The sequence below is a fragment of the Haliotis rufescens genome, unplaced genomic scaffold, assembly GCF_023055435.1.
Source record: "Haliotis rufescens isolate VD_foot unplaced genomic scaffold, xgHalRufe1.0.p SCAF_15, whole genome shotgun sequence".
Taxonomy (NCBI): domain Eukaryota; kingdom Metazoa; phylum Mollusca; class Gastropoda; order Lepetellida; family Haliotidae; genus Haliotis; species Haliotis rufescens.
In genome coordinates, this window is record NW_025963835.1 from 22,570,501 (window position 1) to 22,631,448 (window position 60,948).

Sequence of the window (60,948 nt, forward strand, 5' to 3'; positions counted from 1 at the left end):
CCTTATTTCATCCCTATCTCTTTAACATCCCTATCCCATTCCTATCCTATCCCATCCCATCCTTATCCAATCGCATCCATATCCATACCCCTATCCCATCCCTATCCAGTCCCTATCTCATGCCTATCCAATCCCTATCTCATCCCTATCCTATCACATCCCAGTACCGACACCCTGGACAGAAATGAAAACTTAAAAACAAAAGAGTATTAGTGTTTATGTCTGATTTTCGAAATATGCGCAATGTGTTAAGGGACTTACGCGTTAATAATGTTGCTTACCATACTGATATAGATTTACTATGTTGATTTTAATAAAGGGATAACCATTTTCAAGTACTTTAAGAGCTTGGTGCACATGACCTCTCAAACTCCCAACGATGCGTTACCACACACATCTGCATCCTCAGCTGAATTGACACTGCTTACAAATTCCCCAAAGCATCGGCAATTTGAATAACCCTCTTAATAGTTTATTCAAATTTCAGCAAGGATTTCCAGTGATGTTAATTACATCGATTTCGTGTCATCTCTGTGGACAATGTTGTCTGTACGCTACACTGCATCAATTCAGGCACACAAACCAGCCTTTTCAAATGCTTACATTTAAAATAAATGCCTACGTTTGAATTTAGTTATCCATTCCAGGGACTGTAGATACATTAACATTTAAAACACACCTGCATGAATGGCTGCGGAGATGATGTTCACTGTCTACCCTTGCATGTCTACATTGCCACAAAGGACCAGGGTCTAGAGTCTAGAGCTAAAAGACAGACGATGTGATGGTGTATGGTCATTCTGAATTTGTGTCTCTGTAGTGCTGATATCTGAGACTACCTCACATTTTCTTGTGTTGTCAAATTATTCTTAACAGAACAATCTGATTAGAACTCCGAAGTTAGTTTGGTGGTTAGTTAGTTAGTTAGTTAGTTAGTGTGTGTGTGCGTGTGAGAGAGAGAGAGAGAGAGAGAGAGAGAGAGAGTGTGTGTGTGTGTGTGTGTGAGAGAGAGAGAGAGTGTGTGGGTATGGAGTTTGTGTTTGTGAGGGAGTGTGTGTGTGTGAGTGTGTGTGTGTGAGTGTGTGTGTGTGAGTGTGAGTGTATGTGAGAGTCTGTGTGTGTGAGTGTGTGTGTGAGAGTGTGTATGTGTGAGTGTGTGTGTGAGTGTGTGTGTGAGAGAGTGTGTGTGTGAGTGTGTGAGTGTGAGTGTGAGTTCGTGTGTGTGAGAGAGTGTGTGTGTGAGTCTGTGTGTGATTGTGAGTGTGAGTGTGTGTATGGCCCCTACTCAGACACAGTACACTGACTCCGAGCCGACCTTGCCGTATTGTATCTAACTATCTGTTTGTTCCTCCAATAAGTACAGACCGACGTCCTATGACAGAAGTACTGCTGTGCAGCGTTAGCCAAGAAACACTTTTTATGCAAACTATGTGAGAAACGGGCACTACACGTACAGCAGGACATGCTTACCTTTTTCGCGAACACTGATTTTCGGAGTCTGTCTGTTTGCTTCAGAAAGACTGAGACCTCATCAAAATCACAATTACAAATTATTATTTCGTCAACTTGAAAATACACAGTGAGAACTTTAAACGCTGATTTATACATCGGTTAATGTTCTAAGACTTACATCCCAGGAGTGAGATTTCCTCAAGAGACAGTTTGACATATAACCATATAATGGCAATGAGCCACTCCTGTGTTCATGCTGAAATGTCACGCTTGCTTCGAATTGACGTCATTAAAGAGAAATCGCCAACCAAGGGAACAATGACATTCAAACAATAAGGACAAGTTCATTCATGGACAAACCCGTGGGATTACTTTGTAGAAAGTATCGCCTGAGGGTTGGGTATTTCAAATGTTTGATGTGACAGCTATGTCGTTCCACTTTGATTTTGACTTGTCAATGTGTTTCCGTGGTTGTGTTTAGATGAACACTTGACTTCCCTTTGCATGTGTTTGTGACGGATGCATGAACAAACAAGGGAACAAGACAAAATAGGGAATAGCGTAGGACCTAATATTGGTTACTGATGCGTCAAATTTGGAAACTATTTAATATTTACATAATTTATATAGAAACAGCCACGTACATCGGCATGATTAAAAGCCGCCACATTTTCAATGGTGACCGGGACACAAAGCGATCTTAGCGCTAAGATGATTGTAACACCATACTTTAACATAGGCGTAGTCGTAGTGCAAAGATTGCTTTGTGCAAGTGGGCCCTGAACAAACCGAATGCATGCGCATGTTGCGATCTGCCCGATTTATTGTGTTCTGGTGAAATATTCCATTAGTAACCAATATGAGGTCCTATGCTATTCCCTATTTCGTTTTGCTTTTTTTTGTTCCCGTGTTTGTTCAGGTGAAAACTAACTAAGTGTGTACATATTCCATAGTTTGAATGCTCTCTGTTGGTTTCAGTGTTTGAGTGCTGCTAAACACATTTTATGCAACGTTTTGGTTTCCGATTAACCATGATTCAATCGGAAATCACTTAGGAGCTTGAAAATCAATCAATCCAAATAGTAATGCTTTGGCATTTGAGGTGGATGTGAATATATTGAGTTAGTTGATATCACACATGAGTGTTCCAATTGCCTCCATTTTCCATGTTGTCGTTACCTTCGGACACAACGCTTGGTTTTGAAATGTCACTGTCTGTTTTCTATCCAATCCCATCTCAGCCCATCCCACCCGATCCCTATCTCATCCCCATCACATCCCTATCCAATCTCTATCCCATCCCTATCTCACCCCTATCCAAACCCTATCCTATCCCTATTCAATCCCTTTCCAATCCCTATCTCATCCCTACCCATCGTCATCCTATTCCATACCTATCTCATCGCAATCCCTATCCCTATCCAATCTTTTTCTCATCCAAATACCATGCCTATCCCATCCCTACGTCATCCCTATCTCATACCCTAGGGATGGGTTTTCGTTAGTAGGCCTGACAAAGGTCCTGAATGGTGTATCCGTGATCAAACAACATTTGAGCAAACGTATGACGCTATTTGGCAATTATGCTTCGAAATAATCCACAAACATATGTCATCGAAACTGGAAACACAGAATCTTGTTTCGCAATTTGCAGATGGCACTACATTAATTCTAGATGGAAATAAACCATGCCTTCACACAGTTCTACAAACAATTTATTTTTATGCACGCGAGTCCAGTTACAAATCAGTACAGTAAACTACGGTTATAACGAACTTAAAGGGACTGCTAATTTTAGTTCGTTATAACCGTAGTTCGTTATAAGCATATATACGGCATATCTACAGCAAATAGTTGGGACCAAAAAAGTAAGTTCGTTATATCCGTCAATTCGTTATAAGCGTGTTCGTAATAACCGTAGTTTACTGTGCCAACAAAACTGAGATCGTACGGGGGGTAGATTCACAGAGAAACTTCACCAAATACGTTTTCAGAAATAGAATTCTTTCTGTCCGAAGGGACATCAACGTCAGAGAATAAATCAGTCTCGATTATCTTCCGAAGCAGATTTTGTTGGGCTCAATGGGAAAAATGATGATGATGATGATGATATAAATGGATCACTGAAAATCAATGTGTCCTGCTCCACGCTAGCTTAAACAGTTTGCATAAAAAGCAAGAGTTTGTTGTCTCACGCAACACGCAGCCTGTAAACATCCATATAGACTATTCTTATCTCGTGGCAAAACAGTTTCTCAGACATACTACTCACAAGAATCAATTTCTTGTGATAGAAAGCATTGTTTGGGGAAATTAAACAGTCCAAGGATAATGGGATAAAACTTGTAGAACTATATAGATAAATATCTGCCCTCTGTGACACCTATTGTTGCATTAATAAAAATGATTGATCTCATCTCTTGCCAGGTCTGTTTATAGAATGCTTACATAACGTTGAAAACAATTAAACTTACCATTAGTGACGCCACAGTGAATTTGTCACAGTATTGTGACATATACATTGCACCTGTACGTGTAAGAAATCCTCTTTCATACGCACGTGTAATATATTCATGAACAATTTACCTGAATGAACCAAGTCCAATCCCATTGTGTCTACATCCCAATGTGCGTACACAAATCAATGTTGGCACGTTGGGAACTCAGTTTCATCCCTATTTTGGTGTTATGGTTTTATTTAATTTCACAAGTGTTTCCAATTGTGCCTACATTACATTAAGTCATGTTAACTTGTGCATCACTTTCTAAGCATCAGTTTCATCCCTATTTATGTGTAATGGTTTTATTTCATTTCATAAGTGTTTCCCATTGTGCCTACATTACATTAAGTCATGTTAACTTGTGCATCACTTTCTAAGCATCAGTTTCATGCCTATTTATGTGTAATGGTTTTATTTCATTTCATAAGTGTTTCCCATTGTGCCTACATTACATTAAGTCATGTTAACTCGTGCATCACTTTCTAAGCATCAGTTTCATCCCTATTTTTGTGTTATGGTTTTATTTCATTTCATAAGTGTTTCCCTTTGTGCCTACATTACGTTAAGTCATGTTAACTCGTGCATCACTTTCTAAGCATCAGTTTCATCCCTATTTTTGTGTTATGGTTTTATTTCATTTCATAAGTGTTTCCCATTGTGCCTACATTACATTAAGTCATATTAACTCGTGCCTCACTTTCTTAGCATCAGGCCGTATCATTTCATAATTTTACTGTTGTCACAAAAGGACTGTAAGTACATTGGGAAGACACCACAAAACCACCAAAGGCGAAAAGGGGTTCCAGTTGTCACTTGTCCAAGAAGGGAGTGAGTGTGGTTTTACGCCGCTTTTAGCAATATTCCAGCAATATCACGGCGGGGGACACCGGAAATAATTGTACCCATGTCGGGAATCGAACCCGGGTCTTCGGCGTGCCGAGCGAACGCTTTAACCACTAGGCTACTCGACCACCACCCAAGAAGGGAAAAGTAAGTCAATTTGTCATATTAATTTACTCATAACGTAGAGTGATTAATTAGTGATAGAATTGTGTGACTCACTGTGGAAAACTGTAATGCCGAAGCGAAAATTATTGCAGAGAGAAGTAGGATGGCATCTGGAAGGGCAGATAATTAACGTGTAAGGGCAGGTGTGGACGTACCGGAAACGTGGAGTACGTTCATTCACAGACTTATTACAGGGGGCGGTAGCCTAGTGGTTAAACCGTTCGCTCGTCACGCCGAAGACCCGGGTTCGATTCCCGACATGGGTACAATGTGTGAAGCCCATTTCTGGTGTCCCCCGCCGTGATTTTGCTGGAATATTGCTCAAATTGGCGTTAAACCATACTCACTCACTCACTCACTTATTACAGAGGCTATAATATGGACTCTTGCAAGTGGTGCCCCAGAGAAGACATTACAAAAGCATTCACGTTTAAGATTAGCTATCGTTTCATGTTCAGCAGCTATGCATCCCCTTCATTTTATGCGGATTTTTTTGTGCGATTATCTTGCTGAAATGGTAATTACGTGTCTAGCTGGAAAGTGTATCAAGTGTACAACTAACAGATCCAGTAATGTTCCGTCTAGTCTGTAGATGAGTGGACCAAGCTCCTGGTGGTATAACGACCCAACAGTCAGCCAATGAAATGTTTTCAGAAGAATGTTGTCAACGAAGGTGACTGTTTAGTAAGAAGGTGTTGTCTGTTTCCGCCGTCCCGACAATTCAGGCGCAGTTGAAGCTGAAAAGTGGGTTCATCACAGGCCGGACAACAACATTGCATTGATTGTTGAGTGTGTGAAACGAGCCTTGGTCTTGACGTTGCGAAGACTTAAAATAACAATTAATGTTTAGATCCAGCTTTTTATGACAAACATCCTGTACAGGTACTATTAACTAGAGTGAGTGAGTGAGTATGGTTTTACGCCGCTTTTAGCAATATTCCAGCAATATCACGGCGGGGGACACCAGAAATGGGCTTCACACATTGTACCCATGTCGGGAATCGAACCCGGGTCTTCTGCGTGACGAGCGAACGCTTTAACCACTAGGCTACCCGACCGCCCCAGGAGATTAGAGATAACATCACCAATAATGTGCAACTGCAGGCATCTTCTATGTTGTTACTAAACTTGACTTCACACATTGTACCCATGTCGGGAATCGAACCCGGGTCTTCTGCGTGACGAGCGAACGCTTTAACCACTAGGCTACCCGACCGCCCCAGGAGATTAGAGATAACATCACCAATAATGTGCAACTGCAGGCATCTTCTATGTTGTTACTAAACTTGACTTATCTTTGGCAAATGTTGTGGACACGAAAATCAAACGAATGAGCACAGTGATGCGATTAAAAAGGCGGAAGTGGAGAGACGTGGCTCCGGCCCCATCAATGATATCGGGCAGCGCGACAAGAGACTCGTTTTAACCCCAGTGACAGATGTTTTCGTTTGGTTAGACAATTTAGCAAATCATTTTAATCTTCTGTTTTACGCTATTTCCGTCTTCCAAATTCGATTTCGTTAAAGCATTTCTGATTAAGCATGCCCTTGGGAATTGATGTCTGAAAAGCCTGGCCGGGTAACAGTCTTTTAAGGTATGTATTCGCTCTCCGCTCAGGCGCTCTATCAACCAGGGCGGCCAGGAAACGATGAAGTCGAACCCCGGACCTTCCACTCTCCGAGCGGGCGATCTACCACTAGACCACGGAGGCGGTCAGATTTTGAATTGAATTATAATAACGATGTATAAGAACATATGTTCTTTCTGCAAACATTGTGCCGCTGTTCTTGTTGCTTTAATAACCATCTGCCATTAACCGTTCATTACAGAACCTTTCAGCTGCAATGGATACATGTATACATTTACAATGGAATAGATCAAGCGTCTCGTTTAGTCTCGTCCTCGGGGACTTCACGTAAACTAGATTCTGAAAATTGCATATGCTCAGGCACGTGCGACAACAACACATTGTTTGTTGTTTGTGTGGGTCATGGTGTAATGAATAAAGCATGAATGGTGTTCTGAAACGTATCGCGTATACTCTCCTAAAACACCGTAGGGGATGGTTCAATTGGTATAGAATGCTGGTAATAGATGGATAAGGAACAAGAAGGACAACGTGCAACATGACAATCGACAGAAAATGCTGGCAGTGTATCGTAAGGGTGCAATCAACCCAGAAGGACGACATTGATGTGTAGTAACAATGAACCTTTGCTGTGACATGATCAAGAAATGATCAAGCCCCGACATTCGTTTATACGACGTAGTGTGGTACGAATAAATCTCCCAATGACAAATTGAGGGAGTATTGCCCACTTCTCTTGCAGCACGTGGCCCAATTCGTCTAACTTCAGGGAAGGCCTTTGACGTCGGCGTTGGCCTTTGACGTCAGCGTTGGCCTCTCCCGATCATGCCCCACGCGTGTCCATTAGGGAAATGTCAGGCCATTGCAATCTGGTGATGTTTCGCTGCTTCAGGTTGTTAGTTGAATACGGGCACGGTGTGCACGACCGTTATCTTTATGAAAGACAAAACGTGGATCAGCATGGTCCACATCCGTCCATCCATTGACGTTAGTATGTTGTGTCGGTAGTGCTGTCCAGTGACTCTTCCATGGACAACATACAGTGGCGTTCTGGCAGTCATAGTTACCCCTCTCCGTATCATTACAGACCCACCCCCAAATATGTGATGTGAGCTTAACTTGACTTCTCATGACGTTCGTTTGGGCGTCTCCAGACAAGTCAACGCCTAGATCCAGAAAGTACTGAGTGAATCTGTATCGTCTATAACCTGACACGAGAATATCGGCGATTTACCCAGATTCTAAGCTATAAACATCATCGTGCAAAAGGCCCACATGCGCTTATCATGTTGTTGACGACACATTCCTAACCTGCTCACCAAATACTACATCAAAGCGAGAGAAAAGAGGTCACGTGTTATTTACGTGTGAATAATCCATACTAATGGTTCTGAGCGCATTGACGCCCTTTCTCTGAAGTGTTAAAATCAAGAATGACACCCTACCCATGTGGACATGGGAATTGCATGGTCTATGCGAAACGTTTCAGGTGTGTCGAGGCGTTATTTGTCTAAGCTGATTTTTCTTCTATCGACCGATTATAACATGTATATCTTATGATCTCCTACTTATGTTCGACTGCTGTGGCGTCATTGGGATTCGGGGTCAGGCATTATGATTTGTGTCGCCGTGTGCCGACGTGTGTCATCGTGTGTCATCGTGTGCCGTCGTGTGTCATCGTGTGTCATCGTGTGCCGTCGTGTGTCATCGTGTGTCATCGTGTGCCGACGTGTGTCATCGTGTGTTATCGTGTGTCAGCGCGTGTCGTCGTGTGTCGTCCAGTGTCGTCGTGTTACATCGTGTGTCATCGTGTGTCGTCGTGTGTCATCGTGTGTCGTCGTGTGTTATTGTGTGTCATCGTGTGTCGTCGTGTGTTATCGTGTGTCATCGTGTGTCGTCGTGGGTCATCGTGTGTCATCGTGCGTCATCGTGTGTCATCGTGTGTCATCGCGTGCCGTCGTGTGTCATCGTGCGTCATCGTGTGTCATCGTGTGTCATCGCGTGCCGTCGTGTGTCATCGCGTGCCCTCGTGTGTCATCGTGCGTCATCGTGTGTCGTCGTGCGTCATCGTGTGTCGTCGTGTGTCATCGCGTGCCGTCGTGTGTCGTCGTGTGTCATCGTGTGTCGTCGTGTATCATCGTGATGACCTTGATGACATGAATTTACTCATGCTTCAATCGCTGGCCCCTGTGATCTAACGGGAATATTCCTAGCTGAGCGATAAACAACATTCACCTTATTCGATCGTTGCGACTATTGACGAATTAACAGACACGTTAAATATGACATCAACTAACTCAATTGCCATCAGTTTTTACTTTTGGGTATTCAATCATTAGACTCACCTTTGTTCACGTTTCTTTTGGATGACAAATTTTTTTCTTGTCACAACCGAATATTTATACTTCAATCTGCATGACTTAACAACAACTTTGGTTCACGTTTACGTGGGTATACGTCTATGCCGGTTTACGTGTTCATGGGTTGACGTCTGCATTGGTAAACTGTCCAAAGGTTATCGCAGCAACGTCATTATTCAAGGTCTCAGTAAAGCTTTCAAAACGTTGTATGGTACACATGTTAGGGACATCTCCAAATGTGACACCATCAGTGTCAAAACTAATGTCCGATGCAATTCCCTTGTTTGACTTGTACCGTTTGTTCCACGGCTTGACTTGCTTTTGCATGTGTTTGGTACGGTTGCCACCAGTGGGTCAGGAGGTACATTTTAGCAAACACTTTACAGATTCAAAGAGACGTGATCTGATACAGTCGGAATCTTACGAGCGACTCTGATTTTAGCAGAGATATCTTATGAATATTGAAAGTCAATTTTAGTTATTTTGATTATTATGATTATGAGAAGGGTAGTGTCGCTTTTGTTCACGTCTACATGGCTTAACGTCAACATAAGTTAAACTGTACACGGGCTAACGCTGGCTAACATGTACAATTGATTGAAATCGTCATGAGTCAACGCCAGCTTGGGTTAAATCGTTCATTGGTTAACGTGTTCTTATGTTCACATAGTTCACGTATATTATTCATAAATGACGTCTCGACGCATCAGTTAACAGATCAAGGAGTGTCATAGTGCCTCACAATGCGATGTGGCCCCTGAGATGAAGCAGAGAATCATGGATAAAGACGAGACGAGAAAATGTTAATCAAACATGTATGCACAATCATCTCGTGAAAGATTAATCGTCACTTGAGTGTGCTCTTCAACTGTAGGATGATCAGAGTTCCTGTTACGGTTTTCAAGACGAGACTGTTGATAGGGCTGTCGGACTTGTAGGACTGATCACCTAAACCGGACAATGTAAGTGTTGCGGCATACAATTGTTATCATCAAGTAATCAAATGACTGGAACCTCATGAACTCGAAACTACTTGGACTTTGATAAAATACTACTAAAAAAGTAAAAGATTTCTCAATTCTTTCATTATAATATAGACCATATGACATGCCATGATTGACTATAGTAATATTAAACAACAGATTACAAATAGTAATATGAAACGATCGGCAGGTCCCCAACGTTTTGTTTGTAGTATATTACCACGTTATCTTGATTTCGAGACTGGGGATATCGAATCACACTCGCACTTATCAAGATCAAACATCAAATCAAGTAACTATCACCAACTCTCACAGTCACATTCACTTTCACATTGACACTCACACTCACATACACATTGACACTCACATTCACACGCACACTGACATTCACACTCACACTCACATTCACACTCACATACACATTCACACTCACATTCACATTCACACGCACACGGACACTCACATTTACACTCACACTCACATTCACATTCGCATTCACACTCACAATCACACTCACATTCATACGCACACTTACATTCACAATCAAAATCACAATCACAATCACATTCACATTCACACATTCACACTCACACTTGCATACACAAACACATTTACACTCACATACACATTCACACTCACACTCATACCCACATACACATTCACACTCACATACACATTCACACACACACTCACATTTACATTCACACTCACACTCACACTTACATTCACGCTCACATTCACACTCACACTCACATTCAAACTGACGCTCACACTCACACTTACATTCATACTCACAGTCACACTCGCATTCACATTCACACCCACACTTACATTTACACACATTCACGCTTACATTTATACTCACACTCACGCTCACGCTCACACTCACACTTACATTCACATTCACATTCACATTCACAATCACATTTACATTCACACTTACATCTAAATCACACTCATACTCACATTCACTCTCATATTTACACTCACACTCGCATTTACATTCACATTTACATTCACACTCACACACTCACACTAACGCTTCCACTCACACTCACATTCACATTCACACTCACACTCACATTCCATTTCCATTCACACTCACAATCACATTCACACTTATATTCATACCCTCTTTCACAGTCACATTCACACTCACAATCACATTCCTACTTACAATCTTACTCACATTCACGCTCACACTCACATTCACATTTACACTCACATTCACACTCACACTCACACTTACATTAACACTCACATTCACATTCACACTTACATTTACATTTACACTCACACTCACACTCACACTCACACTCACACTCACACTCACACCCACTCTCACTCTCACTCTCAATAACACTCACTTTTACTTTCACCACCACCTTCACCTTCACTTTCACTTTCTCTTTCACTTTCACTTTCACTTTCTCTTTCACTTTCACTTTCACTTTCTCTTTCACTTTCACTTTCTCTTTCACTTTCACTTCCTCTTTCACTTTCACTTTCTCTTTCACTTTCACTTTCACCTTCACCTTCACTTTCACTTTCACTTTCTCATTCACTTTCACTTTCACTTTCTCTTTCACTTTCACTTTCACCTTCACCTTCACCTTCACTTTCACTTTTACCTTCACCTTCACCTTCACCTTCACCTTCACTTTCTCTTTCACTTTCACTTTCACTCTCACGCTCACTCACATTTACACTCGCTCTCACTTACATTTACTGTCACCATCTCTATCACATTCACACTCACATTCACATTCACACTTACATTCATACTTACAGTCTTACTCACATTCACGCTCAAACTCGCGTTCACACTCACACTTACTCTCACGCTCACACTCACATTCACATTTACACTCACATTCACACTCACACTCACACTCACATTCACGCTCACACTCACACTCACACTCACACTCACACTCACACTCACATTTACATTTACACTCACACTCAAACTCACTCTCACTCTCAATATCGCTGACTTTCACTTTCACCTTTACCTTCACCTTCACTTTCACTTTCACATTCACTCTCACTATTACATTCACACTCACTCACATCTACTCTCACTTACATTCACTGTCACTATCACTATCTCTTACATTCACTCTTACTCTCACTTATATTAACTCTCACTATCACTATCATTTTCACTCTCACTCTCACATTCACTCTCACCATCATATTCACTATCACTCTCACTCACACTCACTCTTCACTCTCACTCACTCTCACAGTCACACTGAAACTGACACTCACTCTCACTCTCACTCTCACTCTCTCTCACACTCACACCCATACTCACATCCACATCCACATTCACCCTCACATTCACACTCTCACTTACAGTCACTCACATTTACTCTCACGTACAGTCACTGTCACTATTACTCTCTCTCACATTCACTCTCACTCTCACTCTCACTATCCCTCACATTCACTTTCACTTTCACTTTCACTCTCACTCTCACTCTCACTATCACTGTCACTCTCACTATCACTATCACTATCACAATCACTCTCACTTTCACTCTTACCACCACATTCACTCTGACTAACACATTAACACTCAGTCACGTTTACTCATACTCTCACTTACATTCACTGTCACTCTCACTATCACTATCACTATCAATATCACTTTCACTGACTTTCACCTTCACCTACACCTTCACCTTCACCTTCACTTTTACTTTAACTCTCACTATCACAATCACTTTCACTTTACTCTCACTATCACATTTCACTCTCACTATCACATTCACACTTACTCACATTTACTCTCACTCTCACAAACATTCACTGTCACCATCACTATCTCTAACATTCAATCTCACTCTCACTATCACTGTCACTAACATTCTCACTCTCACTCTCACATTCACTTTCACTTGCACATTCACTGTCACTCTCACTCACACTCACTCTCACACTCTCACTCTCACAGTCACACTGACACTCACTATCACTATCACTATCACTATCACTATCACTATCACTATCACTAACACTCACACCCATACTCACATTCACATCCACATTCACACTCACACTCAAACTCAATCTCAGTCATTTGTTATTTACGGCTGTCTGTTACCTAAACGTATCGCCTGAGCTATACGGGTCCGTATCACCTGAGCTTTCAAATTCAATTTGTTGGGCTGACATTTCGATAAAGCATTTTTCGTTCCCCTATGTGGTTTGATGGAACATATATTTCAAAGTACAATAAATGCGGGTACTTATCAACCTTTGTTTTGGAAGTATAACTTTGGATGGTCTTTATAATTTATTATATATGAATAATTGGAACATATAACTCTGGTACGTTTTGTGAAATATTTATTACGCAATTACTGGATATGCATGCATATTATGTATCTATTTCAAGCTATCATTATCTATTTAGTTATGAAATACTGCACTAATCTGAATATATGAAATATATATTTATATATCACTCACTTGAAACAACACGTTAACAATTGACCTGCTTTTGCATGTGTTTGTAATTGGTACTCTTGGTGGGGCAGGATACAGTTCCAATTTCAAGAGTTGTGTCTGCCTAGTAAGATTATTGTGTATCACTTGGCTCAAAAGCCAAACTCACATAGGGACAATGGGCACCTTGACATGGATTTCAGGTGAAAATTGACTTTGCTTTTGTTTGTGACAGCTGACACCGGTGGGAAAGGTACATTCACCTTTTCGCGAACACCTGGTATCATCACAATTTGTTAGTGACGTATGAACGCATGCTTGTGATATGGTCGGAATCATTCAATGGACTCGACTTAGCAGAACATTTGTATGGTTATTATTAATGGTTATTATTCGTGAAATAACGCTGTAAGCTGGGGCTGCTTCCAGTCTGCCTAACATAACTTATACAGTGGTTTTAAAGACTAAGATGGAGAAGACTCATAGGACATAGCACTTTGTCTTTTCTTGGCAAACAACACATTTATTTCGTCTCATGACCTGATAAAGTTTACATTTTCACTCAAGAATTTTCAAACATCCTCTATGCATTCTGAACATGGGCCGTTTTTGTGAGGGATCATAAAAATAATGATCTTGAGTGCGAAACCTTTAACTTGTCGTGTTCTTATTATCGAGTTTATTTTATCCTATCATAATAATTATGAATACAGTTTTGTTCATGTGTTGTCTTTGACTTTATATGCTTGATATAGTTTTTCTCTACACATTCTTTATTGAAAGCTTACGAGTTTAAATGTATGAATTACATGTAGTTCCTTTTGAATATTGATATATAAAACAATGAAACGGTTCTAATGGCTCATGCATATGTATGTATGCATCTTGGAAGCAATATCAAAACAACAATGCCAAGCCCTGGGGTATTCCTATTGACTAATTGTAGACACCGAGGTGAGTGTTGACTTTCATTTGGAAAGCACAGAGTGACAATGACAATTAGGTGTCACCGAGTTCGCTTTGCAGATGTTGCACAAAAACTTTACACAAGAATGAAAAGTACATTTTATACATTGGTGACTTCTACTTGGGCAGAACATCTTTTATTAAATGACAGATCTCGTCTTCGTTCCAGAAGGTAAGACAAATCAATATACCCTGACTCCTCAATTTAAGAGAAAATCAATCTCATATTATAATGTGTCATTTTTTCCAAACCCAGCCGTTTATTTACTGTTTTGTTAGTAGATTAAACTCACTTTGACTATATCCATTTTCACTACCATTTAACCGTGCCGTTGATATGGACTCGTCCAGCATATTCAACCAACTGCTTCTCTCTTAGGCGCGATCACGTGATAAAACCAGATATACTTTAAAACATACATGCACACAGCTTTAACTCATAAACAATAGTGTCCATCCTTTGACCAGTACCAGTTGTTCAAGGTTGTGATAATCACCTTACAATATGATCTGTTCGTGATTACTTGTTCTCCTCTTTCAGACTAGAATTCATGTTGTAAAGGATGACGGAATGCATCTCCAATGTAATACATGGATAACTGTGACATCGATCTGACAAGAAGACCAATGACGCACACTCGATATTTACGGAGGTCTCAAGGAATAAACCTTTCTGTCGTAGAATTCATCAGAACATAGGCTTGGGATATGCTACTTTCTTTTGGTTGAGATCCTCTGGACTGATTATTGAGCACAGCCTATTTCTTGCAGTTGAGATCTGCAGAACATAGCATTAGGGACAGTCGTCACACTTACGAAACTCAGAAGAGTCAAAACAGGGATATTCTTTGAGAACGATTGCGCGATATTCGTATAATACAGTGGTGCAGAACAGAAGATTGCAAATAGGGTTGTCACGTGCACAGTTGCGCGTCACAGACATTTGAGCAGAACTTTTTGTATCACAGATAGGACAGAGGACGCGGAATGTCGGAAAGAAGTCGAGCACCAACGAAGAGAGTCTTGACCAACTACGCCAACAACACCTCTGCCCATGGCATCTCAAAGTTGGTCGACAACAATGGCATCTTGCTGAAGTTGATGTGGCTGGTGTTGCTGCTGGTAGCGACAGGACTGATAGTGTTCCAGGTCATCAAGCTTGTACAGCAATATCAGAGGTGAGTCATTCATCACACAAACTTTGCAAATTGTTTGTTTGATTTTACCCTGGGGCTTCAAATACTTGACATTAAGTCGAAAATTAATAAAATATCTGCTGAAACTGTCAAGACTCTAAACTCTCCCGAACAGGATTTTCCACATGTACGATTTACCTCGAAATATTTTATTACGTCTATGTTATTTCCAACATGTTAAAAAGGCTTCTGTGACGGCCGTATTTGTATACCCGAGTGGCTATAATATTTTAAATCCATTCTTGACGTTTCTATGCGTAAAACTGTATCAACCCTTGTCATTGCATAAGTGAAGTAATAATGTATGATAAATAAATTATTTTAAATACCTTTATACGTGACATGAACATTGATGTCATAGACGTACCACAGTGAAGCCTCAGTATTCTCCACAGAATCGTCACTCTTGAAGTAACGAATCAATGTTACGATGAGACACGCGATTTTAGTGCTACGGCTCTGACAACACCTATCATCTCACAGAAGTGGTTGTACATGAATAGTCTTTGCCCGGAAATTACATTTGAAACAAACACCGTGTCTGTGATTACATTTCGTGGGCATAAAAGTTTAAGTGGACCAAGTTCCGTGCACTTTCTGTGAATGTTTTCCTTAATGATGTCTTCACATGAATATGATTGATGAAAATGCGAGCGTTAGAGAGATTATTAGTTAAGTGAGTTGTGGTATCATATCATATATCGGGAATCATCATGAGTCTTGACATGATGCCTAGTCTAACCAACCCGGGACGTTTCGGAGAATGTGAAGACTCCCAACACTGCAGCCTTCTGCATAACCCAGATTGTCAGAAGGGCTGTATACCTGGTAGCAAACCCAGGTTCTTTCCTAATGTCAGTCACCAGATTGGTAGGTACCGAACCTAAGGCACTTAGAACAATGGGGAGTTGGACAACTAGGTATTTGGGTCGCAAGCGTGACATTTCGAAACTGAGGAGCGAGGTCCGCATATTTGCCATGTTTTTCCTGTATCTTATCAATCACATTAGAGTCAAAAGGGACAAAATCAGGTTTGCGGGCCGGGATACGTATGAGGCTGTGTACGGGCCTCTACCTAAGAATTTTGTATTGATCATTTTCCATGACGCTCTCTACATATTCCGGGTCGTACCATGGATGGACCTTTGTGTCAAAACCACATGGCGAAGAGCTACACCATCATGTCGCTAAAGATACTGTGTTTGTACCAAACATCCACTGAAAATGTTTTGGACAGTCTCATTAAATTCATTACATAATCTACATTTAATATCTACATTTTGATGCAAAATCACACATTGAGCAGCAAACAGAAAGCCTTCTGTTTCACTCATCGGGCCAGCCGACGTCATCCAAAACGAAGGACTCTGCAGGGTTGCTGATCCTCTCAACACCCTACTGAACCAATTTGATATGACACTTCGCTTGGTTGACACTCATTTCTGTACCGTCCAGCAGTACAGAACCTTTAACACTGACATTGATATTACGTCTCACATCCTAGGCTCGTTTACGAAAACTGTGGAATACCATGTTTTCTTGACATGCTTTATTTATTTATTTATTTATTTATTTTAAAATATTTGATATTTTTTATATGCAAATAACTAGGGTAATACTATTTTATCTTTATCTTTAATGATTCTATTAATCGATGTTTGAGACGTTATTGAAGCAACTATTAGTAACCGTGTATCACTATATATTGTTTGATAGAACCGCCCCTCTTATGTTATAGTGACAAAGGATTGGATGACTTCATTTGTACATTTATCGGCTCATGATACCAATTGCAAGTTTACCCTATTGGTTTATCAGATCGATAATACTATCAGTTATGTGATAAATACTGTTCTCAGTGACTATTGATAGTTTTCATGCAAGACCGAGAGATTGAGGATTTGTGAGTGACACAAATGTTGTTCCTTATTTATTAAGCCGTGAAGCCAGATTTTCTTTTTTGAAGGTACACGGGTCGGTTTAGAAATGGATTGTATTTTAATATATTTTTTTCATCTAAAACTTTGATTTGAATCGGTAGATGGTAAAACAATTTTAAAACTCTTGGCCTTGTTTGTGTCCGTATTAATATAATAAATATAAGATATGACTTGTGATAACGATTTATTGTTAAAAAATTCTGTTTTAGTCATGCAAAGCAGAACGCAATGCCTTATTATCTCAGATTCTTTTTTTCTCTTTTAACCACGATCGGTGGTGCATGAGTAATGATATAATATACTGAACCAAATAAAAAACTTCACAATCCAAAAATTTTAACATTTTGACCAGTTATCATTGTGGGCCCTTACTGTGTATTTAAACAGTAATGGCCACGTATTGTCTTCATATAACGTATTTTCACCCATACTTGTTAGAAGTCATTAACAAAAAAAGAAAAACACAAGAAAACAAAAGTCTTTACAGCCATTTGTCATGCCACGCCTTTCAAATGGCCAGGTCGACCACGTGTGACGTCACATGCAGAGGATCGTCAGATTGTCTTACGTCACCTCCGTAACCGATTGTTGACGGCTACACCAACCAGAAATGAACTGTTTAGGGGTAGACTGAGTGCGCAAACTCTTCGAAACCGTCTGAGAACTGGCACGACGGCCATACTGCGGGCCGATTCTGACTCAATTACACAGACGTCAACGTCAATTGTGGGCACAGCGACACTTACGATGGACTCAGAGGAATTGGAATCAAGTCGTCTTCAATGATGAACCCCGATTTAGTCTTCGATTTGCTGATGGTAGGGTGAGGGTGTGGAGGCGCCGTCATGAACTTTTCGCCCAGTGTTGTGTACCGGTTGACAGAAAGTTGACAGATTTCGAAGCGGAAGTGTCATGGTGTGGGGTGCTTTCTGTGGCAATTCACGTTCCAGGCTTCTTGTCATCCGTGGCAACCTAAACGCTGCTGCTTACCGCGACCAGGTACTGGCACCAGAACTTCTGCCTTTTATGGCAGCACATGGACCCAGTTTGATCTTCCAACACGACAATGCCAGACCCCACACAGCAATTTTGACAAGGAATTTCCTTCAGAATGCGGGAGTCAACGTCATGCACTGGCCGTCAAGGTCTCCCGACCTCAACCCGATCGAACACGTCTGGGATGTTCTTGGCAGAAGTCTGCGCACTCTCCAGAACCAACCACAGAATTTGCAAGATCTTGGCACATTTTTGCAGCAACAATTGCGTCGTTTTCCAAAATCATGTGTTCACAAGCATCACAAGGTCCACGCGGAGGCGTTGTGTGGCAGTTGTAACAACGCACATGGTGGCCATACACGCTACTGAACTTGTGTGCCATCAGATTCTCGTGCTTGGGACTTATGATTTAAACTGTTGATGTTATTAACGAATACCGTAGGTGCTTGGAACAAATTATGGTTACCCCCGTTAATTAAAATCCTTCTTTGGACATTAATGATTAATAATTACTTTCTCTGATACATTTGTCCGTTGTATATCATATATAGGATTACTTTTACAAATGTGAAGTTTTTGATTTGACTCAGTATACATAATATATAAAGTGAAACGATGAATCAAGATGACGGGGAGTGTACATTTATAAATAACTAGGGACATACAAAATTACTTAATGCGAATTCCAAATGTATCCTGTATACACGACTGCTTAAATAATTCTGTATTAATGACTGCGAGGAACCTACATAGTTGCTTTATATCCTTACATTTAGGAGTACATAAGAGGCGTTTCAGATTCGTGATGTTTGGGAGTTTAGGTATTTCCTATCGATATAGGGGCGGTCGGGTAGCCTAGTGGTTAAAGTGTTCGCTCGCCACGGCGAAGACCCGGGTTCGATTCCCGACATGGGTACAATGTGTGAAGCCCATTTCTGGTGTCCCCCGCCGTGATATTGCTTGAATATTGCCAAAAGCGGCGTAAAACCATACTCACTCACTCACTCACTCCTATCGATATATGTTATCCTTTGTTTTCTAAAAGCCTCACAACGAAATAAATAGAAAATTCATCTGCATTGCGTGCATGTGAAATTACATAATTTACATAAGCGATGTTCTCTGGGATTATAGCTCAATCTTCTAATCTCAATGAGAGGGTTATGGTGTGATGTTCTAATCTTCAGTTGTGGGTAAGATACTGATTCAGGTAGCAAAACTAGGTTTAGTACAATCCTTTGGAGCTTGTTGCAACTGTACTACGCCAAGATTGATCAAATTGATCGTTCATTGTTCTCTCAACAACTGCTACGATCCAGTCTGAATTAAAATGTTGTGGTGAATGAAATACGGCAGTCAGTCCTCAAGAGTTCAGTATATTTTCAGCGCAGCTTAGCCATTGGTATCTTATTTGATTTATATAACAGCTATCAGCATTTACCAAAATAAATATAACTTGTGATAGCTCTACACTTTGGGCCTACTTGGGATCCCTTATTTATGCCAAAAACTAGGTCTTTTACCTATTTTATATTGAGTGGGACCCTTCCAAGTTCTCCACATACAAAAAATGGGGGTGATGTCCTCAGACCAGAAGCAGTTTCTTACAATCTTTTAAATGGGTTCTCTCAATAGCTTCTGTCCCCATAATTCGGATCCATACATAAGTATGGGAGTAACCAGACGCCGAATGCTTTACACGAACAGTCTAATGATAGATGGAGGTTTCTCCTCTTTCTGAGTAAACAAAATATTGCTTTGGATGAAGTTGCTTTCACATATACTGAACCAAATTAAAAACTTCACAATCCTAAAATTTTCACATTTTGACCAGTTATCATTGTGGGCCCTTATTGTGTATTTAAACAGTATTGGCCACGTATTGTCTTCAGATAACACCCGTTTTTGTGCAGGTGAATCGATCAAAATCATGTGCCCAGCACTATAGTGGCCAAAGTGGTTTTTCACGTGCAACTGGTCACGTGACCATAATACCGCACGTGTTTACAGCCATACTAGACTAACATATAGTCTCTGAAATGAACATATCATACAGAAAAAACAGTTGTTCAGTTATCTTAATAAAAATCTAATAAAAAGGGAGCCCAGTGATTCTCTTTATTTTCAGAGTACAGGAGTAATCTAGACTTGCCAAACATTATAGACTTGCATGGGCTGTAGTTGATATAAATGTATCAGGGTCTGTAAGACAGACTAACAGCCATACTTGTTAGCAGTCATTAACAAAAAAAGAACAACACAAGAAAACAAAAGTCTTTACGGTCATTTGTCATGCCACGCCTTTCAAATGTGCAACATGAACGTGCCATCGGCATGTTGCATACGGGAACGTCCGTAGCTGAAGTCGCAAGGACGATGGTTTGTAGCCGACGGACTGTTTATGATTTACAGACGCGTCTACAGCAAACGGGTACCAACGCTGATCGCCCACGGCCAGGTCGACCACGTGTGACGTCACATGCAGGGGATCGTCAGATTGTCTTACGTCACCTCCGTAACTGATTTTTGACGGCTACATCAACCAGAAATGAACTGTTTAGGGGTAGACTGAGTCCGCAAACTGTTCGAAACCTTCTGAGAACTGCTCACCTTCAAGCACGACGGCCATACTGCGGGCCGATTCTGACTCAATTACACAGACGTCAACGTCAATTGTGGGCACAGCGACACTTACGATGGACTCAGAGGAATTGGAATCAAGTCGTCTTCAATGATGAATCCCGATTTGATCTTCGATTTGCTGATGGTAGGGCGAGGGTGTGGAGGCGCCGTCATGAACGTTACTCCCAGTGTTGTGTACAGGAAGTTGACAGATTTCGAGGCGGAAGTGTCATGGAGTAGGGTGCTTTCTGTGGCAATGCACGTTCCAGGCTTCTTGTCATCCGTGGCAACCTCAACGCTGCTGCTTACCGCGACCAGGTACTGGCACCAGAACTTCTGCCTTTTATGGCAGCACATGGACCCGGTTTGATCTTCCAACACGACAATGCCAGACCCCACACAGCAATTTTGACAAGGAATTTCCTTCAGAAAGCGGGAGTCAACGTCATGGACTGGCCGTCAAGGTCTCCCGATCTCAATCCCATCGAACACGTTTGGGATGTTCTTGGCAGAAGTCTGCGCACTGTCCAAAACCAACCACAGAATTTGCAAGATCTTGGCACCATTTTGCAGCAACAATGGCGTCGTCTTCCCAATCATGTGTTCACAAGCATCACAAGGTCCATGCGGAGGCGTTGTGTTGCAGTTGTCAACGCACATGGTGGCCATACACGCTACTGAACTTGTGTGCCATCAGATTCTCGTGCTTGGGATTTATGATTTAAACTGTTGATGTTATTAACGAATACCGTAGGTGCTTGGAACAAATTATGGTTACCACCGTTAATTAAAATCCTTTTTTGGACATTAATGATTAAAAATTACCTTCTCTGATACATTTGTCCGTTGTATATCATATGTGGGATTACTTTTTAAAATGTTTTATATTTGACTCAGTATACTTACAAGCGTAGGTAAACCGTCTATGTTATGAAATTGTATGCTCATTTAATTGCATCCATCAACTATTTTCAACGTTTTGTCTCCAAAGTGAGAAGTATAACTTTGCCTTAACTGTATCTCCACCAAATATAACAACATTTTATTTGCAATATTGACATCAAGTTTCCATTTGCCACAATAACAGTGGTAACAGAAAAACCACATTTCACCTCACATCAGAAATAAACATGTCACCCCAAAATATGTTAGCTCGGAGCATATATTCTGTCAGTAACAAAAATCCGAGGTAGCCATAAAATTAATATGGCGGGTCAATAAATGTATTATATCATTCATGCCCCAGGCGTCCAGTGAACACTAAGACATCCATTGAGAGCACCCAGCTGACATTTCCCAGTGTCACCATATGCAACCTGAACCCAGTCCTCAACTCCAAGGCGAGCGAATACACCATGTACGAAGTCATTGAGAGAGTAGCCGAATACCTGAAGGTTCCTCTGTCCGACTTCAAATACACTGGCGATGTAAGTACACACAGGCGACAAAACCCTTTCCATATTCTTAACTAGTTTCTGCCAAAAGCGGAATCAATTGTACCATCATAAGCATGTGTTTCCGAATCACTATCAAACAGTGATGATACCAGGTTTTCGCGCAAACGTGAACGTACCCTGCCCCACCGGTGGCACTCATAACAAATACATGCAAGAACAAGTCAATTGTTCACCTGAAGAAACAGCGGTAAATGTCTTCAAGTGCTGATTCGGTTGGACTGAAATTTGTATTTTCGATTCGATCGTCAGTGGTCAGTACAGCAGCCGTGTTCTATAGCAGTGTAATGTGCATCACATCGAGGGAACATGTGTTCCGGGCAACATTGCATCTTCGTTGTTCATAAAAGCGACAAACGATTTCCTTTTCCATATGTAAAATGAAGCGACAAAACACGTCAAAAGTCATACGAAATCTGCGATTCGACTGTATCATACGCATAAATGTCCTACTATATCACATCACACCTGGTATCATCACTTTGACTTTGACTGGTACCATGTGTTCCTGAACCTTTGTTTAGATGAACAACTAACTTGCCTTTGCATGTGTTTGTGACGGGTGCAACGGCGGGACAGGGTACGCTCGCCTTTTTTGCGAACACCTGGTATCATTACTGTTTGATATTGAGTCCTAATCACATGCATATGATGTAGCCGGAATCGTGCACTATACTGCAAATGCAAGGTGATTTTTGCGTGTCAGCGCAAGGTGGGAGGAAACCCAGAAGTCTCAGACGTTTACCACTTCGGTGAAACCAACGAGCACGGGTATGGTACTGACAAACCTAGAAACATAATCGGGGCGAACCGGGATTCGAACCCACAATCAGAGGTTTATGGCGTGCCCAAGGGACGCAACTCTGCAAAGCGAATCGCGGCGCCTTAGACGACTGGGCCACCCGTGCCCCCAGTTTTCACACGAAGAAACAACGGGAACACATGGTACAAATCAAAATAGGGAATTGCTTCGGACATATTTTTTGTCACTGATGCGTCAAATTTGGAAATATCCTCCACGTTCCTTCCAAAAGACTTTTTGAAAGCTTTACTGAGGCCTGATGACGTTGTAACCTTTATCAAACAACTTTCGAGCAAGTGTCGTATGACACTCTTTGAAATCATCGGGGAAAGAGCATGCTTGCTTGTTCCTCAAAAGTTGTGAAATGTAGACACCAAAAGGTGAAGCTCCTGGAATACTGCTTATCATAAAGGGAAAGCTGACTATTTGAAAGTTGAAGCCATAACAAATGTGTATAATATTCGTAATGGACGTCTGTATTAACTCTTGCAATATGAACAATATTAGTGTCAGTATATTTGATGAGTATTAGACTTTCCTGAGGGGTCTTTGTGAACGTCCAAAAGGTGGAATTGGAACATTGGTGAAGAACAGTTAGTATAGCTCAGCGATATATATATATTATCCATTTTATATACACCAGACGACTCCATTCATGCCTTTTCAGATTCAAGCTAATGATAACTACAGTTTTGCCGATGTCAACTTCAAAAGTGAGTAAGCCAGTGTCGACTACAGAGATATGTAAATTATAACCTATTGTTCAAGAACCTATTGTAACATGTGCACTTATCCTGCTGTACCCTGTGTTGAACTGTAACTAATCGCCCACTTCTTTTGGGCACCAAACTCCAAATTGTTCTCCCACACTGACCATCTACCCATCTGTGCTATTCACTCTGTCTTCTCCAGCATCTAACGACAAACTACTCCTCTCCACTATTCACTTTGTCTTCTCAAGAATCTGATGGTCTCTACCTTTCTGCACTATTCACCCGACCCGTGAAGATCCGGGCTAGAATAGGCCTTCAGAAACCCATGCCTGCCGTAAAAGGCGACTATGCTTGTCGTACGAAGCGACTAACGGGGTCGGATGGTCAGGTTGATGCATGTCATTGTATCCCAATTGCGTGGATCGATGTTCATGATGTCAATCACTACATTATTTACAGACCGCCGTAATAGCTGTAATATTGCTGTGCGCGGCGTTAAACAACACACAAATCACTATTCACCCAGTCGTCTCTAGAAAATAAAGGGCGGAGGATAGCCTAGTGGTTAAAGCGTTCTCTCGTCACGCCGGTGACCAGGGTTCGATTCCCCGCGTGTGTTCAATGTATGAAGCCCATGTCTGGTGTCCCCCGCTGGAATATTGCTAACGGCGGCGTGAAACCAGTCCTAGAATCTACACCTCTTTATTACTTGTCAGATGTCCTTCAGGTTCCCGTTCAACAAAGAGATCTGGCTGCCATAAGTCCATGTAAAGGTATTGGAATTGCAATTGCGTTAGCGCTAAGATGGTTTCGCCATCTACCGACCCTCTGTGACAGTATCACACAGTAGTTACCCAGACTCTAACTGCCCCATGTGTCCTCTATGCCAGTTAGTCACGCATTAGTTACCCTGATTCTGACTATTGTCCTCGTGCAGCTGATGACCCCCTGGACGAGTCGATTCTAGAGTTCCAGATGGAGATGCAGAGTTTATCATTAGGCCAACTGAAAGAGATTTCGCAGACCTTCGAGAGCTTTGTCATTTCCTGCACATTCGGAGGACGAGAATGCGACAGCAGGTAAGGATATAGTGTCACCAAGGAACTGACAACTACGTCGAAATAGATATTGGACAGACGCAAAGAAAACGTTTTTCGAGATAGTATTAATTCTGTCAAAATAATCATATTATGCAATTCAGCAATCAGATATTTCATTGATACAAATTTGTTGTGCATACATAGTAGAAAACACGACATATTGCAACAGATGTTTTCAAATCTGTCCTTGTTTGGTCTTCCAGCAACTTCACTGTGTCCTATGATCGCGACTACGGCTTGTGCTACACCTTCCCCAACAAGACAGACGTCAAGAAAGGCAATCGCATCTTCAACGCAGGGCCGCTGTATGGTAGGTTCATTTAATAGCATGCTGTTTTTATGGTCGGCAACACCATAGCTAGATTCCTGTTGCAATAAACCAATTCCTGGTGGATTCATATATCTTACCATGTAAAAAGTATATATTTATTTCTTTAAATGCTGATTGTTTCTGTTTTTTAACCAATCCCATTCAACGCCCCTTTTATACTTCCCCAAACCCACATTAACGGTAGCGTATTAATGATATCATTCGCATAGGCCGCAAAGGTGAGTAGATGTGGTCTGGTCTGGTGTGGTCTGGTCTGGTGTGGTCTGGTCTAGTCTGGTGTGGTCTGGTCTTGTCTGGCCTGGCCTGGCCTGGCCTGGCCTGGCCTGGTCTGATCTGGTCTGGTCTGGTCTGGTCTCGTCTGGTCTCGTCTCGTCTCGTCTCCCCACACGGATACAATATCATATGCATATCTATAATGCACCAAATCCACACCATAAAACTCGCTTAAAGAGCTACATTATTACCACGGTCAATGCATCAGTGTGCACTGGATTTTCATGTTCGGTACCCTGGTATACAACACAAGCTGCCGGTGAGACGTGAGACCATATCATCCTACTGCGTACCCATTCACTGCGGGGCATATTTCTAAAAAGCCACTTGCCAAAGGAGACACAGCACATGTTACATGTGCCTTACCAAAAGCGTTAAGTTCACCTGATGCGTGACCTGTACGTTGTACTCGGGGCCAGTGTCACACTATGAGAAGCCTCATTTCTGGTGTCCCCCGTCGTGATATTGCTGGAATATTGCTAAAGGCGGCGTAAAACCAAACTCTCTCGCACTGCTTCCACTTTGCTTAAATGTTTTCAAAACGTCATAATCGTCAATCCCCCTAACAAAAGCACTTCCAAAAACAAATCCATCCCTTACATCAATGTTCTTTTAACCACTGAAACGCGAAAACTGGCAAATGCCCCTTGAATGATACCTACGTTACTGTTGAAATCACACAAACAAAATCGCCACAGAGTTGCAATCAATATTTCATGAGAAGGTGCACGTCTTGCTCTGGTTGATTGGAAACAATAAGACGTTATCGCCAAAGGAAAACTTCCAATACAAAACACGATCACTGCCGCGTACAGTTGTTTTCTGCTCAAATATCATTGTGACCCGAACACGAGAGAGTCTTGAGAGGCAAAAGAAAGTATACATATTTTGTATGTTATGTAATTGAAAATTGAGTGAGTGAGTGTAGCTATACTCTGCTTTTAGCAATATTCCAGCGATATCACGGTGCTTGACACCAGAAATAGGGTTCACACATTGTACCCATGTCGGGAATCGAACCCGGGTCTTCCGCGTGATGAGCAAACGCTGAACCACTAGGCTACCTGACCGCCCTAATTGAAATTTGAAAGTACAGTTGTTAAATTTTATTATGTCTATTTAACAAATTTTAACGTCAATCATTCAATCTTACAACATTTTCTAAAAACGTAATTATAGATTGGGTAATTTTGTGTAAGAATATACTGGTTCAATGAAGACTGGTAAAAATGAATTTGTAACCACGTGACCCCCTACCAAGTTTGAAGTGTTGTAAATTTGTGGCGAAAATAACGAATTCATTGATTTTCAAGTGTCTAAAACACCCATCAACAGTTGTGCGTAATTCGATTTTTGTTTTATTCTTAAAAGTTTTTAATCAAATCATATTTTATAAAAAGAAAACCCAAGTAGATCTGAGGTATTCTTTGAGTGCAGATTAATCGCCAGTACAGTTCATCATTTTATATGTTATCTCTTAAGATATTTTCAATTGAAAATCAATCATATGATAAAATCAACTGAGAGGCAGAGTTTCTTTTGCCCCCGGTTAACACATTGGTTGAATACATGAGTGAGTGAGTGAGTATGGTTTTACGCCGCTTTTAGCAATATTCCAGCAATATCACGGCGGGGGACACCAGAAATGGGCTTCACACATTGTACCCATGTCGGGAATCGAACCCGGGTCTTCGGCGTGACGAGCGAACGCTTTAACCACTAGGCTACCCGACCGCCCCGTTGAATACATGACACGTTCTCTGTATTACTAATTATGTATTCATGTTCTTCCAACTTCTAAATGCCTATTAAAGACGACATGGTGGTTATGACCAGGTCTGAAGCTGATCCTGAACGTGAACCAGAAAGAGTACCTCCCCTTCATTACCTCTTCCGCCGGAGTCAGACTACAGATCCATGAGTTTGGATCCCAGCCCCACATGCTTGAGCTGGGGCAATCTCTCTCCACTGGTTTCGAGACGCAGATTGGAGTGAAACCCGTACGTGCATACCTCTATCAACCCAATAACCCTTCATAACGATATTGCGTCTGTACGAAAGCCTAATGACACCACATTAGTAGACTAGTATAATTCAAAGTTTTTCAATCACCATCTTTTCGAATTTCGAATAAGTGTGTTTTGAGCGTATAGACATCAAAACTGAGCTTCACACCCGGAATTTCGAGTTGTCTTCTCATGATTCTTCTATTATCGATTAATTTCTCGTTATTTCAAGTATTGTATTTATTTATTTAAAAAGCATTAAATAATTGACATAACGAGAAAAATACTCGATATTTCGATATACAAAAGTTTGTGATGCCAAAGTGGCACCAATAGGCTTACGTACGTCTGCAACCTCAGACATGGTTCTACCGATTTGGCCTCTGTTTATGCCGAGAACATGGCTGGTACGATTACAGCCTTTTGATATTCTGAAAGCTTTTTAAGACCCATAAGAATAGTCTCTTTGAGGAAAATATTTCGCTGAAAATGAATTTCACATTATTACTGTCGGTTACGAGTAATCATATTATTCTTTGCGTATTGCAAGTACAGGGAGATATATAACATTCACGGCTATGCATTGTTTAAGAAACTTCTCAAAATGATTAAATATTGTATAGTAAAATCTCTTTAAAGTATAACCACATATAAACTTTTGCTAACACATTCACATCGTTTATGGTATCACGGGTAGCCAGTTGCCTTACGGACCGCAATTCTCTGCGCAGAGTTGCGTCCCTTGGGCATGCCAGAATCCCACGACTGTGGGTTCGAATCCCGGTTCGCCGAAAAGGATGTGAGTGAGTGAGTTGAGTTTAACGCCGCTTTTAACAGTTTTCCAGGCACATCACGGCGTGTCGGCTAAATATCAAAGTGATGCAGGTCTCAGACGTTTACTACTTCGGTGAAACCCACGAGCACGGGTATGGTGCTGACATACCAAGAAACATAATCGGGGCGAACCGGGATTCGAACCCACAATCATAGGTTTCTGGCGTGTCCAAGGGACGCAACTCTGCACAGCGAATCGCGGCGCCTTAGACGACAGGGCCACCCGTGCCCCCTGCAATAACTCGAGGCACGCAACAATTAGTTTCAAATTCTAAGCAGCATCAGTGTCTATAGGTTCGTGACGTCTGGTAATGCTTCAATTTATGCACGTGTACGTGACTGCAGCTTTATGTTCCACAGATCCTGTACAAGAGGCTGCCCGATCCCCACGGCACGTGCGACGACTCCGGGAAGTACGAAAGTGTTCTGGTAAGGATAAGTTTAATTATGGTATCACCTATCATATTTGAAACACGACTGTCACTAGACGATGTACCCATTTTTAAGGCGAAAGAAAATAGGATATCCATATTTAAAATATGTACAAGTATGGTTCACAATTTGGTTCGAAAGCCTCCGTGGTCTAGTGGGGTAGCGTCTGATCGGAGAAACACACACACACACACACACACACACACACACACACACACACACACACACACACACACACACACACACACACACACACACACACACACACACACACACACACACACACACACACACACACACACTCACACTCACATACACACACACTCACTCACACACACACACACTCTCTCTCTCTCTCACACACACACACACACACACACACTCACACACACACACTCACACACACACACACACACACACACACACTCACACACACACTCACACACACACACACACACACACACACGTCGCTATGTAAGTAGAATAATCATGAAACCTTCGCTGAACCCCATTTCACCTCACCGCACAATTTGGAAAAGTCGGAGAGCTCAAATATGAGTGTGTGGGTTGGGGTTTATGCCGCTTTGAACATATTCCAGTTATATCACGACCTGTCAGCTTGATGTGGGAGAAAAGCCAAAAGTGATGCAGGTCTTAGACGTTTACCACTTTGTAATAACCCACGTGCAGGGGGAAGGTTCTGACACATAATAGGGGCAAATAGGTGAATGTTAAACCGAAAAAAACACTTGTCAATAAATACCTTTTAAGGTTCCTTTATGTTCCTATCCTACTTATACGACACGTGTGGACACTTATATGATCTTGTAAAATAAACCATTATTTCTGCGACTAGGACTGTGAACGCGACTGCCTGGAGACGCTGATAGAGGGTGACTGCGGTTGTTCACGGCGACAAGTCTCTGATGAAGATCCGTGCGCATCCAAAAGTGAGTCTGAAGTTCTATGTGCCATCCTACGATAGATCCCCAGTCTCATGTTAACGTGTGTGAATTGCAGACATCCCCTGTGTCATGTTAACGTGTGTGTATTGTAGACATCTCCTGTGTCATGTTAACGTGTGTGTATTGTAGACATCTCCTGTGTCATGTTTACCTGTGGGTATTGTAGACATCCCCTGTGTCATGTTAACGTGCGTGTATTGTAGACATCTCCTGTGTCATGTTAACGTGTGTGTATTGTAGACATCTCCTGTGTCATGTTTCCCTGTGTGTATTGTAGACATCCCATGTGTCATGTGCACCTGTGTGAACTGTAGACATGTCCTGTCTCATGTTAACGTGTGTGCATTGTAGACATCCCCTGTGTCATGTTCACCTGTGTATACAGTAGACATCTACTGTAGACATCTCCTGTGTCATGTTAACGTGTGTGTATTGCAGACATCTCCCGTGTCGTGTTAATGTGTGTGTATTGTAGACATTTTCTGTGTCATGTTTCCCTGTGTGTGTTGTAGACATCCCCTGTGTCATGTTAACGTGTGTGTATTGTAGACATCTCCTGTGTCATTTTAACGTGTGTGTATTGTAGACATCTCCTGTGTCATGTGCACCTGTGTGTATGGTAGTAATCCCCTGTGTCATGTTAACGTGTGTGTATTGTAGACATCCCCTGTGTCATGTTAACGTGCGTGTATTGTAGACATCTCCTGTGTCATGTTAACGAGTGTGTATTGTAGACATCTCCTGTGTCATGTTAACGTGTGTGTATTGTAGACATCTCCTGTGTCATGTTAACGTGTGTGTATTGTAGACATCCCATGTGTCATGTGCACCTGTATGAACTGTAGACATTTCCTGTCTCATCTTAACGTGTGTGCATTGTAGACATCCCCTCTGTCATGTTCACCTGTGTATACAGTAGACATCTACTGCAGACATCTCCTGTGTCATGTTAACGTGTGTGTATTGCAGACATCTCCTGTGTCATGTGCACCTGTGTGTATGGTAGACATCCCCTGTGTCATGTTAACGTGTGTGTATTGTAGACATCTCCTGTGTCATGTTAACGTGTGTGTATTGAAGACATCTCATGTGTCATGTTAACGTGTGTGTATTGAAGACATATCCTCTGTCATGTTTCCCTGTCTGTATTGTAGACATCCCATGTGTCATGTTCCCCTGTATGAACTGTAGACATTTCCTGTCTCATGTTAACGTGTGTGCATTGTAGACACCCCAAGTATCATGTTTACCTGTGTATACAGTAGACATCTACTGTAGACATCTCCTGTATCATGTTAACGTGTGTGTATTGCAGACATCCCCTGTGTCATGTTAACGTGTGTGTGTTGTAGACAATTCATATGTCATTTTAACGTGTGTGTATTGTAGACATCTCCTGTGTCATGTTTCCCTGTGTGTATGGTAGTCATCCACTGTGTCATGTTAACGTGTGTGTACTGTAGACATTTCCCGTGTCATGTTTCCCTGTGTGTGTTGTAGACATCTCCTGTGTCATGTTAACGTGTGTGTATTGTAGACATCTCCTGTGTCATGTTAACGTGTGTGTATTGTAGACATCTCCTGTGTCATTTTAACGTGTGTGTATTGGAGACATTTCCTGTGTCATGTTAACGTGTGTGTATTGCAGACAACTCCTGTGTCATGTTAATATGTGTGTATTGTAGACATTTCCCGTGTCATGTTTCCCTGTGTGTGTTGTAGACATCCCCTGTGTCATGTTAACGTGTGTGTATTGTAGACATCCTCTGTGTCATGTCAACGTTCGTGTATTGTAGACATCTCCTGTGTCATGTTTCCCTGTGTGTATGGTAGACATCTCCTGTGTCATGTTAACGTGTGTGTATTGTAGACATCTCCTGTGTCATGTGCACCTGTGTGTATTGCAGACATCCTCTGTGTCATGTTAACGTGTGTGTATTGTTGACATCCTCTGTGTCATGTTAACGTGTGTGTATTGTAGACATCTCCTGTGTCATGTTAACGTGTGTGTATTGTAGACATCCTCTGTGTCATGTTAACGTGTGTGTATTGTAGACATCTCATGTGTCATGTTAACGTGTGTGTATTGTTGACATCCTCTGTGTCATGTTAACCTGTGTGTATTGAAGACATCTCCTGTGTCATGTTAATGTGTGTGTATTGTAGACATTTCCCGTGTCATGTTTCCCTGTGTGTGTTGTAGACATCCCCTGTGTCATGTTAACGTGTGTGTATTGTAGACATCTCCTGTGTCATTTTAACGTGTGTGTATTGTAGACATCTCCTGTCTCATGTTTCCCTGTGTGTATGGTAGTCATCCCCTGTGTCATGTTAACGTGTGTGTATTGTAGACATCTCCTGTGTCATGTGCACCTGTGTGTATGGTAGACATCCCCTGTGTCATTTTAACGTGTGTGTATTGGAGACATCCTCTGTGTCATGTTAACGTGTGTGTATTGTAGACATCCCCTGTGTCATGTTAATGTGTGTGTATTGTAGACATTTCCCGTGTCATGTTTCCCTGTGTGTGTTGTAGACATCCCCTGTTGACGTGTGTGTATTGCAGATATCCTCTGTGTCATGTTAACGTGTGTGTATTGTTGACATCCCCTGTGTCATGTTAACGTGTGTGTATTGTAGACATCTCCTGTGTCATGTTAACGTGTGTGTATTGTAGACATCCTCTGTGTCATGTTAACGTGTGTGTATTGTAGACATCTCCTGTGTCATGTTAACGTGTGTGTATTGTAGACATACTCTGTGTCATGTTAACGTGTGTGTACTGTAGACATCTCCTGTGTCATGTTAATGTGTGTGTATTGTAGACATTTCCCGTGTCATGTTTCCCTGTGTGTGTTGTAGACATCCCCTCTGTCATGTTAACGTGTGTGTATTGTAGACATCTCCTGTGTCATTTTAACGTGTGTGTATTGTAGACATTCTCCTGTGTCATCTTTCCCTGTGTGTATGGTAGTCATCCCCTGTGTCATGTTAACGTGTGTGTATTGTAGACATCTCCTGTGTCATGTGCACCTGTGTGTATGGTAGACATCCCCTGTGTCATTTTAACGTGTGTGTATTGGAGACATCCTCTGTGTCATATTAACGTGTGTGTGTTGTAGACATCCCCTGTGTCATGTTAATGTGTGTGTATTGTAGACATTTCCCGTGTCATGTTTCCCTGTGTGTGTTGTAGACATCCCCTGTGTCATGTTGACGTGTGTGTATTGTAGACATCTCATGTGTCATGTTTCCCTGTGTGTATTGTAGACATCCCCTGTGTCATGTTAACGTGTGTGTATTGTAGACATCTCCTGTGTCATTTTAACGTGTGTGTATTGTAGACATCTCCTGTGTCATGTTTCCCTGTGTCTATTGAAGACATCCCCTGTGTCATGTTAACGTGTGTGTATTGAAGACATCTCCTGTGTCATATTAACGTGTGTGTATTTTAGGCATCACCTGTGTCATGTTTCCCTGTGTATATGGTAGATATCCCCTGTGTCATGTTAACGTGTGTTTATTGTAGACATCCCATGTGTCATGTTAACGTGTGTGTATTGTAGACATCTCCTGTGTCATGTGCACCTGTGTGTATGGTAGACATCCCCTGTGTCATTTTAACGTGTGTGTATTGGCGACATCCTCTGTGTAATGTTAACGTGTGTGTATTGTAGACATCCCCTGTGTCATGTTAATGTGTGTGTATTGTAGACATTTCCCGTGTCATGTTTCCCTGTGTGTGTTGTAGACATCCCCTGTGTCATGTTGACGTGTGTGTATTGCAGACATCCTCTGTGTCATGTTAACGTGTGTGTATTGTTGACATCCCCTGTGTCATGTTAACGTGTGTGTAGTGTAGACATCTCCTGTGTCATGTTCACCTGTGTATACAGTAGACATCTACTGTAGACATCTCCTGTGTCATGTTAACGTATGTGTATTGAAGACATCTCCTGTGTCATGTGCACCTGTGTGTATGGTAGACATCCCCTGTCTCATGTTAACGTGTGTGTATTGTAGACATTTCCCGTGTCATGTTTCCCTGTGTGTGTTGTAGACATCCCCTGTGTCATGTTAACGTGCGTGTATTGTAGACATCTCCTGTGTCATGTTAACGTGTGCGTATTGTAGACATCTCCTGTGTCATGTTAACGTGTGTGTATTGTAGACATCTCCTGTGTCATGTTTCCCTGTGTGTATTGTAGACATCCCATGTGTCATGTGCACCTGTATGAACTGTAGACATTTCCTGTCTCATGTTAACGTGTGTCCATTGTAGACATCCCCTGTGTCATGTTTCCCTGTGTATACTGTGTCATGTTAACGTGTGTGTATTGTAGACATCCCATGTGTCATGTTAACGTGTGTGTATTGTAGACATCTCCTGTGTCATGTTTCCCTGTGTATATGGTAGATATCCCCTGTGTCATGTTAACGTGTGTGTATTGTAGACATCCCATGTGTCATGTTAACGTGTGTGTATTGTAGACATCTCCTGTGTCATGTGCACCTGTGTGTATGGTAGACATCCCCTGTGTCATTTTAACGTGTGTGTATTGGAGACATCCTCTGTGTCATGTTAACGTGTGTGTGTTGTAGACATCCCCTATGTCATGTTAATGTGTGTGCATTGTAGACATTTCCCGTGTCATGTTTCCCTGTGTGTGTTGTAGACATCCCCTGTGTCATGTTGACGTGTGTGTATTGCAGACATCCTCTCTGTCATTTTAACGTGTGTGTATTGTTGACATCCCCTGTGTCATGTTAACGTGTGTGTATTGTAGACATCTCCTGTGTCATGTTAACGTGTGTGTATTGTAGACATTTCCCGTGTCATGTTAACGTGTGTGTATTGTAGATAACCCCTGTGTCATGTTAACGTGTTTGTATGGTAGACGTCTCCTGTGTCATGTTAACGTGTGTGTATTGAAGACATCTCCTGTGTCATGTTAACGTGTGTGTATTTTAGGCATCTCCTGTGTCATGTTTCCCTGTGTATATAGTAGATATCCCCTGTGTCATGTTAACGTGTGTGTATTGTAGACATCCCATGTGTCATGTTAACGTGTGTGTATTGTAGACATCTCCTGTGTCATGTGCACCTGTGTGTATGGTAGACATCCCCTGTGTCATTTTAACGTGTGTGTATTGGAGACATCTCCTGTGTCATGTTCACCTGTGTATACAGTAGACATCTACTGTAGACATCTCCTGTGTCATGTTAACGTGTGTGTATTGCAGACATCTCCTGTGTCATGTGCACCTGTGTGTATGGTAGACATCCCCTGTGTCATGTTAACGTGTGTGTATTGTAGACATCTCCTGTGTCTTGTTAACGTGTGTGCGTTGTAGACATTTCCTGTGTCATGTTCACATGTGTGTATTGTAGACATCCCCTGTCTCATGTTAACGTGTGTGTATTGTAGACATCTCCTGTGTCATGTTAACGTGTGTGTATTGAAGACATATCCCGTGTCATGTTTCCCTGTGTGTATTGTAGACATCCCCTGTCTCATGTTAACGCGTGTGTATTGTAGACATCTCATGTGTCATGTTAACGTGTGTGTATTGTAGACATCTACTGTAGACATCTCCTGTGTCATGTTAACGTTTGTGTATTGCAGACATCTCCCGTGTCGTGTTAATGTGTGTGTATTGTAGACATTTCCCGTGTCATGTTTCCCTGTGTGTGTTGTAGACATCCACTGTCTCATGTTAACGTGTGTGTATTGTAGACATCTCCTGTGTCATTTTAACGAGTGTGTATTGTAGACATCTCCTGTGTCATGTTTCCCTGTGTGTATGGTAGACATCTCCTGTGTCATGTTAACGTGTGTGTATTGTAGACATCCTCTGTGTCATGTTAACGTTCGTGTATTGTAGACATCTCCTGTGTCATGTTTCCCTGTGTGTATGGTAGACATCTCCTGTGTCATGTTAACGTGTGTGTATTGTAGACATCTCCTGTGTCATGTGCACCTGTGTGTATTGCAGACATCCTCTGTGTCATGTTAACGTGTGTGTATTGTTGACATCCCCTGTGTCATGTTAACGTGTGTGTATTGTAGACATCTCCTGTGTCATGTTAACGTGTGTGTATTGTAGACATCCTCTGTGTCATGTTAACGTGTGTGTATTGTAGACATCTCATGTGTCATGTTAACGTGTGTGTATTGTTGACATCCTCTGTGTCATGTTAACCTGTGTGTATTGAAGACATCTCCTGTGTCATGTTAATGTGTGTGTATTGTAGACATTTCCCGTGTCATGTTTCCCTGTGTGTGTTGTAGACATCCCCTGTGTCATGTTAACGTGTGTGTATTGTAGACATCTCCTGTGTCATTTTAACGTGTGTGTATTGTAGACATCTCCTGTCTCATGTTTCCCTGTGTGTATGGTAGTCATCCCCTGTGTCATGTTAACGTGTGTGTGTTGTAGACATCTCCTGTGTCATGTGCACCTGTGTGTATGGTAGACATCCCCTGTGTCATTTTAACGTGTGTGTATTGGAGACATCCTCTGTATCATGTTAACGTGTGTGTGTTGTAGACATCCCCTGTGTCATGTTAATGTGTGTGTATTGTAGACATTTCCCGTGTCATGTTTCCCTGTGTGTGTTGTAGATATCCCCTGTTGACGTGTGTGTATTGCAGATATCCTCTGTGTCATGTTAACGTGTGTGTATTGTTGACATCCCCTGTGTCATGTTAACGTGTGTGTATTGTAGACATCTCCTGTGTCATGTTAACGTGTGTGTATTGTAGACATCCTCTGTGTCATGTTAACGTGTGTGTATTGTAGACATCTCCTGTGTCATGTTAACGTGTGTGTATTGTAGACATACTCTGTGTCATGTTAACGTGTGTGTACTGTAGACATCTCCTGTGTCATGTTAATGTGTGTGTATTGTAGACATTTCCCGTGTCATGTTTCCCTGTGTGTGTTGTAGACATCCCCTCTGTCATGTTAACGTGTGTGTATTGTAGACATCTCCTGTGTCATTTTAACGTGTGTGTATTGTAGACATTCTCCTGTGTCATCTTTCCCTGTGTGTATGGTAGTCATCCCCTGTGTCATGTTAACGTGTGTGTATTGTAGACATCTCCTGTGTCATGTGCACCTGTGTGTATGGTAGACATCCCCTGTGTCATTTTAACGTGTGTGTATTGGAGACATCCTCTGTGTCATATTAACGTGTGTGTGTTGTAGACATCCCCTGTGTCATGTTAATGTGTGTGTATTGTAGACATTTCCCGTGTCATGTTTCCCTGTGTGTGTTGTAGACATCCCCTGTGTCATGTTGACGTGTGTGTATTGTAGACATCTCATGTGTCATGTTTCCCTGTGTGTATTGTAGACATCCCCTGTGTCATGTTAACGTGTGTGTATTGTAGACATCTCCTGTGTCATTTTAACGTGTGTGTATTGTAGACATCTCCTGTGTCATTTTAACGTGTGTGTATTGTAGACATCTCCTGTGTCATGTTTCCCTGTGTGTATTGAAGACATCCCCTGTATCATGTTAACGTGTGTGTATTGAAGACATCTCCTGTGTCATGTTAACGTGTGTGTATTTTAGGCATCACCTGTGTCATGTTTCCCTGTGTATATGGTAGATATCCCCTATGTCATGTTAACGTGTGTTTATTGTATACATCCCATGTGTCATGTTAACGTGTGTGTATTGTAGACATCTCCTGTGTCATGTGCACCTGTGTGTATGGTAGACATCCCCTGTGTCATTTTAACGTGTGTGTATTGGCGACATCCTCTGTGTAATGTTAACGTGTGTGTATTGTAGACATCCCCTGTGTCATGTTAATGTGTGTGTATTGTAGACATTTCCCGTGTCATGTTTCCCTGTGTGTGTTGTAGACATCCCCTGTGTCATGTTGACGTGTGTGTATTGCAGACATCCTCTGTGTCATGTTAACGTGTGTGTATTGTTGACATCCCCTGTGTCATGTTAACGTGTGTGTAGTGTAGACATCTCCTGTGTCATGTTCACCTGTGTATACAGTAGACATCTATTGTAGACATCTCCTGTGTCATGTTAACGTGTGTGTATTGCAGACATCTCCTGTGTCATGTGCACCTGTGTGTATGGTAGACATCCCCTGTGTCATGTTAACGTGTGAGTATTGTAGACATCTCCTGTGTCTTGTTAACGTGTGTGCGTTGTAGACATTTCCTGTGTCATGTTCACATGTGTGTATTGTAGACATCCCCTGTCTCATGTTAACATGTGTGTATTGTAGACATCTCCTGTGTCATGTTAACGTGTGTGTATTGAAGACATATCCCGTGTCATGTTTCCCTGTGTGTATTGTAGACATCCCCTGTCTCATGTTAACGCGTGTGTATTGTAGACATCTCATGTGTCATGTTAACGTGTGTGTATTGTAGACATCTACTGTAGACATCTCCTGTGTCATGTTAACGTTTGTGTATTGCAGACATCTCCCGTGTCGTGTTAATGTGTGTGTATTGTAGACATTTCCCGTGTCATGTTTCCCTGTGTGTATGGTAGTCATCCCCTGTGTCATGTTAACGTATGTGTATTGAAGACATCTCCTGTGTCATGTGCACCTGTGTGTATGGTAGACATCCCCTGTCTCATGTTAACGTGTGTGTATTGTAGACATTTCCCGTGTCATGTTTCCCTGTGTGTGTTGTAGACATCCCCTGTGTCATGTTAACGTGCGTGTATTGTAGACATCTCCTGTGTCATGTTAACGTGTGCGTATTGTAGACATCTCCTGTGTCATGTTAACGTGTGTGTATTGTAGACATCTCCTGTGTCATGTTTCCCTGTGTGTATTGTAGACATCCCATGTGTCATGTGCACCTGTATGAACTGTAGACATTTCCTGTCTCATGTTAACGTGTGTCCATTGTAGACATCCCCTGTGTCATGTTTCCCTGTGTATACTGTGTCATGTTAACGTGTGTGTATTGTAGACATCCCATGTGTCATGTTAACGTGTGTGTATTGTAGACATCTCCTGTGTCATGTTTCCCTGTGTATATGGTAGATATCCCCTGTGTCAAGTTAACGTGTGTGTATTGTAGACATCCCATGTGTCATGTTAACGTGTGTGTATTGTAGACATCTCCTGTGTCATGTGCACCTGTGTGTATGGTAGACATCCCCTGTGTCATTTTAACGTGTGTGTATTGGAGACATCCTCTGTGTCATGTTAACGTGTGTGTGTTGTAGACATCCCCTATGTCATGTTAATGTGTGTGCATTGTAGACATTTCCCGTGTCATGTTTCCCTGTGTGTGTTGTAGACATCCCCTGTGTCATGTTGACGTGTGTGTATTGCAGACATCCTCTCTGTCATGTTAACGTGTGTGTATTGTTGACATCCCCTGTGTCATGGTAACGTGTGTGTATTGTAGACATCTCCTGTGTCATGTTAACGTGTGTGTATTGTTGACATCCTCTGTGTCATGTTAACGTGTGTGTATTGTAGATAACCCCTGTGTCATGTTAACGTGTTTGTATGGTAGACATCTCCTGTGTCATGTTAACGTGTGTGTATTGAAGACATCTCCTGTGTCATGTTAACGTGTGTGTATTTTAGGCATCTCCTGTGTCATGTTTCCCTGTGTATATAGTAGATATCCCCTGTGTCATGTTAACGTGTGTGTATTGTAGACATCCCATGTGTCATGTTAACGTGTGTGTATTGTAGACATCTCCTGTGTCATGTGCACCTGTGTGTATGGTAGTCATCCCCTGTGTCATTTTAACGTGTGTGTATTGGAGACATCTCCTGTGTCATGTTCACCTGTGTATACAGTAGACATCTACTGTAGACATCTCCTGTGTCATGTTAACGTGTGTGTATTGCAGACATCTCCTGTGTCATGTGCACCTGTGTGTATGGTAGACATCCCCTGTGTCATGTTAACGTGTGTGTATTGTAGACATCTCCTGTGTCTTGTTAACGTGTGTGCGTTGTAGACATTTCCTGTGTCATGTTCACATGTGTGTATTGTAGACATCCCCTGTCTCATGTTAACGTGTGTGTATTGTAGACATCTCCTGTGTCATGTTAACGTGTGTGTATTGAAGACATATCCCGTGTCATGTTTCCCTGTGTGTATTGTAGACATCCCCTGTCTCATGTTAACGCGTGTGTATTGTAGACATCTCATGTGTCATGTTAACGTGTGTGTATTGTAGACATCTACTGTAGACATCTCCTGTGTCATGTTAACGTTTGTGTATTGAAGACATCTCCCGTGTCGTGTTAATGTGTGTGTATTGTAGACATTTCCCGTGTCATGTTTCCCTGTGTGTGTTGTAGACATCCACTGTGTCATGTTAACGTGCGTGTATTGTAGACATCTCCTGTGTCATTTTAACGAGTGTGTATTGTAGACATCTCCTGTGTCATGTTTCCCTGTGTGTATGGTAGTCATCCCCTGTGTCATGTTAACGTATGTGTATTGTAGACATCTCCTGTGTCATGTGCACCTGTGTGTATGGTAGACATCCCCTGTCTCATGTTAACGTGTGTGTATTGTAGACATTTCCCGTGCCATGTTTCCCTGTGTGTGTTGTAGACATCCCCTGTGTCATGTTAACGTGCGTGTGTTGTAGACATCTCCTGTGTCATGTTAACGTGTGCGTATTGTAGACATCTCCTGTGTCATGTTAACGTGTGTGTATTGTAGACATCTCCTGTGTCATGTTTCCCTGTGCGTATTGTAGACATCCCATGTGTCATGTGCACCTGTATGAACTGTAGACATTTCCTGTCTCATGTTAACGTGTGTCCATTGTAGACATCCCCTGTGTCATGTTTCCCTGTGTATATGGTAGATATCCCCTGTGTCATGTTAACGTGTGTGTATTGTAGACATCGCATGTGTCATGTTAACGTGTGTGTATTGTAGACATCTCCTGTGTCATGTTTCCCTGTGTATATGGTAGATATCCCCTGTGTCATGTTAACGTGTGTGTATTGTAGACATCCCATTTGTCATGTTAACGTGTGTGTATTGTAGACATCTCCTGTGTCATGTGCACCTGTGTGTATGGTAGACATCCCCTGTGTCATTTTAACGTGTGTGTATTGGAGACATCCTCTGTGTCATGTTAACGTGTGTGTGTTGTAGACATCCCCTATGTCATGTTAATGTGTGTGCATTGTAGACATTTCCCGTGTCATGTTTCCCTGTGTGTGTTGTAGACATCCCCTGTGTCATGTTGACGTGTGTGTATTGCAGACATCCTCTCTGCCATGTTAACGTGTGTGTATTGTTGACATCCCCTGTGTCATGTTAACGTGTGTGTATTGTAGACATCTCCTGTGTCATGTTAACGTGTGTGTATTGTTGACATCCTCTGTGTCATGTTAACGTGTGTGTATTGTAGACAACCCCTGTGTCATGTTAACGTGTTTGTATGGTAGACATCTCCTGTGTCATGTTAACGTGTGTGTATTTTAGGCATCTCCTGTGTCATGTTTCCCTGTGTGTGTTGTAGACATCCCCTGTGTCATGTTAACGTGTGTGTATTGTAGACATCTCCTGTGTCATTTTAACGTGTGTGTATTGTAGACATCTCCTGTGTCATGTTTCCCTGTGTGTATGGTAGTCATCCCCTGTGTCATGTTAACGTGTGTGTATTGTAGACATCTCCTGTGTCATGTGCACCTGTGTGTATGGTAGACATCCCCTGTGTCATTTTAACGTGTGTGTATTGGAGACATCCTCTGTGTCATGTTAACGTGTGTGTGTTGTAGACATCCTCTGTGTCATGTTAACGTGTTTGTATTGTAGACATTTCCCGTGTCATGTTTCCCTGTGTGTGTTGTAGACATCCCCTGTGTCATGTTGACGTGTGTGTATTGTAGACATCTCATGTGTCATGTTTCCCTGTGTGTATTGTAGACATCCCCTGTGTCATGTTAACGTGTGTGTATTGTAGACATCTCCTGTGTCATTTTAACGTGTGTGTATTGTAGACATCTCCTGTGTCATTTTAACGTGTGTGTATTGTAGACATCTCCTGTGTCATGTTTCCCTGTGTGTATTGAAGACATCCCCTGTATCATGTTAACGTGTGTGTATTGAAGACATCTCCTGTGTCATGTTAACGTGTGTGTATTTTAGGCATCACCTGTGTCATGTTTCCCTGTGTATATGGTAGATATCCCCTATGTCATGTTAACGTGTGTTTATTGTAGACATCCCATGTGTCATGTTAACGTGTGTGTATTGTAGACATCTCCTGTGTCATGTGCACCTGTGTGTATGGTAGACATCCCCTGTGTCATTTTAACGTGTGTGTATTGGCGACATCCTCTGTGTAATGTTAACGTGTGTGTATTGTAGACATCCCCTGTGTCATGTTAATGTGTGTGTATTGTAGACATTTCCCGTGTCATGTTTCCCTGTGTGTGTTGTAGACATCCCCTGTGTCATGTTGACGTGTGTGTATTGCAGACATCCTCTGTGTCATGTTAACGTGTGTGTATTGTTGACATCCCCTGTGTCATGTTAACGTGTGTGTAGTGTAGACATCTCCTGTGTCATGTTCACCTGTGTATACAGTAGACATCTACTGTAGACATCTCCTGTGTCATGTTAACGTGTGTGTATTGCAGACATCTCCTGTGTCATGTGCACCTGTGTGTATGGTAGACATCCCCTGTGTCATGTTAACGTGTGAGTATTGTAGACATCTCCTGTGTCTTGTTAACGTGTGTGCGTTGTAGACATTTCCTGTGTCATGTTCACATGTGTGTATTGTAGACATCCCCTGTCTCATGTTAACATGTGTGTATTGTAGACATCTCCTGTGTCATGTTAACGTGTGTGTATTGAAGACATATCCCGTGTCATGTTTCCCTGTGTGTATTGTAGACATCCCCTGTCTCATGTTAACGCGTGTGTATTGTAGACATCTCATGTGTCATGTGCACCTGTGTGTATTGTAGACATCTCCTGTGTCATGTTAACGTTTGTGTATTGCAGACATCTCCCGTGTCGTGTTAATGTGTGTGTATTGTAGACATTTCCCGTGTCATGTTTCCCTGTGTGTATGGTAGTCATCCCCTGTGTCATGTTAACGTATGTGTATTGAAGACATCTCCTGTGTCATGTGCACCTGTGTGTATGGTAGACATCCCCTGTCTCATGTTAACGTGTGTGTATTGTAGACATTTCCCGTGTCATGTTTCCCTGTGTGTGTTGTAGACATCCCCTGTGTCATGTTAACGTGCGTGTATTGTAGACATCTCCTGTGTCATGTTAACGTGTGCGTATTGTAGACATCTCCTGTGTCATGTTAACGTGTGTGTATTGTAGACATCTCCTGTGTCATGTTTCCCTGTGTGTATTGTAGACATCCCATGTGTCATGTGCACCTGTATGAACTGTAGACATTTCCTGTCTCATGTTAACGTGTGTCCATTGTAGACATCCCCTGTGTCATGTTTCCCTGTGTATACTGTGTCATGTTAACGTGTGTGTATTGTAGACATCCCATGTGTCATGTTAACGTGTGTGTATTGTAGACATCTCCTGTGTCATGTTTCCCTGTGTATATGGTAGATATCCCCTGTGTCATGTTAACGTGTGTGTATTGTAGACATCCCATGTGTCATGTTAACGTGTGTGTATTGTAGACATCTCCTGTGTCATGTGCACCTGTGTGTATGGTAGACATCCCCTGTGTCATTTTAACGTGTGTGTATTGGAGACATCCTCTGTGTCATGTTAACGTGTGTGCATTGTAGACATTTCCCGTGTCATGTTTCCCTGTGTGTGTTGTAGACATCCCCTGTGTCATGTTGACGTGTGTGTATTGCAGACATCCTCTCTGTCATGTTAACGTGTGTGTATTGTTGACATCCTCTGTGTCATGTTAACGTGTGTGTATTGTAGACATCTCCTGTGTCATGTTAACGTGTGTGTATTGTTGACATCCTCTGTGTCATGTTAACGTGTGTGTATTGTAGATAACCCCTGTGTCATGTTAACGTGTTTGTATGGTAGACATCTCCTGTGTCATGTTAACGTGTGTGTATTGAAGACATCTCCTGTGTCATGTTAACGTGTGTGTATTTTAGGCATCTCCTGTGTCATGTTTCCCTGTGTATATAGTAGATATCCCCTGTGTCATGTTAACGTGTGTGTATTGTAGACATCCCATGTGTCATGTTAACGTGTGTGTATTGTAGACATCTCCTGTGTCATGTGCACCTGTGTGTATGGTAGACATCCCCTGTGTCATTTTAACGTGTGTGTATTGGAGACATCTCCTGTGTCATGTTCACCTGTGTATACAGTAGACATCTACTGTAGACATCTCCTGTGTCATGTTAACGTGTGTGTATTGCAGACATCTCCTGTGTCATGTGCACCTGTGTGTATGGTAGACATCCCCTGTGTCATGTTAACGTGTGTGTATTGTAGACATCTCCTGTGTCTTGTTAACGTGTGTGCGTTGTAGACATTTCCTGTGTCATGTTCACATGTGTGTATTGTAGACATCCCCTGTCTCATGTTAACGTGTGTGTATTGTAGACATCTCCTGTGTCATGTTAACGTGTGTGTATTGAAGACATATCCCGTGTCATGTTTCCCTGTGTGTATTGTAGACATCCCCTGTCTCATGTTAACGCGTGTGTATTGTAGACATCTCATGTGTCATGTTAACGTGTGTGTATTGTAGACATCTACTGTAGACATCTCCTGTGTCATGTTAACGTTTGTGTATTGCAGACATCTCCCGTGTCGTGTTAATGTGTGTGTATTGTAGACATTTCCCGTGTCATGTTTCCCTGTGTGTGTTGTAGACATCCACTGTGTCATGTTAACGTGCGTGTATTGTAGACATCTCCTGTGTCATTTTAACGAGTGTGTATTGTAGACATCTCCTGTGTCATGTTTCCCTGTGTGTATGGTAGTCATCCCCTGTGTCATGTTAACGTGTATGTATTGTAGACATTTCCCGTGTCATGTTTCCCTGTGTGTGTTGTAGACATCCCCTGTGTCATGTTGACGTGTGTGTATTGTAGACATCTCATGTGTCATGTTTCCCTGTGTGTATTGTAGACATCCCCTGTGTCATGTTAACGTGTGTGTATTGTAGACATCTCCTGTGTCATTTTAACGTGTGTGTATTGTAGACATCTCCTGTGTCATTTTAACGTGTGTGTATTGTAGACATCTCCTGTGTCATGTTTCCCTGTGTGTATTGAAGACATCCCCTGTATCATGTTAACGTGTGTGTATTGAAGACATCTCCTGTGTCATGTTAACGTGTGTGTATTTTAGGCATCACCTGTGTCATGTTTCCCTGTGTATATGGTAGATATCCCCTATGTCATGTTAACGTGTGTTCATTGTATACATCCCATGTGTCATGTTAACGTGTGTGTATTGTAGACATCTCCTGTGTCATGTGCACCTGTGTGTATGGTAGACATCCCCTGTGTCATTTTAACGTGTGTGTATTGGCGACATCCTCTGTGTAATGTTAACGTGTGTGTATTGTAGACATCCCCTGTGTCATGTTAATGTGTGTGTATTGTAGACATTTCCCGTGTCATGTTTCCCTGTGTGTGTTGTAGACATCCCCTGTGTCATGTTGACGTGTGTGTATTGCAGACATCCTCTGTGTCATGTTAACGTGTGTGTATTGTTGACATCCCCTGTGTCATGTTAACGTGTGTGTAGTGTAGACATCTCCTGTGTCATGTTCACCTGTGTATACAGTAGACATCTACTGTAGACATCTCCTGTGTCATGTTAACGTGTGTGTATTGCAGACATCTCCTGTGTCATGTGCACCTGTGTGTATGGTAGACATCCCCTGTGTCATGTTAACGTGTGAGTATTGTAGACATCTCCTGTGTCTTGTTAACGTGTGTGCGTTGTAGACATTTCCTGTGTCATGTTCACATGTGTGTATTGTAGACATCCCCTGTCTCATGTTAACATGTGTGTATTGTAGACATCTCCTGTGTCATGTTAACGTGTGTGTATTGAAGACATATCCCGTGTCATGTTTCCCTGTGTGTATTGTAGACATCCCCTGTCTCATGTTAACGCGTGTGTATTGTAGACATCTCATGTGTCATTTTAACGTGTGTGTATTGTAGACATCTACTGTAGACATCTCCTGTGTCATGTTAACGTTTGTGTATTGCAGACATCTCCCGTGTCGTGTTAATGTGTGTGTATTGTAGACATTTCCCGTGTCATGTTTCCCTGTGTGTATGGTAGTCATCCCCTGTGTCATGTTAACGTATGTGTATTGAAGACATCTCCTGTGTCATGTGCACCTGTGTGTATGGTAGACATCCCCTGTCTCATGTTAACGTGTGTGTATTGTAGACATTTCCCGTGTCATGTTTCCCTGTGTGTGTTGTAGACATCCCCTGTGTCATGTTAACGTGCGTGTATTGTAGACATCTCCTGTGTCATGTTAACGTGTGCGTATTGTAGACATCTCCTGTGTCATGTTAACGTGTGTGTATTGTAGACATCTCCTGTGTCATGTTTCCCTGTGTGTATTGTAGACATCCCATGTGTCATGTGCACCTGTATGAACTGTAGACATTTCCTGTCTCATGTTAACGTGTGTCCATTGTAGACATCCCCTGTGTCATGTTTCCCTGTGTATACTGTGTCATGTTAACGTGTGTGTATTGTAGACATCCCATGTGTCATGTTAACGTGTGTGTATTGTAGACATCTCCTGTGTCATGTTTCCCTGTGTATATGGTAGATATCCCCTGTGTCATGTTAACGTGTGTGTATTGTAGACATCCCATGTGTCATGTTAACGTGTGTGTATTGTAGACATCTCCTGTGTCATGTGCACCTGTGTGTATGGTAGACATCCCCTGTGTCATTTTAACGTGTGTGTATTGGAGACATCCTCTGTGTCATGTTAACGTGTGTGTGTTGTAGACATCCCCTATGTCATGTTAATGTGTGTGCATTGTAGACATTTCCCGTGTCATGTTTCCCTGTGTGTGTTGTAGACATCCCCTGTGTCATGTTGACGTGTGTGTATTGCAGACATCCTCTCTGTCATGTTAACGTGTGTGTATTGTTGACATCCCCTGTGTCATGTTAACGTGTGTGTATTGTAGACATCTCCTGTGTCATGTTAACGTGTGTGTATTGTTGACATCCTCTGTGTCATGTTAACGTGTGTGTATTGTAGATAACCCCTGTGTCATGTTAACGTGTTTGTATGGTAGACATCTCCTGTGTCATGTTAACGTGTGTGTATTGAAGACATCTCCTGTGTCATGTTAATGTGTGTGTATTTTAGGCATCTCCTGTGTCATGTTTCCCTGTGTATATAGTAGATATCCCCTGTGTCATGTTAACGTGTGTGTATTGTAGACATCCCATGTGTCATGTTAACGTGTGTGTATTGTAGACATCTCCTGTGTCATGTGCACCTGTGTGTATGGTAGACATCCCCTGTGTCATTTTAACGTGTGTGTATTGGAGACATCTCCTGTGTCATGTTCACCTGTGTATACAGTAGACATCTACTGTAGACATCTCCTGTGTCATGTTAACGTGTGTGTATTGCAGACATCTCCTGTGTCATGTGCACCTGTGTGTATGGTAGACATCCCCTGTGTCATGTTAACGTGTGTGTATTGTAGACATCTCCTGTGTCTTGTTAACGTGTGTGCGTTGTAGACATTTCCTGTGTCATGTTCACATGTGTGTAATGAAGACATCCCCTGTCTCATGTTAACGTGTGTGTATTGTAGACATCTCCTGTGTCATGTTAACGTGTGTGTATTGAAGACATATCCCGTGTCATGTTTCCCTGTGTGTATTGTAGACATCCCCTGTCTCATGTTAACGCGTGTGTATTGTAGACATCTCATGTGTCATGTTAACGTGTGTGTATTGTAGACATCTACTGTAGACATCTCCTGTGTCATGTTAACGTTTGTGTATTGCAGACATCTCCCGTGTCGTGTTAATGTGTGTGTATTGTAGACATTTCCCGTGTCATGTTTCCCTGTGTGTGTTGTAGACATCCACTGTGTCATGTTAACGTGCGTGTATTGTAGACATCTCCTGTGTCATTTTAACGAGTGTGTATTGTAGACATCTCCTGTGTCATGTTTCCCTGTGTGTATGGTAGTCATCCCCTGTGTCATGTTAACGTATGTGTATTGTAGACATCTCCTGTGTCATGTGCACCTGTGTGTACGGTAGACATCCCCTGTCTCATGTTAACGTGTGTGTATTGTAGACATTTCCCGTGCTATGTTTCCCTGTGTGTGTTGTAGACATCCCCTGTGTCATGTTAACGTGCGTGTGTTGTAGACATCTCCTGTGTCATGTTAACGTGTGCGTATTGTAGACATCTCCTGTGTCATGTTAACGTGTGTGTATTGTAGACATCTCCTGTGTCATGTTTCCCTGTGCGTATTGTAGACATCCCATGTGTCATGTGCACCTGTATGAACTGTAGACATTTCCTGTCTCATGTTAACGTGTGTCCATTGTAGACATCCCCTGTGTCATGTTTCCCTGTGTATATGGTAGATATCCCCTGTGTCATGTTAACGTGTGTGTATTGTAGACATCGCATGTGTCATGTTAACGTGTGTGTATTGTAGACATCTCCTGTGTCATGTTTCCCTGTGTATATGGTAGATATCCCCTGTGTCATGTTAACGTGTGTGTATTGTAGACATCCCATTTGTCATGTTAACGTGTGTGTATTGTAGACATCTCCTGTGTCATGTGCACCTGTGTGTATGGTAGACATCCCCTGTGTCATTCTAACGTGTGTGTATTGGAGACATCCTCTGTGTCATGTTAACGTGTGTGTGTTGTAGACATCCCCTATGTCATGTTAATGTGTGTGCATTGTAGACATTTCCCGTGTCATGTTTCCCTGTGTGTGTTGTAGACATCCCCTGTGTCATGTTGACGTGTGTGTATTGCAGACATCCTCTCTGTCATGTTAACGTGTGTGTATTGTTGACATCCCCTGTGTCATGTTAACGTGTGTGTATTGTAGACATCTCCTGTGTCATGTTAACGTGTGTGTATTGTTGACATCCTCTGTGTCATGTTAACGTGTGTGTATTGTAGACAACCCCTGTGTCATGTTAACGTGTTTCTATGGTAGACATCTCCTGTGTCATGTTAACGTGTGTGTATTGAAGACATCTCCTGTGTCATGTTAACGTGTGTGTATTTTAGGCATCTCCTGTGTCATGTTTCCCTGTGTGTGTTGTAGACATCCCCTGTGTCATGTTAATGTGTGTGTATTGTAGACATTTCCCGTGTCATGTTTCCCTGTGTGTGTTGTAGACATCCCCTGTGTCATGTTAACGTGTGTGTATTGTAGACATCTCCTGTGTCATTTTAACGTGTGTGTATTGTAGACATCTCCTGTGTCATGTTTCCCTGTGTGTATGGTAGTCATCCCCTGTGTCATGTTAACGTGTGTGTATTGTAGACATCTCCTGTGTCATGTGCACCTGTGTGTATGGTAGACATCCCCTGTGTCATTTTAACGTGTGTGTATTGGCGACATCCTCTGTGTCATGTTAACGTGTGTGTGTTGTAGACATCCTCTGTGTCATGTTAACGTGTATGTATTGTAGACATTTCCCGTGTCATGTTTCCCTGTGTGTGTTGTAGACATCCCCTGTGTCATGTTGACGTGTGTGTATTGTAGACATCTCATGTGTCATGTTTCCCTGTGTGTATTGTAGACATCCCCTGTGTCATGTTAACGTGTGTATAGTGTAGACATCTCCTGTGTCATGTGCACCTGTGTGTATGGTAGACATCCCCTGTGTCATTTTAACGTGTGTGTATTGTAGACATCCCCTGTGTCATGTTAACGTGTGTATAGTGTAGACATCCCCTGTGTCATGTGCACCTGTGTGTATGGTAGACATCCCCTGTGTCATTTTAACGTGTGTGTATTTTAGACATCCTCTGTGTCTTGTTAACGTGTGGGTGTTGTAGACATCCCCTATGTCATGTTAATGTGTGTGTATTGTAGACATTTCCCGTGTCATGTTTCCCTGTGTGTGTTGTAGACATCCCCTGTGTCATGTTGACGTGTGTGTATTGCAGACATCCTCTGTGTCATGTTAACGTGTGTGTATTGTTGACATCCCCTGTGTCATGTTAACGTGTGTGTATTGTAGACATCTCCTGTGTCATGTTAACGTGTGTGTATTGTAGACATCCTCTGTGTCATGTTAACGTGTGTGTATTGTAGACGTCTCCTGTGTCATGTTAACGTGTGTGTATTGTAGACATCCTCTGTGTCATGTTAACGTGTGTGTATTGTAGACATCTCCTGTGTCATGTTAATGTGTGTGTATTGTAGACATTTCCCGTGTCATGTTTCCCTGTGTGTGTTGTAGACATCCCCTGTGTCATGTTGACGTGTGTGTATTGTAGACATCTCATGTGTCATGTTTCCCTGTGTGTATTGTAGACATCCCCTGTGTCATGTTAACGTGTGTGTATTGTTGACATCTCCTGTGTCATTTTAACGTGTGTGTATTGTAGACATCTCCTGTGTCATGTTTCCCTGTGTGTATTGTAGACATCCCCTGTGTCATGTTAACGTGTGTGTATTGTAGACATCCCCTGTGTCAAGTTAACGTGTGTGTATGGTAGACATCTCCTGTGTCATGTTAACGTGTGTGTATTGAAGACATCTCCTGTGTCATGTTAACGTGTGTGTATTGTAGGCATCTCCTGTGTCATGTTTCCCTGTGTATATGGTAGATATGCCCTGTCTCATGTTAACGTGTGTGTATTGTAGACATCCCATGTGTCGTGTTAACGTGTGTGTATTGTAGACATCCCCTGTGTCATGTTAACGTGTGTATAGTGTAGACATCTCCTGTGTCATGTGCACCTGTGTGTATGGTAGACATCCCCTGTGTCATTTTAACGTGTGTGTATTGGAGACATCCTCTGTGTCTTGTTAACGTGTGGGTGTTGTAGACATCCCCTATGTCATGTTAATGTGTGTGTATTGTAGACATTTCCCGTGTCATGTTTCCCTGTGTGTGTTGTAGACATCCCCTGTGTCATGTTGACGTGTGTGTATTGCAGACATCCTCTGTGTCATGTTAACGTGTGTGTATTGTTGACATCCCCTGTGTCATGTTAACGTGTGTGTATTGTAGACATCTCCTGTGTCATGTTAACGTGTGTGTATTGTAGACATCCTCTGTGTCATGTTAACGTGTGTGTATTGTAGACGTCTCCTGTGTCATGTTAACGTGTGTGTATTGTAGACATCCTCTGTGTCATGTTAACGTGTGTGTATTGTAGACATCCCCTGTGTCATGTTAATGTGTGTGTATTGTAGACATTTCCCGTGTCATGTTTCCCTGTGTGTGTTGTAGACATCCCCTGTGTCATGTTGACGTGTGTGTATTGTAGACATCTCATGTGTCATGTTTCCCTGTGTGTATTGTAGACATCCCCTGTGTCATGTTAACGTGTGTGTATTGTTGACATCTCCTGTGTCATTTTAACGTGTGTGTATTGTAGACATCTCCTGTGTCATGTTTCCCTGTGTGTATTGTAGACATCCCCTGTGTCATGTTAACGTGTGTGTATGGTAGACATTCCCTGTGTCAAGTTAACGTGTGTGTATGGTAGACATCTCCTGTGTCATGTTAACGTGTGTGTATTGAAGACATCTCCTGTGTCATGTTAACGTGTGTGTATTGTAGGCATCTCCTGTGTCATGTTTCCCTGTGTATATGGTAGATATGCCCTGTCTCATGTTAACGTGTGTGTATTGTAGACATCCCATGTGTCATGTTAACGTGTGTGGATTGTAGACATCTCCTTTGTCATGTGCACCTGTGTATATGGTAGACATCCCCTGTGTCATGTTAACGTGTGTGTATTGTAGACATCTCCTGTTTCATGTTAATGTGTGTGTATTGTAGACATCCCCTGTGTCATGTTAACGTGCGTTTATTGTAGACATCCCCTGTATCATGTTAACGTGTGTGTATTGTAGACATCTCCTGTGTCATGTTAACGTGTGTGTATTGTAGACTTCCCCTGTGTCATGTTAACGTGCGTGTATTGTAGACATCCCCTGTGTCATGTTTCCCTGTGTGTATTGTTGACAGCCCCAATTTCATGTTAACTTGTGTCTATTGTAGACATCCCATGTCTCATGTTAACTTTTGTGTGTTGTAGACATCCCCTGTATAAAGGACATAATCAAGGAGAAGCAGTCCGGCGAGTTGAAATGCGAACATACCTGTCGGAGCACGTGCAGGTATATTGTATGGTTCCAATTATCTCGTGCATGGTTAGATTTCACAACAACCAAATGTTTCCCTATCGAGTTCTGTACTAATTCTAAAAAAAATTCCCGTTTAATTAGGAACCCTGGAATGTCATTTATCGTAGATACATAAAAAGCAATTTTGCGAAGTAAAACAAATTACGTATCGTAGTAAGTGTTTTCTTAATATCAAGAAATGGGCTGGGCCTTACATATTTTCATTTTTTCTCAACATAAGTAATCTGACAGAACTGTTTTCATTCAATGTTTATTTCATTTAATGACGAAGTGGTTGTAACCACTGATTTAAGACAAACGTTCACAAAAAAATGTCTAATGAAATTAAAAGGACCAATCTATTGTTCGTAGGGTGTATGACTTTGAGAAACAAGTATCAATGACAAGATGGCCGGCAAACCACTATGACCCTGCAGTCAAGTTCAAGGTCAAGAAATGGTCTTCTACTTTTGTGAATGATTTGTTCAGCGAGGAGAACAGCAGGTATGTCGCCATATTCTCTGTTACAATTGGGTCAAAGAGCAGCGTGATTCACACGCTGTCAATCGTGACATCCATTACATCAATACCAAGTGATTTTCTATATAGGAGAAATCCATAAAATCAAAACGAGAAATTTCTGGGTAATTCATAGCTTCAAAACCCAGTAATGTTATACACTTGGGGCAAAAGGCAAAACCTTATAATTTCCTATAGGTGGAACTACATAGAATCAAAACCCAGTAATGTCCCACAGTGGGGAAATCGATAGAATCAACAGCCAGTAATTTTCTATTATGTATGCATGAAATTTCAATCGTTAATTAAGACACGAACAATAATTATACAGACGCTTCTTACCCGTTTGTGTACATCATTACAAACCAGCATTAAAACGCTGAAATTGTTTTTAACTATGGATATCCTCTCAGATATTAGATGGATAGAAAGGTAGAATCTTAGAAAGAGGGTTACGTCATGCTAGGATGTGTTCTATTTCCAGAGACAGCCTTCTTGCCATAAATGTGTACTTCTCGGAGCTATCCCTGCAAACCATCGAAGAGGAGCCAGCTTATGAGGTAATCTTGAAGAGCCCTACACACGTCCAGTTTGGAGTACAACATACTGTAGTTAAAATTGTCTAAGAAGGCTTGTCGGCGTGTCACACTACGGAAGCCTATTAGGGTCAAAAGCGCATATTTTTTTCTGAAAGTCGTAATTACGAGTTCAAAAGGCTTTCGTAAGATACCAAAACGTGCCGCACCTTTTTTTGTCAAATGAATCTCTGGTTTCCGTTTGGAAGTGGAGCCTTTCCCGTGATCATCAAGGAGTGTGAAGAGTGGCATTTTTAAAGGGGAAGTGTACACGCAAAAATCACTTTTTATCTTTTTCTAAACAAAACGCAATTTTAGAATTAATTAGTATCTGTGTTTGAAAATATACACTCATTTTTTTCACAGTGAAAGTAGGAAGCTCACAATAGTGTGAAAATGATATGCCGTTATGAGGCCTTCGTTTTTCGAGCTAAACAGGCCTGAGTTATCCCCCTTAGATGATGACGTAATTGGTGCCAATTCAACTGGGTCCCTGTCTATTCTCAACGCAAAAGATATCAAGTACCAGTTTGCGGTAAAACAACATTGCCTACGACACATTCCGGCGCAGTGGTGACTCAGCATAACACTATGCTGGCTGGCATCTGAGACGCTAGAATCACACACCTGTACCTACACCACGTGAAGCGGCTCTAACAAAGCATGATGACGTCATAATGTTTATCAATTGGCACCAATGACGTCATATTGCAAAGGGGATTAGCCATGGTGTTTTTGTTGTGGAAATAGAACACTTGGTAAATGTGAAAAATATAAATCGTTTTAATGCGAAAAATATGTTCATTAATTGTGATATTTTTATATTTTTGTCTATGACACTTCTAGGTTAACACTTTTAATGTGGAAAAAGTACAAGAAAAATAGGTTCATGTCCGTGTGAACTTGCCCTTTAAACTCTTGAGACATTACATGTGTGGGTGCTTGTGCAGAGTGGGGGAAGTTTCTCACAAACGTCATCTTGACAACATTTTTACAAACCTGTATCAGTAAATTTGCTGAGCTTTATGAAACACTTTTATCTTAAACTAAGATATTCAGTTGATATAAAAAAAACTATATCTATTGTTTTAATAATTGCTTGGAATTTGGTTGGAGAAGGAGTATGTTTACTGTCGCAGCAACCTATGCCTATCGTAAGAGGCGACCAAATGGATCGGTTTGTCAGAGTCGGTGACTTCATGTCAAAATCATGTTATCGTATCCCCATCACTGCATTGGCTGGTTCATACTCACGTAGCTGAAATATTACTGAATGTGGGGGTGGTCCATCTTAATTTCTAGGGGTTAAATGAATCACACGTCATTAATTTGTTTAAATAAACTCAATCTCATTAAAATCAGACCTTAGTTCTCGCTACCGCTAAACAAAGATCTGAGGTCATCCCATTACGGGTCACGTCAGACCGACCTTGCGCGGACTTTGACCGACCAATGGAATGACCAATCAGAAACCAGCACGTGCTTTACGGCACAAATCTCAAATTGGCGAGTACGCTTCGAAACATATTTTGTCAAATTCTCGATTACAAATTTGAAACCTGAACAAAAAACATTCTGGAATGACTAATAGATGGTCTAGAATGTAAGGATTCAGTCGTTAAACCCGTAACTATCGTTCGGAATACCCCATGTTAAAGATTGCATGATTAGAAATCACATTACGACTGTCACTTTCATAATCTGGTAAGCGACGCACTGATTGGTTGGATGAAAGGTCGTTCTGACGTGACCCCTAATGGGATGTCTTCAGATCTTTGTTTAGCGGTAGCGAAATCTAGAATCTGATTTTAATGAGATTGAAATAAATTCTGCTTGAAAACGAAAAGTAGTGTTAAGAAATAACATAAAGTAACGAATAAAGGAATCGTTACTAAACAACAATGTCAAGGAATGCCAGTGCTCAAAAGGTATAAGCTCCCTGAGTGACAGTAGCAAAGCTCGGTAACATTTATGAAATGTTTGGGCGGAGACATATAAACTGTCCTCCACTGTGTTGCAAAACGAATGTATTTCTTCAGTTTGTTTTTTTTATTTATAAGCAGCACAGCAGACGTAATTCAAAATTAACATACCGTGTGTATTAGTTTCAGTATTCTGCTTCATCGATCACTTAATTGTCTGGTTTGTTGACAGGCCACCGACGACAGGAGTATTCCTGTGATTCGTCTGGCAATAAATATTTGCAAATTGTGTGAATGCCTGGTGGTACTAGTAGGACGGGACATACTTACCTTTCTTGCTAATACAGTCATTGTGACATCGCTGATTTTAAACGGTCCATTGCAGCTATTTTGTCCTTACGTCAAATTTTTATCTGTTTCGGCAGATAATTTAGACCAGTTATTCTAATGCATTGACAATTTCTATTTACATGTGTAACCCTACTTTGTGTAGTTATGTTGATACCTTGTTTTAATACAAAGATGAGGTGAAATTGGGTTTAACGTCGCATCAAAAGATTATTGCAATTATATATCGACGTGAATGTACGTGTGTGTTTGTGTGGCTGCTTGTACTAGTCCGGACTGATGCCGATTTATAGTGCTAGCTCACTGAGATACCATGCCGCAGTTTAACATGAATACCCCACTCAGACACAGTATACTGACTCCAAACTGACCAGTCCTTGTTTTAGCCCATGAATACCGAGCGACAGATAGGATAACAACAATTGCCATCTTTTAACGTCTTTTGGTATCACGCGGGCGGCGATCGACCCCCGGACCTTCCGCTCTCCGGGCGGACGCTCTACCACTGGACCACGGAGGCGGTTGTTTAATACAAAAAGCTGCATCTGTATATGTTTCAGTTTGAGAGTCTCCTCAGTGACTTCGGCGGCCAGCTTGGGCTGTGGATGGGTATATCCGTGCTGTCTGTCTGTGAGGTTCTGGAGTTGTTCTACCTCCTCCTGGCCAACCGCTGCAAGCCACGCACCGAAGTCAGCAGCTCGCCCGTGATTGACCTCAAGTCGTAACTCCATGCCGGACTCTACCAACATGGCTGTAGCTGCTTTAAACTTATTCAACTTCTTCTTCTATTAATGGATATTATTATTATATAAATGCCTTAAAACATATAATTTCATACACAATAACAATTTTTAATAGCATAGCATGTATCAATTCAATATTCATTTGGGCACACTTTCAGTTGCTTCCTCTGTTCTTTGCATCTTATGATATGACCATCTGGGAAAGCCTGTGTTTTTTCACCAAATTGTCAGCAGGTTCAGCAGGTAGGGTAGATATTTCTGAAACATACACTGAAGTTTGAGATCTTGGAAAGTAAAGATGGATTGGTACGTGGTTGAAATCATTTTTATATTTAACCACAAATCTATTGTTGCAAAGGCAGTAGATTTACTCTCCGCCAATCGAATTGTCGCTTTGTTATTTATTCTTTATAGTATTTAATAAAAACCTTATAGAGTATGGTTATTGCTTGGATATTATTTTGGTGAGTTGAATGGTGGATGATGACATATCTTTGTTTTCGGCACAAAATGTCACTTAGCAGACTAGTATTGAAGTTCGCATTGAAACTGTAAACGACATTGCTCAAATGCTGTCAAAGTAATTGCTTCACTGAATTAGTACATGAAATACTCCGTATACCCAGTATTCTTATTCCATATGGTGAACAGAACCATTGCACAATGCTATTGTCTTATTGAATGTGCAATAATACTGTCCAAGGTGACGATCCTTCCCAAAGCTAATCTCACACACATGTATATACTTAATGTTTGTGTCACATGCATGTTTAATCTTTACAAAGTCATTTACACAATGATATCTACTTTCTTGTTCTTTGAATACTTCACAATACAACACAACCCCATTTACCGTGAATACCCCCATATATAATTCGTGCATTTTCACACATGCACACTACCATGATTCTCATAAAACGCTTCCCTTCATGAATTATACAAATTCCCCATACAATGTACCCATTAAACAAGAATAAGAACAGTGATGTTATTTTAAATACACTCAAGTACTTTCACTTCATTGTCCATACCTGGTATAACATTCTCCATCAATTGGAACACAGCTGAGACATCAACACACACGACAATAGCCGGCTGAGTTAAGAAATAAATGACTCATGGTCGTTGTTTATCGTACAATACGGCAGTGCAGGGAGGGAGAGAGAAATCAACATTATGTACAGCCTCTTTAAGGACGTTAGTCAAAGGTACGTATTTAAATAATGATGACTCCCTAAATAGAATCCGGTCCTTCCCGCATGTTCTCCAGAAATGACGTCATGATAGAACAAAGTTTTATCGTAAAATAAACCATGCTTCTTTCTTCATTGTTCTGTGCGTTTTATCGCGTAGCTATCTTAAATATTATAATAGATGTGTTTCTTCTCACCTGAAACGCTATATTGGGTGTCACTCGCTTTTATCCTCGCTTTTATCTTCGGTAAATTCATTACCACTGCCATGTGTTTTTTATCCTTCTTTGCTTCATCACCTCTCTGCTTGAAAACGTTATGTCTTGCATCCCCATGTTTCTTATCGCTGGAGATATCCATCCACATCCTGGTCCAGATGACTCCTTAAACACTGATTCTGACGTTTGTATTTTCTATTATAATATCAAAGTATTAGCCATAAACTTATTGAAATGTATGATGCTATATCTGACTTTGACGTCCTCTGTTTAACTGAATCACTTCCTCGCCATAGGGGCGGTCGGGTAGCCTAGTGGTTAAAGCGTTCGTTCGTCACGCCGAAGACCCGGTTTCGGTTCCCGACATGGTAACAATGTGTGAAGCCCATTTCTGGTGTCCCCCGCCGTGATATTGTTGGAGTATTGCTAAAAGCGTAGTAAAACCATACTCACTCACTCCTCGCCATACAATGCAGTCGAATGACATTCTCGTGGATCACTACGATGAATCAAACAGGAGGGACAATGGTTGCTTCAGGGGTGTAATAGCATACTGTTCTGATATACTTTGTGCCAAACATAGATTTGATCTAGACCAACTCAGAAACCATGTGGTTTCAAATTAGTCGAGTATTTTTTTTTACGTTTCGCCTACCGCCCACATAATACCGCCACTGTATAGTGGACTGTCTTCAACACATGCAAGAAGGCGCACTTTATTGTTCTCGTGATATCGTTCTTGAAAACTTCTTGAGAAGCAGTGTCCACCACGAATTACATCAATCATGGTGACTTTAGATTTTTTTTTAAAGATATTATCTTAATTAATAATTGTAATTGTACGCTTACAGGTGTTATCAGTAATTCGCCTAATGTGTCTGAAGCTTTTCTGCTTGTAGTATTGTTGATATAGCGAAAGATAAAACCAAACAACAACATCTATATTGGTTATAAATTAAGGGTTATAAAATAATAATAAATGTTGTAAAAGAAAGTTTAATTCAGTTATAATTAAATAACTAGATACGAAACTGAGTAATAAAACTATTATGATTGGATCTTATTGAGATACATTGTAAAGGACGAAGGTTCGACTTTATATATTCGTCATATGTCTCGGATATATATACCTTTATCGTTTACTGATACTGGCACAGAAGAAGTTCTGAATGGTTATTATGTTTCTATCCATAATGTTGAAGCTACAAATCATTATTGATCTCTTTTAAAACTGCGTTATGAATCCTTCTTTATTGATATGCCCATACAGGAGCGGAAATTATCTGGTCACGTTTGTATCATGTCATCAATCCAGTGGTCCTAAATTTAATCAAAGATTGTTAAAGCCACTAGCAGATAAAGTTACAATTATACCATTACGTAGTATCTTCAATACATTTTCCAATTCACTGGAAATTAGTTCACGTCATGCTGTTGTCTGCGAACGGAGACAAATCCCTTCCTTTGAATTGTTGACCAATAAGCCATCTAACAATAAAATGTTACATCACCGGGCAGTTATTTATGGTAATACAATTAATACTCTTAAACACCTCGAATTTAACATTTGTTGCTTTGTCATTTACAACATCTCACCAGATGACTGGCATACAGTATACATTAAATCAGTATTGTATGTATTTTTATATATTACTAATGCTACTATTGCACTTTCGACGCACCTTTATTATTCCAATGTTAAATATTTACAATATTGGCCGCGTCGTAAGCTGAACTAACTTTGCCCAATATATGGCTTTTGTAATGCCAATAAAATGTTTTCAAAAATAAACGACAACCTTAAGCACATTGACGACTTAGGCTTCTCGGTGAAAAAAATATCTGTAACATATGTACAAAATATAACATTTATGTAACATATGTATTTCTGTGAAAAGGTTTGCTTCAATTGAAGTTTTGGTTTTGTTGACATTCATTATCTTTTATAAAATTATTGTCTTGTCGTGTCATATTTTCGGTATTGCCACATCTACATGTTCAGAACCATAGTTCATCGAACTTGTATAGTGTTCAAATTGATCTGATTTTCTGTGATATGTGTACACTCGAACTACATGTATTGCAAATATTACCATGGCAGTTGATTATAGATGAACATGATGGTAGCCTGATTACAATGATTGTGTTTAACTTGAAATTGTTCATAGTTCCAGCTCAGTTCCATCCTCGACACACAGGGCTATTGGCTTTATAGCTTCACACATTGCTAGGATTCATTTCTATCGCTACCACTGTCACGTGTCAGTGGGATTACATCACCCATGTACATCCGCCATGTACATCCCCCATGTACGAGGGGTAAACCTAAACAAACTAGATTTGGCACGGCGCTTATTCTTTAGTTAGCTCTTACGGCTTGAACGTACACATTTAATGCTTGTCGTTTGTGATGTAAAGTACCTTAACTCAACTGACATCATCAGACATCAGAATTCTTTTTATGATACAATATAATTATGAATTTTATTACTCGTTACGATGTTCTATTGTGTTTCACGAATGTTGCATTGTTATAATGTCACATTATTGGTTCTGAAAGACCAAGGATCATAACCGGATTGACACCGGGCTTTTAGCCCGCTGCGATTGGATTCTCGTACGGAAACCGGGACTGATATTACTAGCATGTTCCAATGTTAATGTAATGTCGACGCTCTCTGTGATATTTTACGAAACTATGTTAAACACTACAGTATCACATGTTTTTTTATTCAATCAAATTTTCACCAATTTCACATTTCCAAATGCAATAAAAAAATAATTTTACCCACAATGTTTCAAACCTTTCATTTGCTCTGAAGCTAATGATGGGTACAACCCCTCTCTTAGCAATATTAGTTGGTGGAAGTGCCATTGTGCCGCGTGTTTGGAAGCACGTTGTGTGGAAGCCTTGAGCAAAAGTATGGTGCGAACATTCTCACTTTGAGGTAAAGGTGAACTGCGGAACCATGGGTCACTGGGACACCCATATGCCTGAAATCGTCATAGTATGTGTTGGGTGCTGACAGACAACTAGCATAATTAAGGCGGGGGCATGGGTGGCCAATCCGTCCAAGGCGCCGCGATTCGCTGTGCAGAGTTGCGTCCCTTGGGCACGCCAGAAACCTATGAATGTG

General features: G+C 41.4%; 1 protein-coding gene across 1 annotated transcript; it reads left to right on the forward strand.

The window, feature by feature from the left end:
• Nucleotides 1-9,649: 9,649 nt before the first annotated feature.
• Nucleotides 9,650-60,598, forward strand: LOC124135208 (amiloride-sensitive sodium channel subunit gamma-like). Its single transcript, XM_048396334.1, has 13 exons — nt 9,650-9,871; nt 14,856-15,492; nt 22,315-22,495; nt 23,992-24,037; nt 24,975-25,116; nt 25,341-25,447; nt 27,578-27,741; nt 28,942-29,010; nt 29,870-29,963; nt 52,206-52,287; nt 52,666-52,797; nt 53,297-53,372; nt 56,218-60,598. The coding sequence occupies exons 2-13, from the start codon at nt 15,302-15,304 to the stop codon at nt 56,380-56,382; spliced, it is 1,449 nt and encodes a 482-aa protein (XP_048252291.1). The 5' UTR covers nt 9,650-9,871; nt 14,856-15,301; the 3' UTR covers nt 56,383-60,598.
• The last annotated feature ends 350 nt before the right edge of the window (nt 60,599-60,948 follow it).

Excerpts from the sequence above, each read along its gene's own strand:
- LOC124135208 (XM_048396334.1), top strand. The coding sequence starts at position 15,302 with ATGTCGGAAAGAAGTCGAGCACCAACGAAGAGAGTCTTGACCAACTAC. Across the intron at positions 22,496-23,991 it reads ACTTCAAATACACTGGCGAT|ATTCAAGCTAATGATAACTA; the intron begins GTAAGTACACAC and ends ATGCCTTTTCAG. Across the intron at positions 53,373-56,217 it reads AAGAGGAGCCAGCTTATGAG|TTTGAGAGTCTCCTCAGTGA; the intron begins GTAATCTTGAAG and ends TATATGTTTCAG.